Source organism: Oryctolagus cuniculus, chromosome 4 (assembly GCF_964237555.1).
Source record: "Oryctolagus cuniculus chromosome 4, mOryCun1.1, whole genome shotgun sequence".
Taxonomy (NCBI): Eukaryota; Metazoa; Chordata; class Mammalia; order Lagomorpha; family Leporidae; genus Oryctolagus; species Oryctolagus cuniculus.
This window is the reverse complement of record NC_091435.1, coordinates 6087547-6158032: the sequence shown is the minus strand read 5'-3', so window position 1 is coordinate 6158032 and position 70486 is coordinate 6087547. Positions and strand designations below refer to the sequence as shown.

Below are 70486 nucleotides of genomic sequence, written 5' to 3'. Positions count from 1 at the left end.
CTCCCCTTCCCATAAAGCCACTAATGCCATCCTGGAGACCTCACCTCCGAACACCATCTTCAGGGGAATTTAAGGAGTAAGTTCCCAGCACGTGAGCTTTTGGGGTATGCATTCAAGCCATAGCACCCGATAAGAAGAGGAGGCGAGGGCACAGAACCCGCTGTGGAGGCCAGGGTGCGCACAGTGTGCTCTGCACGCCGGAGGTGCTGGCCTCTGAGATGGGAATGACCTCGAAGCAGGTGCCCGGCTTCGCCACAAACTGCAGACACACACGGAGGGAAGACCCCAAAGGGCACGAGAGAGAAGGCACCTGTGAGCCGAGGAGAGAGACCGCGGGAGAAACCAGCCCCTGACCCTGCACTTGCAGCCTCCGGGGCGCCCACTCTTGGGGCTCCAGTCTGCAGAGCACACGGACCCCACGGTCTTGCATCTGCAAAGGCTTCAGAGTCCCCCACGCCCCGGGACGGCCACTCAGAGCCGCCACCTCCCTCCTGGACCGAGGAGCTGCCAGGGCTCTGAACACCGCCCCGCAGCCACCTCACTTCTTCACAGGGACACCAGGCGCCTGTCTCCATGGAGACTGAGGACGCTGAGTCCGCCCTCCACAGCCCAAAACCGGGTGCGCTGGGCAGGCTCGCCCCAGCGCCGCTGGGAGAAGCCCCCTCCTTGCCTTTAGGAGCAATGTTCCTGGCGTTCCTCGGCGCAGACCCTACCTCCTCGCGGTCGGCTGCCTGGTCCCCGGCCTCGGCGATGCCCGGAGCCTCTCTTCTGTTCACGTCCACTCTCCCTCGGGCTCCCTCTTCAAGGCCACTTGTGACTGTGCTTAGGACACAGCGGGAAGACCTAGGCCATCCTCCCACCTGCACGTCCTTGCTGGAAACACGTCACGGAGCCGTGGCGCACGAGGGGACACGTTCTCAGGTTCTGGGATGAGGATGGGCAGAGCTTTTTGGGGGAGGGATGGGTGCCCTACTCAGCGTGGAGCACTTCGGCTTCCCCTCCAGAGCTGACAATGCACCTCCCCCACCCCTACCCTCTGCCCCTCACCCCAGTCCCTGCAGCACGTAACCCAGGCCCAGCTCTCTGGAGCCAAGAGCTCCATCCGCGTTTCTGAGAACAGCTCACGTGCAAGGTCAAAGACTGTCTTTCCCAGCCCGCCCGCTCTCCGTCACGCCCCAGTGGGCCAGTCCCTCCCCTGACATGTGGCACCCAGACCATGCGAGTCCTCCACGGTGACCAGATCCACCCTGCGTGCTGCAGAGAGAGGGGTGTCGGAGGGAGGGGCATCCCCCCAGCCACTGGTGGGGCCCACGGGGGTGCGAGGGCAGGAAGCGGGGAGTGGGGAGGGCTGGCTGCCCCCTCCATGGTCTGCCGCGACTCTGGCTTTCTTCCCGGCTCTGTCTGCCCCCTGCCCGTGGCTACAGCCTCATCACAGGCCCCCAGCCTCCCCCTGGAATGCAGTTCTGTCCTCCAGGCCCTTGGCCCTCTCCTAGGACCCCCCAAGAAGCCGACACGACTTGAGTGCGGTTGCTGTCTGGTTTCCAACATGTCCATGCCAGTTTCCTTGCTGAAGCTGTGATCAGTGCTCAAAAGAACACATGCACACACACGCTCACACATACACTCACATAGACACACATACACACTCACACATACGCACTCACACACACGCTCACACTCACACACACATACTCCCATGTGCGCTGGTGGAAGCGTGCGACACATTGAATTTCAGAGCTGTAGTAGAAGAGAGTAGGACACTCCTCCCCGCACAGGAGCAGTGTGAGTGCCCCCAGGGCGGCGCCAAGGGGCCAGAGCACTTGGCTTCTTCAGCAGTGAATGAGGTAGGGAAGCCGGGACTGGACTTCTGGGGCCGGTGAATTGTGGGAAGGCAAATACTCGGGGAAATTCATGGCAGATGGAGACGCATGAAAGGGTCGTCCCGGCGACTTCCTGGCCCCGCTGCCGGCTAATGAGGGCCTTGAGTTTCTCCCATGATTCACCTCTGCCCCTTCCGGCGGGGGCGGGGGGAGAGCTTTTCTTACCGTTGCTTCTTCTCCTTGCCTTCGGCTCAGATGAACCCTGATGCCAACGGGGCATACGCTGGGAAGGGTGTATTGTGCTACCCCTCAGGACATGCCCAGGTAAACCTGGCTAACCTCCCACCCCAACGCCCGGGATGCAATCCCACCTGCGAAGCCCCCTTCTCTGGTTGAGGTGACAAGGTCATGGACTTGTGGGATTAAGGCTCGGACCCCTTTGGGGCTGTGGAGAGAGCATTGCCTCAAGGCAGAGTTCTCGTGCCAGGACACCACACAGGCTGACAGCCAGCCTGGGGGGCCCAGCAGAGGGGACAGACAGGCACCCTGTGGACGAGGAGGTGCCCCAAGAAACGGGGCTGTGCTGGGCCCTCTGCCAGACCACACCTGCAGGCCTACCCTCCGTGTCTCCCCAAGGGTTTCCATGTTTTTGAAGACGGCGTTGGAGGAAAGGGTTAAAGATCAAGTGGCCAGGATGGCCTTGGGGACAAAGCCCTCACCTTGAACCGGAAGTCACTCACTCTAAAGGAACCCAACAAGCAGCGTTCAAATATCGGCGGCCTCAAAGCCTCCGCGCGGGGCAAGGACCCCAGTCCTGCTCCTCCTCCTGGGCCGGACGCTGCCCATGGGACGTGAGGTCGCTTCCTGTCACTGCAGGCGAGCATCGCAGGGCGCAGCCTGCACAGAGCTGTCGAGGTTCAGTTCCCTCTTTCGCTTCCTTCCTCCTGGAAGTTTTTTTTTCCCTTAAAAGCTTTGAAAGAAGTGGCCCGAATGGTTGCAGGGAACTTGAATGCTAACAAACACATCATTAAACATATATGACTTCCTTCCAGTACATTCTGTCCAGATGCAAGGGGCTGTGAAGGGATTTATTTTCAGACCACCCTCATGGTCGCCCCCACCCACCCCTCATTTTATTAAATTCCCTTCAGGCAGAAAGAAAACTCATTCAGACTTTTCTGCCGCTTCTCCTCTTCTTTCTACGGTTCCACGAGGCTGCACAGGCGGTGGGTTCCACAGAGCGACCTAAGATACTGCCTCTTTTCTCTGCTTCTGCAGGTTCCGAGAGGCTGTTTTGACCTCACATGAATCCAGGAGCCCCGCGGGGCTCTCCAGAGTGGAAGCCCCCTCGGAGGAGGAGCAAATACGCCCCAAGAAACGCCCAGCTGGGTCTCCTGTGACCGACGCACCTGCTGCTACGGAGCAAGGTGGTGCTGAGAGCCGCCGCCGTTGCTGGCACTGCTGCGCACCTGCTGAGTGTGGGGGGTTGAAATGCGTCCTCCCAAGGATACGCGGAAGTTCTAACCCCTGGCACCTGTGAGTGTGGGGTCTTTGCCAATGGCACCCAGTTATGGTGAGGTTGTGCTGGAGTGGGCTGGCCCTAATGTGTTGACTGGTGTTCTTAGAAAAGAGGACAGGTGAGGCTGGTGCTGTGGTGCAGAAGATTAAGCCTCCCCCTGCAGCGCCTGCATCCCGTATGGGCACCTGTTCCAGTCCCAGCTGCCTGGGAAAGCGGTAGAAGATGGCACAAGTGCTTGGGTCCTGCACCCTTGTGGGAAACCCAGAAGAAGTTCCTGGCTCCTGGCTTCGAATGGGCCTGGCTCTGGCCGTTGTGGCCATTTGGGAAGTGAACCAGCAGATGAAAGACCTCTCTCTCTCTCTCTAACTCTGCCTCTCAAATAAATAACTAAGTCTTAAAAAAAAAGAAAAGAAGGCAGATGCCAGCAGTGAGATGATGGAGTAGAACCTGTGTGATGTGGGGGGTTTCCTGCAGAAGCCTCAGGCCCCCAAGGATTGCCGGGGACCCCACGCCTGGACTGCACAGGAGAAGACGTCTCGGTTGTTTTGCAGCACTGGGCTTCCGGGACTCTCTTACAGCGGCTCCAGGAAGTTCCCATCCTTAGGGTCACTCTCCCTCGAACCCAGCATCTGTCACCTGTGTTTAATTTTCTCATTCTTGACCCATCTCTCCGGCTTCTCCAGAGGGCTCAACCCAGGCCAGACTTAGCTGCAAATCCAAGGAGGAGCCACGGAGACCCTCTAGGCTTTGAACAGTTCCAAGGTGAGGGAGAGGGGAGTGAGCTGTGTCCCACCCAGCCCCCCCCCCCCATGTCCTCAAGGAGTAGGAGGGAGCCATGGAAGGACACAGGCAAAATGATGGCACTCTTGTTGTCCCCGAGGGGCTGGGCGCCGGGCGCGGGGGAAGAGCGCTGGGTGTGGGGTCAGGCCTGCCCCGCTGCCGGGAGTGTCGCACTCTCACCAGGGGCAGGGACCTGAGCCGGGGTCTCCTTGCTCCACCATCTCAGGTGAATTGTCCCCGTGTGCCGGCTTCTTCTCCGACCAGGGTCTGTGCGGGCACACGCAGCTTAAATCCAGCCCCACGCCTTTGTAGCAGCAACTCCCAAATTCCCAGGAGCTTCAGATCTGCTCAAGAGCCTGCCGAGACCCCCTACCTGCCCACCCCACAGGCTCTGACTCCTGGGTCTGCACAGGGCCCGAGAATCTGCATTGCTAACTACCTGCAGACAGCACAGCCGGGTGGGCCCAGGTTCTCCACATTGAGAACCATCAGTTCGTGAAGACACAGGGTGGTGTCAGGTAGGACCAAGTCCTGGCTCCTGTGCCCTGGAATGATTCGGGGTGGGGGCAGGGAGGCCAGGAAACACAGGGTTCTCTCCTTCCTCACTCTCGCCAGCCACTGGCACTACGACCTTGGACTTCTGGCCTCCAGAGCTGTGAAATACGCATGTCTGTGGCTTAAGCCCCCAGCCCCTGTTCTGTAAAGTCAGCCCAGGCAGGCTAAGCACCGTCTGCGTCTCCGCCTGTCCGGTGGATTGCAAACTACCCGAGGCAGGCACTGGGTCTTTCCTCCTTGGGTCCCCGACGCTCAGCAGGTGCCTGGCGCATTAAAGGGCCTAAGGACAATGATGATGATAAAAGAGAAGTTAGAGTTCTCACCTACCGAGCGCTCGCTGTGTGGCGGGCCCTGTGTTTGTTTTGTTGTTGTTGTTCTTTAACCTGTTGAATCGTATTTATTTACTTTCTCAAATGAGAAACAGAGACAAAGAGAGGGCCCTCATCCACTGGTTCACTCCCCAAGTGTCCACAGGGATTGGACTGGGCCAGGGCTGAAGCTGAGAGCCAGAAACTCCACCCCAGACTCCCACCTCGTGGCAGAAGCTCAGTCACTTGAGCTCACTGCCACCGGCCAGGGGCTGATGCCAAAGCCGGAGTCGGGAGCTGGAGGCAGATGGAGGCCCTGGGTTTCTTAGCTATTAGGTTGAATGATTGCCCCAAATCATTTTTTTTCAAAAAAATTGTTGAGGCGTAATGGCTAAACAAACACTGCACCTGTTTAATGTGTGCGTTTGGAGTTCTTCCTTACCCTGGAGCCATCATCGCAACGGAGGTGCACAACGTATCTGTCACCTCCAGCACTTCCCGTGTACCTGTCTCTGTTTCTGATTTCTTTTTTTTTTTAAGTTTTTTTTTTTTTTATTTGACAGATGGAGTTATAGACAGTGAGAGAGAGAGAGACAGAGAGAACGGTCTTCCTTCTGTTGGTTCACCCTGCAATGGCTGCTATGGCTGGCACGCTGCGCTGATTCGAAGCCAGGAACCAGGAGCTTCTTCCGCGTCTCCCATGCAGGTGCAGGGCCCAAGCACTCGGGCCATCCTCCACTGCCCTAGGGCCACAGCAGAGAGCTGGACTGGAATAGGAGTAGCCGGGACTAGAACCCGGCGCCCATATGGGATGCCAGTGCCGCAGGCAGAGGATTAACCAAGTGAGCCATGGCGCCGGCATCCCTGTTTCTGATTTCTGTGCACTGCACGTGAGATCTAACATGTTTTACACACTCAAGCGTGCATGATGCCGTGTGGCCGTCAGTACTCCAGGCCCCTGGCACTTCCCTGTCTTCCATAACCGAGGCTTTCTACCCACTGAGCGACCCCTCCCCGTTCTCCCGCCCCGGCAACCACGGGTCCTCTGCTTCCCCGAGCATGCCTCACAGAACTGGAATCATGCAGTCCTTGGCCTTCCGTAAATGGATAAGGACTTTATATTTAACCCTCACAGCTGCGATCCAAGCACCATCATTATCTCCATTCCAAACATGAGGGGCCCAAGCCCAGAGAGAGGAAGCAGCTTGCCCCGTGACACACAGCGAGTGCACGGACATCCGGCTGGCAGTACACTGGCCCCCAAGCGTGCCACGCCCTACTGTGAGCGTCTCAGGCCTGCGGCTCCTCGTTGGCCACAGACACCTTGGAGAAGCCATTCGGGGATCCCAGAGGAGGTGACGGTGCCGGGTTACTTAGGCGTGCCACACACGCGGTCACAAATTGCCTTCTAAGGAGACCGAGGAAGACTGGGATGGAAGAGGAGGGCAGTGTGACCACGGAAGCGAGAGCAAGCAAACCCTGGCTTAGACGCAGGAGGTGCGGCCCCTCAAGGAAGCCAACAGCCCCCAGAAGTGGGAAAAGTAAGGACGGGATTGTTCCCTGGAGCCAAGGCCTTGCTCTGCCTTTGGCCCAGAGAGACCCACGCCCGAGTTGGTAACAACGAACACGCGTTGTTCAAGCCATGGGAGGTGGAGACCGAGCTGCGGTGGCCACGGGGAGCTTGGCCAGGGCAGGAACGGCTCTGACTGCGGTGGTCTGCCTTCAGGACACTTTGCTTTCAAATTTTTTTTCTCTAGGTTTTAGGATTTTGAACCGTTTTTTATGAGGTAAAACACACAACTGGTTGGATGAATGTAGACACGTGGGCTGCCTCCGCCCACACTGGGATACAGAGCTGGAGAACCAGCGTTTGGCCCCATGGCTAAGAAACCAAGTCCCAGCCCGCTGCACCCGGCTCTAGGGTCAGTGGAAGCCCCCGACTCCAGCTCCCTGCCAGCGCAGACCCTGGGAGGCAGCAGTAACGGCTCAAGTGGTCGGGTTCCTGTACCCCACGGAGGACCTGGAGTGAGTCTCTGGCTCCCTGCTTCAGCCCTAGGCCTGGCTGTTGGGGGAATTCAGAGAGCGAACCAGCAGAGGGGAACACACTTCGCTTCCTCCTCCTCTTCCTCGTTCTCTTCCTCCTCCTCTTCCTAAAGACACAGAGCAGGCCACCCCCGGGACAGTTCCACCTGCCTCTTCCCGTGAATGCCCTTGTCTGGAGGCAGCCGCTGGCCCGATTCCGTGGCTCCGCACAGCACAGAAATCCGAGCAGCTGAGCCCAGCACTGCCCGGCCCGTTGCTGTTGTCCGCGGATGGACGCCGGGCTGCTTCCAGGGTGGGCTATGATGCAGGTGAGCCGTAAGCCCTCCCCGGTGCGCCCTTGGCAGGCAGACGTGTTCCTTGCTCTTGGACAAAGCCCTTCTCAGCAGAGGGAACTCCAGGTCTTGGAGTCACTGCTGGACGGCGGGGCACCGTGAGGTCTCAGCTTTCCCGGGCTGTGCTGCGAGGCTGACACGGGAAGCCACCAGCAGCACCGAGCCAAGCGCCAGGCAAGGCCCCGGCGAGTGCCCAGGGATGTTCCTCCCGCGCCTTTCACTGAACAGCTGGGGATCCACTCCTCAGAAACAGCTGGGGGCCTGTCGGCCACAGATCTGGTTCTGTCAGTCACATTCCTCCTTACAACCTTGCTGCAGTGTCTGAGCGCTCTCCATGTCCTCTGCTACCAGTCCAAGGGCAAGGTCTCGGGGGCCGGCCCCGCAAACGCTGCTCTGCCATGCTCACCTCTGTGTCTGCTCCTCGCCGACCGTGCTGGGCAGAGGGGCCAGGGGGCTGCCTGGGGAACACAGCTCACTCGCTCTCGTTCTCTCTCTCTGTCTCTCCCACACACACCCGCCCCCAACCTCAGGTTCACAGAGACAAATAAATGGCCATGCTCTCCTCATTGGAAATGCACACATACAACGTTCTTCAAAAAGGTTTTGGAAAAGTGTAATTAAAGTTCTTCTGATGCAAAACCACTTTGCCACGCAGGCAGAACTTTTTAACAGTTTGCATCTTTCTTGAACTTGCCAGGGGACACTGGCAGCCATCTCTGCAGAGAACCGTGCCTTTTCCTAACACCACCAACAGCGCTGCAGTGCCTCTCCCCGTCCGTCTGTCCATCTGTCTGTCTCTCCCCGGGTTCTCTTCTCCTCCTTCTCCCTCTCTCCAGCTGTCTCCAGCAGATTCAACTTAAAATTGTTGCAGCCAATAGATGCGGCGCTCACCTAGATGGTGTTGGAAACACGGAGGGCTTGGGAGCCAGAGCTTCATTCACAACACAGCCTGAGCTCCCATTGGCCAAGGACACCGTTGCCATAGCAACGGGGCTGCAGCTGCCTGCCCCTCCCGGCCCCTGCACTCAGCATCGCCTTCCTACCCAGGGCTACGAGGCCAACTATGAAGTCTTCGTGAACTCAGCTTTGGTGCGGGGGGGCTGCATTGCCCAGGAACACCCCCGGCTGCCTGTGCTGCATCTCAGAGGGCAGCTATGAGAGTCTCCAATAGTCTTTCCTATTTTGGGCTGCGAGAAATGTATTTCCAAATAGCACTCGGGGGCTAGGGCCATTTGGGTATTTTTAACATCATTCATTGGCCATACAGAGTAAGCAACTTAAAAAGGAGCCTGCGTTAGTTGCCTTGGCAGGGCCTGACCGAGTGCCATCACAGGCCTTAGATGGCCCACGGACCTGCCAGTCCCCACCCCTAAGCAAACGGCTACTAGCTGCTTCCTTCGCCTCCCACAAGGCGTGCGCCCCCCTGTTTCTTCTGAGACACAAATGTAAAATAAACAATGCCTTGGAGAAGGAAATCCTGTTAGCCTGAGTTCCTGCAACAAAATATCATGGACAGGGTGCCTTGCCAAAAAGGGAAAATGGTGTCTCACAATACCGGAGGCTGCAAGCCCACCAGCCATCCACACTCCTCGTCCGGGGAACACTCACTCATCATGATGGCTGTCTCTCCACTCCCTCGGCAAGGCGCAAGGGCTGTCTCTGGACTCCCTTTCAGAAGGGCACCAATCCCATTGAGGAGGGCTCCTCTGTCACAGTCTGACCTGAACACACCTCAAAGGCCCCATCACCTGGTGAGTGAGAATTTCAACACACGAGCCTATAGGGCGTACAAACATTCCAGCCATTGTAAAAATCAGTTCATTGTTAGAAAGGGACAGAAACAATATACAATCTGTGGTCTTTTAGACCAAGGGGGGACTGGGGAGACAGCCCTGCCTTCCTGGTCCTTACACCGGGAGGAAGGAGGGAGGAGGGAGGAAAGGGACCGAATTCTGGGCCCAGGAATGTGAATGATTAAGAATTACATCTTTATTTTCATTGGGGAGTAACTGAAATCTGTCACCTCCTTTCAATGATAGTTGAGTGTAGGATGTTGGATTGTTGGATGTTGGATGTCAGGTATTAGATTATTGGATGTTGGGTTTTAGATGTTGGGTGTAGGATTATTGAATGATGGTTTGTTGGATTAGGGTGTTGGAGCTGGATTGTTTGATGTTGGATATCAGACTGTTGAATGTAGTATTGTTGGATGTTAGATGATGGATTGTTGGATGTTGGATGTAGGGTGTGGGATTATTGGATGTTGGGTATAGAATTGTTGAATTAGATTGTTGGATGTAGGTTGTTGGATGTTGGGTTGTTAGATGCTGGGTGTAGTACTGCTGGATGATGGTTTGTTGGATGTAGGGTGTTGGATCTTGGATTGTTGGATGTTGGATATAGGGCTCGTGGATGTTGGGTGTAGGATGAAGGACATGCAAGCAGACTTTCGGATCTGCAGTGATAAAATTGCAGGTCACTTCATGCATGTGGCACTTCCACATCGTCTCTGCCCCCTGGAACCTCAAAAGGACCACACTTACGGGGCACCCATGGGTCCTGCCATGGTCTGGTTGTGATGCAGCAGTCATGTTGCTGTGCACCTCATCCATTTACACTTGTGCCTCCCCACCCACGTCCTTTATTCCGTGTGCTTGAAAACCTTTTCATGAAAGGCAGTCGGCAGCTTCCACAGACTGCAGAGGGGTCCGTGGACACAGCAGCTGAGGCCCTCAGCAAGGAAAACTCAGAATCACTCTGACCAGCGGATTTGCCAGTCGTCAGAGCCGGTCGTCAGCACCTCGTTCAGGAGGGTGCGTATCACACAGATGGGAAACTGCGGCGATACGTAGATGTACAGGTACAGTATCATCCCAACGTGTATATGTGCGTGTAGAGAGAGGGGGAGTGTGCAGAGAAAGCTCAGGATTTCAGCAATTATTTACTTCTATTTTTGATCATTCTAGTCCTCAGATGTGATGCGAGGATTGGTGAGGCTCAGCTTGTTTTCTAGTGGGGAAAATATATTAAAAAAAAAAAAAGACCCACTAGACCCACGAGATGAAAGCTGGTACCACCAGGCTTGCTGAGACAGTGGAAGCCTGCAAACTTGGTATTTAAAATCGAATGCTGTTTCAATTAGTTCCACCAGAGTGAGAACGCTGAAGCAAGACTAATGGTCTGTAACGTGAACTGAGCACACACGAGGCCCGGAACCCACGCTAGGAGTTGTGCACAGATGGCTGCAATTCACTGTTTACTTTGTTTGACAAGTGTTTGTGTGGGAGTTTCCACGGCCGGCCGTATTCTAAGTGATTCTCACATTAGCTCACCAAGGTCTCCCAGCAGTACTAGCGGCAGGTACTCCCGCTGGCCCTGATTCTCTGATGAAGAAGGAGGCGCGGAGAGGGTGACACCTTGTGTCAACTTCCAGGCCTTGTATTAAGTTCCCACAGCAAGGAGCTGGCAGAGCCAGGGTCCACTCTGCTGTCCCTGGGCCTACCCACTGCGTGAGCTCTGGGCTCCCTGCCGCACTGGCCATGTGGCGACTTTCAACCCCTGATCCTCACACAGCAAACGGTAGCATTCACAGCCGATCTGCCCGAATGAGGCCACGAGCTCCGACTGCCGCGACTTGCCGAGCTGTTGACCGTCTGGGAAGCAGCCAAGTGGGGGTAAGATCAGGCCTTGGACGTCATAGGACATCCTCAGCATGGCCCCCCACCCCTCCCCTAATGGCAGGACATGAATTATTGCAAAGGAAGACAAACTTCTCTGACTCGGCCTGCTTCATCATCACCCCGGAGGGCAGCTGTGTGCAGAGACCATCAGAGGAACCGCACACAGCACTGCATCTAATCAGCCATCTTCACTTCGCAGTCACCTGCCCCAGCAAGGCTGTCATTTGCAAACAAGACACTCAGCGCTTGCCACGCTGGGTGGTTGGTTCTGAGAGCTGGGGACCCCAGCTGCACAGTGCCTGGCATTGGGGCTGCCACAGCACTGTATTCTGACGACGGAAATGCAGGGGTGTGGGGTCTGAGGGACCTGCCCAGGGCCGGCCCGATCATCAACACCAAGATCTGAATTCAACGCAGCCTACAGTGCTTCATTCTTCAAACAGCCATTGCTGAATCTACACATAAGAAAAAGCGTCCGGTTTTGCTTGTACAGGCCAATGACCTTGGACAAACAGAAACACTCACATAGCCATCAATAGACAATAAATCGATAGAACCATCTCACCACCCCGAACATGTTTTCTCGTGCACCTTTGTGATCCATCCAGTCCCTGACCCACGGTGACCACTGAATGCTCCCCGGCCTTGCGGATTTGCCTTCCCTAGTCTAGAACCGCAAATAGAAACAGAAATAAACTCTGTAGGAAGGGAGACTAGACACGGCGTGCATCAACAGCCTGCTGTGCTCCGGGGGTAGGGAACACACACATCTACCCTCTGAAGGTCCCTCTCCAGCCCCGACATGTGCGCATCGCCCTGGCTACCCACCTGCGCGTGCACCTGGTGTGGCAGGATGGTGATGTGCCGTGCACACAGGCTACACCCCCGTGCCGTCATCAGTCCGGCCACTCCAGAGCCTGGCTGCACTCCCCTGTGTAGTTGACATAGAATCTCTGTTTGGGTCCCCACAGCAGGCTCCCGTCACCTTTGTCTCATTGTTCACCTGTGCCCAGGGTGCGTCGTCACATGAGGAGCACAGCTTGGGGTGCCCTTGCGTCCTCTCTGGGGGACACAGGTGAAAATGTATGGTGGCGTGGGGCTGCTCAGGGAAACAAGAACCTCACACGGGAAGCAGGTGAGTGATGACAGGGCCTTGGATGAGAAAGTCGTCTCCCAGGCCTCAGTCTCCCCATGAGCAGCCAGGCTAAGTGAAGTCCCCACCTCCCAGAGCTGCGAGGAGGTCCCCGTGTCACCGTGCCTGGCATGTGGCGTGAGTACCCGTTGGTGCTCACCAGTGTTGTACACACCCGTCACCGTCACGGGCAGCAGTGAACCGGCTAGGGGTGAAGCCCTCGCCAAGCCGGGCTCATCTCAGGGTGCTGTTTAATGCATCATGCTCAGAGGACTGGAACCGTGTCCCTTGGTAGGCAGAGGGTCCCCAAAGACACCCACGTCCCGACCCCTGCAACTCCGTACAGAGGAGACTCTGCAGGTGTAACAGAGGTGACTTCGCATCTCCCTCAGGGCAGGAGGTCACCGCGGGGTCACCTGGGTGGGCTCAGTCTGCTCGCATGAGCCCTTATTTTATTTTATTTTTTTGACAGGCAGAGTGGACAGTGAGAGAGAGAGACAGAGAGAAAGGTCTTCCTTTTGCCGTTGGTTCACCCTCCAATGGCGGCCAGCGCTCTGCCGCCGGTGCACAGCGCTGATCCGAAGCCAGGAGCCAGGTGTTTCTCCTGGTCTCCCATGGGGTGCAGGGCCCAAGCACCTGGGCCATCCTCCACTGCACTCCCGGGCCACAGCAGAGAGCTGGCCTGGAAGAGGGGCAACCGGGACAGAATCCGGAGCCCTGACCGGGACTAGAACCCGGTGTGCCGGCGCCGCAAGGCGGAGGATTAGCCTAGTGAGCCGCGGCGCCGGCTCGCATGAGCCCTTAAAACAGACAGTTTTATCCAGCTGGGAGCAGAGGGGTGCTGGAGAGAAGCAAAGAACAGAAAGGTTTCAGAGATTTTGCTGGCTCCGAGCCACAGGAGCAACGTGCAAGGACCAGAGAGAGCTCTGGGGGGACCGGGGTGACTTCTGGCTGACAGCCAAGATGTGGGGAAGGCATCCCTGGAGCCACAGGGACCTAGTACCTGCCGGAGACCCTGGGGGTCTCAGAAGGGCTGTCCCAGAGCCTCTGAGGCGAGCCCAGCTATCGCACTGTGGCACAGTGGTGTAAGCCAGCGTGCACAATGCCAGAATCCCACACGAAAGTGCCGGATTGAGTCCCGGCTCCTCTGTTTCCAGCTTCCTGCTAATGTGCCTGGGAAAGCAGCAGAAAACGGCCCGAAGGCTTGGGTCCTTGCCCCACCATGTTGGAATCCAAGATGAAGTTCCTGGCTCCGGGCTTCGGATCCGCCAGGACACGAACTGCTGCCCATAGAGGATGCTGGTGCTGCAGACAGAGGGCTAGCCCACTGCACCACAGTGCCGGCCCTGATTTGATTTATTTTCTACCTTTTCTATTCAGCCACTGGTTCTCAACGGTGAAATATTGCTCCCCCCTCCCCCAGGAAGCTGGCAGTATCTGGCAACATCTTTGTCACAGCTGCGGGTGCTACTGGCACCCAGTGGCCGGGAGCCAGGACACTGCTCAACACTCTACAACCCACGGGACACCGCCTCCCACAAAGCAGTGCGTAGCCCGAGACGGCAGAGGCATCGCTGGTGAGATCCTGTCTTAGAAGATCAACCCCAGGAGTGCAGGGATTTGCAACGGCCCCACACGAGGCGCGTGCTCAGTGGGTGTGGCTGAGCGACAGGGGGCTCCTGGAGGCGACTCGGACTCCGTGGTGTCTGCTCTCCACGGAGCAGCTCAGGGGTTCCCCACCATCGTCTCCTTCACCACAGCCAGAACTTGGCAGCCACCTCAACTCTTCCTCTTCTGCTTCCCGCTAGAGCTCCTAGGGGTCCTCACTGCTGTGCCCCCGACTGCCAACTTCCTCCATGCTCCTCTGTCCGCCTCTGCCCTCCCAGCCAGGAGCTGGGCGCCCCCCGGCCCTGATGCAGGAGCGGCAGCGAAGTGCCCAGAGCAGGGCCGTGCCTCCCCCTCCCTCCCGGCCGCCAGCTCTCTCTTCTGCATGGCTCATCCGATCCTCTCTGACACTCCAGGATTCTGGACTAGATGGAATCCACCGCGAGTCCGTCTCCAGTGGGAGGCTGACACCGGCATTGAATTCACGCCCAGGCTGTGGGGCGGCCAGGGTGGCCACAGCATGGTTTACAAAGCGAGTGAATGGAGCCGAACCGGAGCCACGATGAGCAAACCCAGCCTGGCTGGAAGCCTGCCGAGCGGCACGCTGCAGGGAGAACGAGAAGAGGGGGAGCCTCGTTCCCAAGCCTCCCTCCCGGGGTGGAGTGTTCTGGAAGCATCCTCTAGTTAGTCATTAATCAGGGCCTTCTCAGCACCGTGCACCAAGGATGAAGGGGGTCATTCCCACGATTTCCAGACAGCGCCGCAGTGCACGTGAGCACCATCGGCAGGTGGCAGACCGAGGCCCCAGCTGCGCCCGCTCTGCAGAACCCAGAGGTCGCGTCTCCAGCACGTGGAGCCACGGTTCCCTGGTGCAGACCAAGCTCCACTTGCTCCTCCGTGGGAGAAGGTCTCTGAACATGGACGTGCTCCCCCTCTGAAGAACACGTTGGGTAAGCCTCGTTCTCCTGCTCGCGGACGGGGGGTTTTGGACCCTCGTCCACTCCCGTAGAATGCGGAGGGTAATTTTAGCACCGCTAGATGGTTCTGTGACGAAGCTTACTTCAGACAACTATGAGTCAGCTCTTAATCACAGCATTTTATTATAGCGCCGGCACCAAAAACCCGAGACTCTGTGCTCTGTTAAAAAAATCATCTTGAAGTTTGACCATTCTCTATGAGTCAAAACTTCTATTTCTGTGTCGTGCATATGTATGGCCAAGAGGACTGTGGTGCATGGAGGAGGAGACGGGGCTGAGGGCCGAGGGTGGCAAGAGCGTTGGGAAGCAAGGAGCACTCGGGAGAGAGAAGCCCCTCCTGAGCCTTGCCCTTCAGGAACCAGAGACACCAGGGCTGGCGTTGTGGCACAGCGGAGTAAGCCCAGGCTTGTGACACCGGCATCCAGTATCGGAGCACTGGTTCAAATCCTGGCTGTCCCTCTTTCAATCCAGCTCCCTGCTAATGCGCCTAGGAAGGCGACGATGATGGCCCAAGGTCTTGGGCCCCTGCACCCACAGGAGAGACCCTGACGGAGTTCTAGGATGCTGGCATCAGCCTGGCCCAGCCCCGGCATTTGCAGCCACTTGACGAGTGAACCAATGATGGAGGCTCTCTATCCCTCTCTCTCTCTCTCTTCTCTCTTAGTCTGCCTTTCAAATAAATAAATAAGTAGCCCTAAGAAAGAGATCAAGCAAGCAAGAAAGCTGACCCGCGGGGACAGCTGGCCCAGCACTGGCTCTGTGCTGCTCTGTAGGCCACCCTGGGGGGAAGGTGAGCAGACACACGGTGCCCTGCCCGTGGTGGCCACACAGGCAGCCTGGGATGCGTGGGCAGTCCCCAGAGACCCCTGGGAGGCACTTGCCTCGGGACCATCCCGGAATTGGTCCTCCCTGTTCTAATCCTTTTCTGTTCTTCTAACTTGAGCGGTCACTGGCGTGGAGAAGACATCCCGTGGCACCCGCAGGTCGGGTTTCCGATCCGCGTTCTTGTCGTCTTCACCGCCCGGGTTCTGCACGTCAGCGCGTCACCCACAGCTCATCTGGGTGCCATCCGCGGCTCGTGCGACACGCTTGGAAGCAATGGGCTCTCGACAGGGGACGGATGTGTGTGATTTTTTTCCCCCAAAGGGACATTTGGCAATGATTACAGTCAGGCTTCGCTGACAGGCGTCTAGTCGGAAACAGAGCAGAGACCCGCTAAACATCCCAGTGTCCTAGGCTGCTCCACACAGCAGACATGCGCAGCCCAGACTGCCAGCGGGGTCCTCGGGTTTAGGGTGGAGGATGGTCAGGGGAAGCTTGCTGAGGGAAGGACTGGTGATTAAACCCACAGGGGCCATCTCGACACAACGTGGAGGAAACAGGACCAAAACAGCCCAGCCGAGGCAAGGCAGAGCTGAGGGATGGAAGCAAGACAGGGATGACGTCATCCGAGACCCTCCCTCCCTCCCCGCCCCATTTGCTTCTGCGTGAGCCCTTCTGAGCCGGGTTTGTGTGGCCTGCACCTGCAGGATCCCTGAGCCTTCCAACAAGCAGTGAAAAGGATGAGTTGGCTCCATGCTGCCCTCGGAGCTCCGGACCTCAGTGTCTGGGTTCTGTTGCATTTCTGTCATGTCATATCAACACACACCATGGAACGGGGAGCGCGCTTCAAGCTGCAGAATGATGGCTCCATATTTACTGTGAAAATTGGATGGAAACAGGACAACTCAAGCACAGAAACCCAAATGGGCGAAATCTTACAGACACTGGAAGAAGAACCTCTCCACAGCCGTCTAAGTAACTCGGCCGGCATTCATCGCCCTGTTCCTGCCTGGAAAATGCAGCACGTGGCGGGAGCTCCGGATCTCAACCCCGCGGCTCTCCCCCTCGGCTTTCCGTGGAGAGCTGAAGTTTTCATCCCGCCGCCTCTGTGACGCCACAGGGCAGTTATCAACCAAAATAAAGCCTCAGTTAATGAAAATCTTCATTGGAGGGGAGAAAAAGATCTTCTAAGTCCATCAGGTTTCTGTATGCTTGCCATAAAAATGACCTAGTCTCGGGGCTGAAGTTGTGGCCTAGCAGGTGAAGCCGCCGCCTGCAGTGCCGGCATCCCGTACGGGCGCTGGTTCGAGTCCTGGCTGTTCTACTTCTGATCCAGCTCTCTGCTGTTGCCTGGGAAAGCGGTGGAAGATGGCCCAAGTCCTTGGGCCCCTGCACCCATGTGGGAGCCTCGGAGGAAGCTCCTGGCTCCTGGCTTCAGATCAGCCCAGCTCTGGCTGTTGTGGCTATTCAAGGAGTGAACCAGCAGATGGAAGACCTCTCTCTCTCTCTCTCTCTCTCTCTCTGCCTTTCAATTAAATAAATAAATCTTTTTTCAAAGTGACATAGACTCCACCCTGAAGTATGCAAATATGCAAATAGATCATTGTATATATTGGCATCGGTTTTTTTTAAAGACTCTTTTGTAAACAAAGCCTAGTAAAACGTAATGGCCACTTTTATCATTGACTCAAATAACATATGAAAGCACAGGGCACAGTCATCAGGGAAGAAGTCACTTTATTAGGCCAAGTGATGCGGGGCTGTCTTGTGCAATGAGCCTTGCCTCCCTGGTTTATGGAGCGGCCAGCACCACTGCTGCCAAGTGCTGTCAACACGGGACGAGGGGCCCTTAAAAGACTGTCCGGGGGCTGGCACTTGGAGAAGCGGGTAAAGCCTCCGCCTGTGATGTTGGCATCCCATACGGGCACTGGTTCGAGTCCCAGCTGCTCCACTTCTGATCCAGCTACCTGCTAATGCACCTGGGAAAGCAGCAGAGGATGGCCTGAGTGCTTGGGCCCCGGCACCCATGTGAGAGACCTGGATGAAGCACCCAACTCCTGGCTCTGGCCTGGCTTAGCTCCCGCCGTTGCAGCCATTTGGGGAGTGAACCAGCAGATGGAAGACTTCTCTATGTGTATCCCCTCTCTCTGTAACTCTGCCTTTCAAATAAATAAATAAATAAATAAATCTTAAAAAAAGACCAGGGCTGGCACTGTGGCGTAGTGGGTAGAGCTGCCACCTGCAGTTCTGGCATTCCACATGGGCACCAGTTTAAGTCCTGGCTGCTCCACTTCCGATCCAGCTCTCTGCTGTGGCCTGGGAAAGCAGTGGAAGATGGCTCAAGTGCTTGAGTCCCTGTGCCCACATGGAAGATCCAGAAGAAGTTCCTGGCTCCTGGCCTTGGATCGGCCCAGCTCTGGCCACTGTGGCCATTTGGGGAGTGAACCATTGGATGGAATGTCTCTCTCTCTCTCTCTCACACACACACTCTTTCTCTGCATCTCTGTAACTGCCTCTCAAATAAATAAATAAATCTTAAAAAAAAAAAAAGACCATTCGGAAACAACGTGCTAAATGTCTCTCTCTGTAGGTCTGTGTACATGTGTTTTTCGATGGTTATGGTTGCATAAGAAAAACCCGAGCTGAGTACAGCAGGCCCAAAAGCTGGGTTTCAACTCCGAATGTGGAATCAAACGGGGCCATTTCCCCAGGACTGGAGCTTCCACCAGTGAACAAAGCCCTGGGACTCACACGTGCGAGGCTGAGACGCACATGCCCTGACCCCCTGTGCCAGGGACGATGTCGGTCCACACGTACTGCAAGCCGCGGCCGCATCCTGCCAGGGCGCTTGCCTGCGCTCTTCATCACCAGGAAGTGGCAGCTCAGGGGGAGTGACCGGGAGGGCGGTCGGGGGTGACTGTGGGCCCCGGCACTGCCCTGGCGACCAGCACTCCCCAACCCTGCTGCGTGGAACCGTCCTCCGGGACACCCCGTGACCAGGGAGATTCCAGTGGAGCGGGTGCGCTGTGGGGGATGGGGGAGAACGGTCCTGCTCAGTAGATCAGCCCTCCCACGCGACCCTGAGACCCCTGGGGCCAAAGTGTCCCTGCTGCAGCCACGAGGCCGGGGACACTTGCCACCGCCGTCTGCCCAGGGAGACCACAGCGCGCTGTGTCAGAAGGGCCAGAGCCCAAAGAAGCCTGGGTGGCGCTGACAAGTGACTGACACCGGGCAGTTCCCAAAGAAGCCGCGGAACCTGCCATCCGGAGCAGAGGCCAGAGAGCCACGCGCCCTCCGCCAGTTTGCGACATTTCCTCCTACTGTGCACTTCGGCACAGGGGCTGCTTAGATTGTCTGTATCCCGCATCTGAGTGGGCGTGAGTCCCAGCTCCACGGCCCATCCCAGCGTCCTGCCACAGCACACGCTAGGCAGCAGCGGGTGACGACTCCAGGAGTGGGGTCCTGGGTGGAGTGCCTGGTTCCTGGCTTCAGCCCAGTCCAGCCCAAGCTGTTGTTGGCATCTGGGGAGTGAATCAGCAGATAGAAAATCTCTCTCTCATTCTCTCTCTCTCTCTATCTCTCTTCTTCTTCTTCTTCCCTTCAAATAAATGTAAAAAGTAAATAAAAATTTTCCAAGAGATAAAGTTCTTCCTCACCTGCCGTGCCAGCTGGACTCCCAGGCCACAACATACTTTATTTTTTTTAATATTTATTTATTTACTTGAAAAAGTTACACAGAGAGAGAAGGAGAGGGAGAGGGAGAGGGAGAGGGGGAGGGAGAAGGGGAGGGGAAGGGGGAGGGGGAGAGACAGAGAGAGGTCCTCCATCTGGTGGTTCACTCCCCAAATGGCTGCAATGACCAGAGCTGTGCCGATCTGAAGCCAGGAGCCAGGAGCTTCTTCCAGGTCTCCCACGTGGGTGCAGGGGCCCAAGGACCTGGGCCATCTTCCACTGCTTTCCCAGGCCACAGCAGAGCTGGATCTGAAGTGGAGCAGCTGGGACTCAAACTGGCGCCCATGTGGGATGCTTGCACCGCAGGCAGCAGCTTTACCCGCTATGCCACAGCGCCGGCCCCGCCACAGCAGACTTTAGAGAGAGCCATGGTCATGGAGGGGGAGGGCGGTCAGCAGCAGGTAACGCCCTCTGCCACCCCGGGGTCTCTCTGCAGAATCCCGCAGGGCCCACAGAGGGCAGCTGGAGGTGGTCAGCTTCAGCACAGCCCACTGCTCTTTTCCTTTTCTCCCCCACCACGACGAAGTCCTCATCACGTGGAACGAACTCTCTGAAGCGCACAGTCCACGGGCACTCGTGCCCTCACAAGGTTGTGCAGCCTCCGCCCACCCAGTTCCAGACGGATAGTTCCGGAACACGCCTGTCACCCCCAGAAGAAGCCCTGTCCCATGCAGCAGTCTGTCCCCATCGCCTCCTTCTCGGCCCTGGCGGCCACCGATTCTCCCTGCTTCTGCGGCCTCGCCTGCCCTGCATAGCTTGGCCAGCGGAGCCACAGGCTGTGGCCATGTGTGACTGGTGCTTGCTCTTGGCTTCTTGTTCTTGAGACTTGTCCACACTGCCGCGCGTGTCAGGACTTCTTCCTGTTCACAGCCAGTGGTCTTCTATCATATTCCACGTGTTCCACAGACGGTCACGTGTCACCTCACGACAGGGTGTGTTCTGAGAAGGTCAGAGTCACACACAGAGAAAAGCAGAGGCAGAGAGAGAGAGAGAGGTCTTCCATCTGCTGGTTCACTCCCCAACTGGCTGCAACGGCCAGAGCTGCGCCGATACGAAGCCAGGAGCCAGGAGCTTCTTCTGTGTCTCCCACATGGGTGCAGAGGTCCAAGGACTTGGGCCACCTTCTTCTGCTTTCCCAGGCCATAGCAGAGAGCTGGATCGGAAGTGGAGCAGCTGGGACTTGAACTGGCGCCCATAGGGGATGCTGACACGGCAGGTGGCGGCTTTACCCACTGTGCCACAGCGCTGGCCCCCCTCACCTGTTCTTACACAACCCCAGTCGGCCTGCGCCACACCGAGGCCGGTCCACCCTATTCTCCCAGGCTGTGTCCCAGCCTGCACAGCTTGTCACAGTGCACTGGCTGTCACAGGCAGCGCCGTGCAGTGGTGAGGATGACGTCAGTAGATGACGTGAGCGTAGGCCACAGGAATTTTCCATCTCTCTTAGAATCTTCCAGCACGCCGTCGCCCACGCCGTCTCCTCTTGACCCGAGGATCAATACGCAGTGCGTGTCTTGTCTTCCGTACAGAACGCACTGGTCACCCCTACCCACTGAGGGCCACTCGAGGTGCCTCCCCTCTCGGTGATTGTGCGTTGCCGCGTCTGTGAACCTCTGTGCGTGGATCTCTGCAGCATGGGAATCCCTGTTTTCAGTTCTTTGGGGTCCACAGCTCAAGACACCGATTTTATTTTATTTATTTTTTTAAAGATTTATTTATTTACTTGAAAGAGTTACACAGCGAGAGAAGGAGAGGCAGAGAGAGAGAGGTCTTCCATTGTTAGACCCTCTGAGTGAGGATGCTAACACGTCGAGAGGCACACCCCAAAGACTCAGAGTCCAGACCAGCTGATGCAAAAGCAAGAGGATTTATTCGGCGTCTGCGCAGATGGGCCTCCTGAACTCGGGAGTCCAGGGAGCGCCCCCAGCACAGAGCCACATGGTTTATATACCCGCAGCGACCAACCAAAAGCTCTATAGTGTCCATGCACACAGCAGTCCAATCCGTGAGCTGATCATGTGAAGGGCATGTGTCTTCTATCCAATCAGCTACGGGATCACACGGGAGGCCATGCACCTCGTCGCCATTTTGTTGTTTACTTCTTCAGCAGTTCCTTCCCCTGTCAGCGCCATCTTGTTCACCCTGAGGGGGACGACGTCTCGCTCCCTTCGTTCCCCTGGAGGGAGAGCAGCGTCCCGCTTCCCACACTGTTATCTGAGTATTAGGAGGCATACAAACTGGGTTAGGTCTTAGCACAGCCAGGCACAAGTGTCGCAGCTAGCTAAGCATAGGGTCCCTTATTTTCATAGCTGCACCTAATTTTAGCTCTGGGGGAAAAAGTTTAGGGCTGTAATTTTTAAACTTTATTTTTATTTGGGGCAAAGGTGACTCTTGTTTTTAATAGTGTTAGCTTAAGTCACTCCATCTTGGTTTGATTTTTAAGGTTCTTCACCATCTGCTGGTTCACTCCCCAGGTGACCGCAACAGCCGGAGCTGGGCCAATCCGAAGCCAGGAGCTTCCTCCGGGTCTCCCACCTGGGTGCAGGGGCCAAGGACTTGGCCCATCTTCCACTGCTTTCCCAGGCCACAGCAGAGAGCTGGATCAGAAGTGGAGCAGCTGGGACTCGAACTGGCGCCCATATGGGATGCTGGTGCTGCAGACCAGGGCTTTAACCGGCTGCGCCACAGCGCCAGCCCCAAGACACTGATTTTTCAGAGGAGGAAGTTGCTTACGAGGGGCTGGTGACCTGTCCAGGCTCACTCAGCGGCTCTTGGCTGAGCTGGGACAGAAACCAGGTCACTGGGTGCCTCGCCCGGCTCCCACCAAACTACGACATCCATCTAAGCACAGGCTCTCCACTGGGACCCACGCCGGCTCCCTCACTGGAAGGGCTCCCCTGGGTCCCTTCTTTCCACTCTCCACCTGCCCCCTCGGCCCCCCAGTACTCCCTCCCCTGACCCAAGTCCTATCATATCTGACCTTGGAATGTGGTCCTGCCCAGCAGTTTGTGCCTTGGAGATCTCGCCGACTCACGTTGAATCCAAGATCTCCGAGGCCCGGAGCTTCTCCACCCCCTGCCAGATCAAATATACAAGCAGAACCCCGTGGAGCCAGCTGGGTGACCTCGGCAGTCCGCTGTCACCTCTGTGGCCGGCACAAAGAGTTGTGGCATGGTCCCACCCAGTGAGCGTGGTGGTGACCGTGCAGCGCGTCACTCAACAACCACACACTGTCTCTGTAACTTTCTAAGCCACGCATGATGTCACCGCTGGTCATGCTCACGGCAGTGAAGTCACGCAAGCCTTCTCAGCCCGCCCAGGGCCGCCGAGGCCACAGGTGGTTTGTCCAAGGAGAGGAGTGGACTTGGCCGCGCTGAGCCGACTCAGCCTCGTGTGCGGGAGGACCGGCTTGCCAGCTCGCTGTCCCCAGTTGCTCCGAACCTTTAGCGAGCTCACGATGAAGGAAACGCTTCAGGGCCTTTAGCAAGATGCCAATAAAAAGTATTTTTTTAACCCATCTCAGAAATCACCATTCTCAATTAGAGCCTCATTAGATCAGCCAAGGAGCAGCTAATCGAAGACAGGCCCAGGTTTTTGAAAATTAGAAGAATTGGAAAACCCTAGTTCCTCTTCTTCCCCCCCCACCCTGCTTTATCACATTGATAGACTGAGAAAAAAATGCTTTTTCAGTGTCAACACTTCTGTAAAGTACCAGAAAGAACACAGTAAAGACGCATAAAGAACACAATGCGTGAACCACACGGAGCCAGTCTCCGCACCAAAGCAGATAAACAGAGGTTTCCTTCTGGCCAGAAAATTGGATGACTTTGATCTAAGTAGGTATCTTACAGCATCAGCAAATTAGAAAATCTGTGCTCTCAAGGGACAATGGCATCTGGCCCCTTCACTGAGAAGCTGCCATCTCAGCACCCAGCAAAGCCAGCACCGTGCTTTCTGTGTGAAGTCAGACGCTAAGGAAGCCGCGAGCGCGCGCTGCTGTGTCAGTCATGCTGGGAGCAGGCCGGGTGCCCCACGGCTCTGCTCCTGCTGCCGCACTTCCGAGAAGTTCATGGAAATGGATGACTTTGCGGACGGAGTGCAGCGTAGCCACCGGATCCGCTCTGCCCCAGCAGCAGCCCCGGGTGTGCGCTCCCCACGTGCCTCGTGGCAGCCCGGCCCGGCCCAGCCCAGGCACAAGGCACCGCGACCTCTGCACCTGCCGAGCAAGCTGCCATGGGCTCCGCCAGGTGCCTGCGGGCGTTGTGTACATTAGATTCCAAAGGAGGAGGCCCGTGTGGATCTTATTTCCTCCCAGCACCTGCTCACCCACGAGGCACTAGAGGGAGGAAAACCGCCAGGCCACTCTCTGGGTAAACAGTGACTGTTGGTCTTCGTGCTATGAAAACAGCCCTTCCTGGAAGGGAAGGAAGTAGTCAGGTGGAGAGAGCAGGGGCGGGAAGCAGATGGTGTTCAGTTCTGGATCCTCCTTCTCTGCTTGTGTGAACAAGCCACTTACTCCCTCTCGGCCTCAGTTTTCCTGTCTGTGAAAGGGGCTAACACTAACGTTTTTGTCCACGATAGCCAAAAGGCGAAAGCAAAACAACTGTCCACTGGTGAGTGGACAGCAACCGTGGTGCTACGTGCTATCAGTGTTGCAGCATTTAGTTAGAAGGGAGGGGATTCTGACACCCGCGACAACGGGGATCGGGACATTAGGCCAGGCGAAATTAACCAGCCATAAAAGACAAATGTTGTATGCTTCCACTTACACTAAAAACCCAGAGCAGTCAAATTCATGTTGGAAACTAGAAAGGATGGTGGTCACCAGGGGCTCAGGGCACAGCGGACAGGGAGCTGGTGTCCAGTGAGAGAGCTTAGTTTCTGCTAAGAGTTCTGGACAGGAGAATGGTGGTGGTGGTGGTGGTGATGGTGGTGGTGATGGTGATGATGGTGATGGTGGTGGTGATGATGGTGATGATGGTGGTGGTGGTGGTGATGGTGGTGATGGTGATGGTGGTGGTGGTGATGGTGGTGATGGTGATAGGGATGGGGATAGTGGTAGTGATTGTGATGGTGATGGTGGTGGTGGTGATGGTGATGGTGGTGGTGATGGTGGTGGTGATGGTGGTGGTGGTGATAGGGATGGGGATAGTGGTAGTGATTGTGGTGGTGATAGTGGTGATGGTGATGGTGATGGTGGTGGTGGTGATGGTGGTAATGGTGATGATGGTGGTGGTGATGGTGGTGGTGGTGATGATGGTGGTGATGGTGATGGTGGTGGTGATGGTGGTGGTGGTGATGATGGTGGTGATGGTGATGATGGTGGTGATGATGGTGGTGGTGATGGTGGTGGTGGTGATGATGGTGGTGATGGTGATGATGGTGGTGATGATGGTGGTAGTTATGATGGTGGTGGTGATGGTGATGATGGTGGTAGTGGTGATGGTGGTGATGGTGGTGGTGGTAGTGATTGTAATGGTGGTGGTGATGGTGGTGGTGATGGTGGTGATGGTGATAGGGATGGGGATAGTGGTAGTGATTGTGGTGGTGATAGTGGTGATGGTGATGGTGATGGTGGTGGTGGTGATGGTGATGGTGGTAATGGTGATGATGGTGGTGGTGATGGTGGTGGTGGTGGTGATGATGGTGGTGGTGATGGTGATGGTGGTAATGGTGATGGTGGTGGTGGTGGTGATGGTGATGGTGGTGGTGATGATGGTGATGGTGGTGATGGTGATGGTGATGGTGGTGGTGGTGGTGATGATGGTGGTGGTGGTGGTGATGGTGATGATGGTGGTGGTGATGGTGGTGGTGGTGGTGGTGATAGGGATAGGGATAGGGATAGTGGTGGTGATTGTGATGGTGATGGTGATGGTGATGATGGTGGTGGTGATGGTGGTGGTGGTGGTGGTGGTTATGATCTTCCACCCACTGATTCACTCCCCAAATGGCCGCATCAGCCAGGGCTGATCCACATGGAAATCAGGAGCCAGGACCTCCATCCAGGTCTCCCACGTGGATGGCAGGGGTCCATGCACGTGGGCCATCTTCTGCTGCTTTCCCAGTCACGTTAGCAGAGAGCAGATAGGAAGCAGAGCAGCTGGGACTCAAACCAGAGCTCTGATAAGAGGTGGCAGCATTGCAAGCTGCGAATTAACCCACTGTACCCTAGCCCGGCCCCTCCTCTAACTTTGTTGTTGCAGAGAGAGGAAGACCATTGTGCACCGTCGGTCAGACTCCCCAAGCCCGAGGTGCTCAGCTGTGGCTGCACATTAGCATCCACCTGGTGAGTGGCAGGAAGATGGAATTCAAACCGCCAACTCCACACCCGGGGCCCATGTGACCAGGGAACCAGAGTGTGGGGTAGGCCGGCTGCAGGTGCTTCCAAGAGGCCCCAGTGTGCAAGGGGCTGGGCATCTCCAAGCCAGGAAGCGCTCAGCTCCAATCGGCAACTCACGCTGATTAGACTCACCCTTGGCCACGCGGCTAACCGCCAGACACACTGGGGTGTCCAGGCACCTGTGTGTTGAGTTGCATTCTCTTTACTTCCACTCGAGAACATTTCCCATCTACATCAGGGCCGGCATCCTGGGCGTGGAAGCTGGGCAGCGGCACAGGGTCCCACACTGGGGAGGGCACCTCTTTTGGTTTAATGCTCAGTGGTCACCATCTTGAAATTCTTAATAATTTTTTTAAACATAAAACCTGGATTTTCCTTTCACACTGGACCCTGCAATTTGTCTATCTGGCTCTGCCCCAAATCATGTGCTATTCTAGGGTCAAACAGGACAAAAAGGAAAGGCAGCATGGCCTTGGGGAGCCCAACAGTCTGCGGAACGCCCTGCCAGGAACTTCTGGTCTACCACAGCTCAACCATCTACACCAGGGAGCCAGGCACAGAGCGGCCTGTGCAGAAGTGAGGAGAAACGCTGGACAAGGCGCCGCCCGTGGTGGAAGGAAGACCCATACATTGGTAGAAGGAAGCTCGTATTCAGTGACAACAAACGCAACAAGGAACAGCGACACAAAACGTGGGTGTGCATTGCACTTTAGGTCCGGGCAGAACTACACAGCAAGCAGGGGCTTAAGCAGCCGAGCTCTGAGCTCTGGCCTTGGCCCTGCACTGACTCTGCTTACTGGGCTTCACAGACCTTCCGCCAACAGGAAGTGTGTTCCCTGCTTCCTGCAGCTCCCTATCAAAGCAAGCCAAGGCCAGAAACAAGCGGCAGTAACAGCCACCATTTCCCGACAACTTCCTCCGTGCCCGGCACTGGAACAGGTCTGCAACATAAACTGTTGCAAGTAGTTCCTCTCTTGGCTCTGTAGTTGGCTGTTATTGACCCATTTCACAGACAAAGATATGGAGGACGGGGAACTTTCCCAAAGCTACACAGCCCATCAACAGGCACTCGAATGCAAACTTCAGCCTTTAGCCTGAGGTCTGTAACTGCGGCATTCACCATGAAGACTCCTAGTCTGAACCCTAATGGCCCAGTGGTGTCAACTCCACAGGGCAGTGCAGGGGAGTGAACCACAGCCGCATCCAGATCATTCCCACTATGTTCATCACGGGGTGACAGCTCTCTTAAGGAGGGAAATGAAGGGGAAACAGGATGGACCGGTAGGAAGCTTGGTGAGAACAAAGCCTGGCATCCAGCCTGTGGGATAACAACTCTTATCTCCTCCCCTCAGCCCAAGCCGCCCTGCCTAACACATCAGAAGCTCGGTGTTAAGAGGGGGAGGGGAGACAGGACCACTCCCCATCACTGGGATAACTCTGGGGGCAGGGGACAGGGGAACTGTGCACTCCCTGCTACTGATGGGGCACGCGCCGTCTGCTGGGGGCTTCTGCAGCCCGCTCCCGAGCCTGGTCTCTGGATGGCTGTGGTGTCAACCCCAAGCTCACAGAGTGCGTTGTATGCTGGTTCCCTCTTCCCTCAACAGCCCCACCCCCTCCCCCCAAAAAAACACCAGCGCTCTCCACTTTGCCACCAGCACTTCCTCTTTCTTGGTGGAAATCTACTGCCCCCGTAAACCGGTGCATGGAAAATTACGCGGTCAGTGCAGCCCTCGGGGCTCGAGAAGCTCACATCCCACAGCGATTTTAAATGATCCAGCCTTTCATCATTTGAGAAAGAAAAAAAAGTGTGTGGGTGAGGAGGGAGGCGGAATCGTGAGGGCGAGAGAGGGTGACTCACTGCAGGCAGAAGTGCCCGCGCGGCTGCCTGGGAAGTGCAGCTCCAAAGCCTGCCTTCATTCACCCCACAGGTGTCCCCCGACAGGGAGAGGGGCAGAAACAAAACCAGGAAGACCCGCCTCCCGGAGCCTCCTCTCTGCAGGGGGAGACAGAATAGAAACCGCACCTGGGGAAAGGTGCCTCTGGGGTCACCAGGGCTGGGGGAGGGGCCCCGAGCAGGGGGTGGGACAAGGGTGTGGGGGAGGGAGGGCCAGCCCAAGCCCAGCTTGGCCTGACTGGGCTGGGGAGATGCAGGAAGTGTGGGTGGGAGGTGCGGAGGGGTGCCCAGGGGGCAGGTGCCCACAGGAGCCCCAGGGCTCTGGGTGTGAGTGAGACAGCAGCCAGGTCTCTGTGCAGAGGCAGCCTGCCCGAGTTTGCTCTGTGCCAGTGCACCCCGGCTGTGATGCGGAGGGAGGCTGGAGGGGAGCGGGGAGGGGGCCGCAGCAGCCCCTCCCCACCCCCCCCACCCCTGCTGGGTGTGGGGTGATGCAGCTGTGGATGCAGCGGCCATGGGGACAGAAGCAGAGCCCAGCTGTGTGAGGGTGGGGAGTGATTGACAGCGAGGTCTCCCGATCGTGGGTACCCTGACATCGCTCCTGGATGCGTGTTCTCGCCATGGGTGGCAGAGGTCCCGTGTGTCTGTGGCCGGTGCCGACAGGAGCCCGGAACAGTGGCAGCGTGGTTCCCCGCAGCCCCAGGGTTCTGTGGTTCCCCCTTTTTACCATCAGGGAAGGACACTCTGGCGGCCGGTTTGGGGCTGGACGTGAAGCAGTGCTTGGCCATTGGCCTCTCACCCCTGTGCCCGTCACAGGTGCACGGGCTGGACCTGCCTGCCGGCTTCCATGCTGGGGACCAACACGCAGAATCATAGCCTGACCACCGGTCTCTGTGAACACAGCTTGGGTTCCAGGCATGACTTGGAACGAGAGCACGCTCAGTCTCAGGTCTCCGGGACTTACTGCACAGGGCGGATCAGAATGAAAACAGAAACCGAGCCGGTTCAGCCTGGAGAAAAGCTTAAACAGCAAGCACGCGGCTATGCGTGTACCTGAAACAGACGCGGGACAAATCAGTGAGCTGAAGCAGCAGCCTGAGCCCACCCCCACCCCCCCACCCCTGCAAGCCGCTCCGAGCACCCACCCCAGCAGGCGCTGCTGCGGTTAACCCTGGCGGTGATGAACTGGCTTTGGCACCTGCGATCCACGGAGCAGACACAGACGAGGTCACGTCTGTGCTGAGGGGCGTGGGAAGGCGCCCTCACAAACTCCCTGGGAGGCTTTGAGTGGCGCGTGTCTAACAGTAGCTGTACGTGCAGGCAGTAGGGGTGGCTTGACCGGTGCTCCCCAGAAATACACGCCCGTACACAGAGAATGTGACCTTTCCTGGCGGGGGGGAACCTTTATAAACGTGAGACCATGCCGGAGCCCAGATGGACCCCAGGGCCAAGGAGAGACAGGGAGCTGAAGACACAGACGCACGGCGGGCAGGCGGCCGTGTGGAGGCAGAGACGGAAGGCCCACAGCACGTACCCAAGGGAGCCTGGGGCCACCCGACGCAGGAAGAGGCGAGCAAGGAGTCGTCCCGGAGCCCCTGGAGGGAGTGTGGCTGCGCTGCCACCTGGAACTCAGTCGTGCAGCCTTGAACCTGGGAGAGAACGGATTCCTGTGGCCACGAGCGGCTCGTGCCGAAGGCCTGACCGAGCTCAGGAAGGCTTTGCCCAGAGCCCCAGTGCACGGCCCAGTGAAGGACCGGTCCCGTCACTCACAGCCAGTAAGCAGGTGGAGCTCTGCGAAGCCAGGGGCTCCTCTCGGATCGCACCTGCAGCAGCCCAGGAGTTCTGCAGGCGAGACCAAAGCAGCCTTGCTTCTCAACGGAAGAGAGGTTGTCTGAGCAAAAGAGCACCCAAAGGCAGGAGAACACCTTGCCAGGACACGGGCGCCAAGCCGGAATCACGGAACTGCAGACGCCGTGACGAATCCGCAACCTGGGAAAACCTGCTGAGTTTCAGGCAAAGACATTATTCACACTCTTGGAGCCATTTAAAGCCCCACATGGAAGATTGATGGGACCTGCCCGCTCAGCTCTCTCCTGCTTTAAGCGGCATGCTTTGCCGTTGTAAACGACACACTTAGAAACCCAAAATGGGCCAGGCATCTGGAGCAGCATTTACGACGTGGCTCGGGACACTCGCAGCCCACACCGGAGTCCTGGAACGGAGTCTCACTCTGCTTCCTCCCACCTTCCTGCTAACGTGCGCTCCGGGAGACAGCAGGTGATGGCCCAAGTGCCTGAGTCTCTGCCGCCCACGTGGGAGACCCACGCAGAACCCCAGGCTCCTGCCTTCAGCTTGGCCAAGTCCTGGATGTTGAGGGCACTTGGGAAGTGAGCCAAAAGCTCTGACTCTTTGTCTCGCTGTCTTTCAAATAAGATGAAAAATAAACAAAGAAATCCAAAAAATGAGATAATTTACTTCTAAAAAAGTGTCCTTGGAATACCTGAAGCAGCGTGGGAATTTGTGGATACGGCCGGCGAGTCCGTCGTGGTCTCTTGCAGCGATGCTTAAACACCTCTCGGCCGGCCAGCCCCGGCCAGCGGCCTGTTCACCTGGAAAGCCAAAGCCTTCCCCGGGAATGGTGTTTTCTTATTTTTATTTTTTTTTACTAACAACACAATTTTTTCTTTATTTTTTAATATTTATTTTATATATTTGAAAGTCAGAGTTACACAGAGAGAGGAAGTGACAAGAGAGAGACCCTCCATTCGTTGGTTCACTCCTCAAATGTCTACGACAGCCAGGGCTGGGCCAGGCTGAAGCCAGGAGCCAAGAGCTTCTTCCAGGTCTCCCACATGGGTGAGGGAGCCCATGTATGTGGGCCATCTTCTGCTGCTTTCCCAGGGGCATTAGCAGGGAGCTGGATGGGAAGTGGAGCAGCCGGGACTTGACCATAGTGGATGCCAGCCTCGCAGGCCGGGGCTGTAACCCACTACACCCACAGCACTGGCCCACAATTCTGGCTCTCTAAGCGATGCCCTGGACAGTTCTAAACCAAGGTCAGCAAGTGACCAAGTTCTTGTAAGTGATGCTTCATTGGAACATAGCCCTGACCACTTGTTTACATGCTGTCCTTGGCTGCGTCCCAGAGTGGAGTCGCTGGGACTGGGACCTTACAGCCCACAAAGCCGAAAATAGGGTCATGAGTCCTTTCCCTAAACAAAGCCCGCTGGCCGGATGGCCCCTGGCCGGGCCTGCAGCCCTTGCACCTGGTGGAGATCGGCTGGGAGGGTGGCGGCCCACGTGACTGCGTTCCTTCCCGGCTGAAGCTGTCGAAGTCTCCTGGATAGTCCTCCGTGGTGATCAGAAGTAGCGAGGGGAGAGCCGGGGCTCCAGAGCTGTGACAGAGAGCCGGCCGCGCCGAGCTTAGCTGGCCTTGCCTGGAGCCGAAGCCCCACTTCTGCGTGTCGCAGTCGCTGTCGGGCATCGGCGAGGTCAGGGTGCTCGCAGGGGCCTTGCCTGAGCTCACCGGGGCGGCGGGCAGCTGTGGGAATCAAAGTCGCACTCTCAAAGGTTAAGAGGGTGCCCTGCCCCCAACCCCAGGTGGGCATTTTTTGAACTGAACTGGAGGGGGACCCACAGCTGAGAAGGACAGCCCGGCGCTCCTGCAGAGACAACCTGTGCGTTAGTAACCGCCCGTGTGTGGAAGGCTCCCCAGGACACCTGCCTTGCTGCCAGCCACTGGGCTGAGAGGGGCACCCAGACAGAGCACCCACTGCTGCTGATGCCAACGACCACAGATATGGTGGGCACCACGGCAACAGCGTGCCCGGTCCTCCCCATTCAGTCCACACCACACCCTGTGGGTGGGGTTTTATGAATGAGGAGCCAGGAGGCAGGGGGCGGGGTCAGTGATGGGCAGGGTCGCCCATGGTGACCCAGTGACAGAGCCCGGCTGTAAACACAGGCCCCTTTTGTGCGTTACACGGAGGTCAGACCAGGCAGGGTGGGAGGGGCTCGAGCTCACGGCGGTCCTGGCACAGGGAACAGCCTGAGAGACGCGTGCAGGGAAGCCGGGGCTGCCTCCCTCTGTGGGACACCTCAGCCCCGTCTCCCCTTCCCCCGGCAACCTCAGAGTCACCGTCGGAGACGAGGCAGGTGGCATTAGTTACAGGTGATTTTCTCCACCTTGGTGGGAACGTGGATGAAACATATCTCGCTGATGTATTTTATTAACCTGAAACCTAACCCCTAAGTCAACGTGATAAGCAAATGTACTCTTTCCTTCCAATCCGATTTCCCAGGTGTCTCCTCTGGGCAAATCCCAGAACCCAGGCTGCTGTCCTGCTCCGGGCCCAGCCCCCTGGTGACCACACCGGGTTCACAGCGCAGGTGCAGGGGCTGGGCAGGGCTGAGGGGATCCAGAGCTCTTGCTGCCTCCGGAGTAGAAGTGGCTCCTTCGCGAGTTGCATCCAGGACGGCAGCATTGTCCTGTGGCCTGCCCTGTGTGCACGTGTGTGCGCGCGTGTGTGCACGTGTGCACGCGTGTGTGCATGTGTGTATGCATGCATGCTTGTGTGTGCACATACACGTGTGTGCATATGTGTATGTGCGCGTGTGTGCGCGTACATGTGTGTGCATGCATGTGTGCATGTATGTGCACATGTGTGTGAGTGCGTGTGTGTGCGCGTGCGTGTATGTGCACGTGTGTGTGTGAGTGTGTGTGTCAGTGGCTTTGGTTCGGTTTCGACACTTTGGGGGAAGTTTCATTACACGCATTTGCTAGCCAGGATATCCCACAACCTGATCAGAGCTTATGTAGGAAATCATCCCCCGTGACTCCACTCGGCCTCTCCCCTTGCCCTGCAATGGGCAGCCCAAGATGGAGGGAGGCGGCTACCGTAACGAGAGAATTCCCGCGTGCATGTGGTCGCTCGGGGACAGCAGCTGTTGGCATCCCAGTTTGCATTTTGTGATGATCAAAGGAGCCTGGATCACAACACCCGTCAGCCCCGGCCCCACGCGTGAAGTCACACAGCAGAGACTCCCAGCAGCACCGAGCTGTCACAGAGCTCTGTAGGCCCTCGGGAGACCCACAGCACGGTGAGAAAAGCCTAGCTCAGTGGTTTAATGGGGGCGTAATTCTACCTTCCCGGGGCATTGGGTCCTGTCGGAGCTGAGCCAGGACCAGGGTAAGACAAGCAAGGCCCCAAAGAGGGCCCCACTCAGAGGACAGCCATGGGGGCATCATCCCAAGGAGGGGCTGGCCCCGAACGTCAGCGCGGCTGAGCGGGAGACCCCTTGCTCTCTTGTTCTTGTGCAGCGTATTTAGTACAGAAATGAAGACTTTGGGGGACGCTGGAATCCCAGAGCCCCAGCCGCCACCTTGCACCCTCCTGTAACGGCCCTGTCAAAGGAAGCCAGCCATCCGAGTCTCCCCCTAATCCCACCCTCTAATTGCTGTGGCGCAGCCGCCTCAGGCTGAGGAGGCGGGGAGGTGGGCAGGGCTGACCGAAGCCGGATCTGCCACGCCCACGGGCCCCGGGCCAGTGTGGCCAGGCTTGGTGGTAGGGCTGGCGTTCACTCGCGGTGGCCAAGGCCATTTGCCAGCATGATGTCACAAGCGGAGCTGAGCCGGTGATTTAAACACCCCCGGCTGTCTACCAAAATAGTAAACCTGCATTATCTTACTTCCACAGACACCCAACGGACATCAGCTGGGGACACAGTTGTCACGCCTTGTGCGGGGTTTGGAGAAGTCCCAGCACCCCTGAGTGGCCGCACAGCCATCAGCACCAGACCTGGGCGTCAGGATCAGCGCTCTGGGCTCACATCCACCTCAAGACCAAGGCACAAGGGACAGCAGGCGCTCTCCCCCCAGCCCCCCGTCCATCTCCCAGAGGCCAGCAGACGCTCACATGCAGACCGAACACTCGGTGCCTTCCGGGAGCTTTGTGTGGGGTCACCCTTTGGCCTTGACTCACACGGCCAGAGACAGCAGCCCTGACGTCCAGACTTGGAGCTTCCTGGTTTGCAGATTGTCAGAATCAAAATAGGTCTGTGCATCAAGCCTAAAAAACAAACACTAAATAAAGCAGGAGGCTATGGCAGCGGGGGTCCTGTGCTTACATCGCATAGCGAGGACTTGCAAGACCCCGGCCAGAAACGCAACCTTGCACATGGAAGATGCTTCTACAGAGCCATCTGCCCATCACCTGCCTGTCCGACGTGGACTGACGCCCACCTTGGGACTGCGCCTTGGAGCCCAGGGCGAGTGCTGTTCCTCCACTGCTTTTATTTTATTTTATTTATTTATTTTATTTGCGAAGTAGCGTTATAGACAGTGAGAGAGAGAGAGACAGAGACAGAGACAGAGAGAAAGGTCTTCGTTCCGCTGGTTCACTCCTCAAATGGCCGCCACGGCCAGTACTGCCCCGATCCGAAGCCAGGAGCCAGGTACTTCCTCCTGGTCTCCCATGCAGGTGCAGGGCCCAAGCACTTGGGCCATCCTCCACTGCACTCCCGGGCCACAGCAGAGCCGCAACCAGGACTAGAACCCAGCACCCCTATGGGATGCCGGCACTGCAGGTGGAGGATTAACCAAGTGAGCCATGGCGCCGACCCCCCTCCATTGCTTCTAAAGTCCCCCCCTTGCCTCGGCCTCCTGGAGCGCGCCCGCAGGTGACGGCGGCACGCACAGGCCCCTGGCAGTGCTGTCCTCAGACTTACTCATGTTTGGGGAATGGCTCTTTGGTGGCCAACCGGCTGCCACTGGTTAGGGTCAGTGAGCACCAAGGGCACCGAGGGGCTCCTGGGAGCCAGAGGCTGTGTCGATTTGTGCCACAGTCTCTTCCCCAGGTGTGCAAATCTGTTTTCAAACAGAAATGAAGACACAGTGTGAAATCACAAAGATCCTGTCTTGTCCAGGGAGTGGCTTCACTTCACAGAGGGGAATGGCGCTACCAGCCCCTGCACCTGTTCTGTGGGTACATGTGCGCGTGCACGTGGACACCAGAGCGTGGGCACTGCCCGTGCCTGTAGCCCCCCGCCCCACGTCCCACTCCGGGATGCCTGGATGGTGAGTGGGTCCACCTCACAGTGAAGACAGGAACCAACCTTTGGAGGACCTACTTTGGGTCGGGGCCCAGGAAACACCACGGAACTGAAATGAACAGGGGCCGCTCACCTGTTAGGGTCTCCGTGGACACCGTGCAAAGCAGGCGGGCATTTGACACAGCGTTAAGATGCTACTTCGGATGTCCACATCCTGTATCAGAGTGCCTGGGTTCGAGTCACAGCTCCGCCTCCAATTCAGCTTCCTCCCGTGCACACCCTGGGAGGCTCAAGTCTCTCTCTCTCTTAAAATAATAAAAAGAATTTTTTTAAATAGCAATAAAGCCCAGCTCTGCCACTTAACATTGTGTGATCTCAGGCAAACACTTAGAACGTGCCTCAGTTCCCCTTCTGTTAAAAGTGGATAGTGCCCCATCCCTGCCCTGGAGCAGGTATGGAGTGTGCATGTGTCAGCAGGTATGACAAGGCCCAGCCCAGCGCTGGCAAAGGAGGCCCAGGAAGTAGATATTTCTGGCCTCTTATGACGGATGGAGAATCTGAGGCTCAGAGGATGCGTGTGGCCCCACAGCTGGCGAGCGGTCGACTCCTTAGCCCCTGAGCTAGACTCGCATCCCCAGGATGTGGCCACGCGGGCGTGTGCACAGGCGGGTGCCTGGCTCGGGAAGGGGCGGCGTCCCCTGCACGCCCCTCGTGCTGCAGGTGGCCCTGCGCTGTCTGATGCGCTCCTTGTGACGCTAAAGGAAATTTACATCGAACGGAGCCGGCTGCTGCATCACACAGCCCCTTTGCTTCATTGCGAAGATTCTCACAAGTGCGCAGCCTGGGCTCCCCAGCCAGCCTCCTGGTGAGGGTCTTCTGGGGGAGCTCAGAGGCCCTCCTGAGACGCAAACCCCGGGCGGAGCGACGACCTGAGGGTGGGAAGCCTGGCTTCATCCTGCAGCTGCCTGCAGTGGACTGGCTGAAAGGTGGAGTCTTGTTTGTGTGACCCAGGGGCAAAGAGCCAGGCTCAGTCTCTCTCCTCTCTCTCCCTCTCCCTCTCCCCCTCTCTCTCTATTATTTCTGTCCCAGAGCCAAGACTCTAAGCAGCCTGCATCCTCAGATTCCATCTGTAAATCTGCCAGCCAGACTCCCTCCAATAATCCCATTATCTGAAGCAAGGGAGAGCGGCCCCAGGCGGTCCCCAGGCACATAATACAGCATTACTGTAACTGCCAGAGGCCTCCCCGGGCTTGCACGGAAACCCTACAAAAGCAAAGCAAATCCAAACAGAGAACCTTCTGCACACGGTCAAGGAGCTCAAGTGAGTTGTAATGAAACACCAGTAATTTTGTTTGGGAAAACCAGGAGTCGTCTAACACAGGGCTTTGGGAAGAAGGCGATTGAGTGCTTTCAAACGGCCCGAACGGCGGGGTCTGGCAGCTTCAAAGCCGTAACTGGACCTGCAGGTGTGGCTCAAGTTCAGACATCTGATTCCAGCTTCCAGGCCCCACATTAGACAGAACCACTCCTGCTTAATGCTTCCTTCAAGGCTCGCGGTGGGGGTGGTGTTCCACGTTCAGGTTGTCTCGCTTTCTTTGTTGCTAAGAAAACGACCAGCCAACACCAGCAGGCCAGGCCTTCTTGGGACTCATGAAATTGTAGAATGTCAACTCTGGGAGGCAGCTCAGCAATGCATTCTCCAAGCCACTCTGTCGCTCACAAAAGGCAGCCGGGGCCGAGGGGACGAAAGCAAATGCCCCCTAGGGCCCAAAGAGGCAGGGGACAGCTTTTGGTAAAGCAATGGATTTTAGGATTTGTATGAAACACTGCTTCCTGATTTCACAGCACCTGGGTTTAATAACGACACCTGCTGTTTGCTGATTTTCTTCCCAGCTCGTGAAGAGCTCTCAAGTGACATCTCTTCCGATGTTTACCATAGGGAACCAAGACTTAGCGAGACTCAGTGATGGACCCGCGACCCTGAGGACTGGGGCTCACCACTAGGCTAACCGCACCCTTTCCAGTTTTGAGAATGGAAGGGTGACTGGGGTGTCCTGGGCAAAGGAGGGAGCCGGGTCACCTCCGCTGTGACCTTGAGTGTACATCAGTCCCGACTGGCCGTGCTGCTCCCAGCTCTGCCTGCCAGTCCTTGAAGCACTTGCTCACTTCTCTGGTACCAAGTGGCCCGGTGAGTTAGGTGGCGGGGGTGGGGTGGGGCTGGGGGCTCCCCTGTGTCGTTTGCATGAAAGGAAATGGAGCGCCCTGAATCGGTGTTGCGGAGGGCGTGTGGAAGGTCAGGTCCCTGATTCCGGCTGTAGATGCGGGTCCCCGGGCCCTGCGTGGATTCTGCACCCCTTAGTCCCGACATACTTAGTTGTACTGCAGACCCAAGGTGAGTGGGACGCAGGACTCCCTGCTCCTGCTCTGGGATTATTCCCATGTAGGGAAGGAGTTGGGAAGTATTTGCTACGGTGGTAACACATAAAAACTTTTTTGTCAGAAAGATAGAGAAATGACAGAGGAGTGGAAGAGACACCTACCTGGAATCCATGCTCGAGGCGAATGCCTGGTGTGTTGGAGCAGGTTCTGGGACCAAAGCCTCCTCCTGCTGAGCCTTAGGGAAATGCAAGAGATCCTAAGGCTCCACAGTCCACGGAGCCCACAGCCAGTGGTCCCCGAGAAAGAACTAAGCCGGGGCCTGGCTGTGCTGACTTTCCAGGCAAAACCACAGCCTGAAAGGGAGCCCCACTTCTGCAGCCTGCGATCACCGGGCATTCGACTGTCCCAGAAGTGTGGCATCTGGCTACTCACAGGGGAACCCAGGATCTGGACAAGGATCCGTGCTTGCTACAATGTGTGGAGAGTCATTTCTAAAGTCTCCTTTGTACTTCAAGTGTGTTACTGAAGGACGTGGAAAGACAAAGCAAACATAGGGACCATGTAGGCTGGCACCGCGGCTCACTAGGCTAATCCTCCTCTTTGCGGCACCGGCACACCGGGTTCTAGTCCCGGTCGGGGCGCCAGATTCTGTCCCGGTTGCCTCTCTTCCAGGCCAGCTCTCTGCTGTGGCCAGGGAGTTCAGTGGAGGATGGCCCAAGTGCTGGGGCCCTGCACCCCATGGGAAACCAGGAAAAGCACTTGGCTCCTGCCTTCGGATCAGCGCAGTGCGCCGGCCGCAGCGCGCTGGCCGCGGCAGCCATTGGAGGGTGAACCAACGGCAAAGGAAGACCTTTCTCTCTGTCTCTCTCTCTCACTGTCCACTCTGCCTGTCAAAAAAAAAAAAAAAAAAAAAAGGAACTATGTAACTATTACTTTTTCAAAGTAGCATTGTGGTGTCTGGACAAAGCCTGGATTGGGCACAGAAGGACTTGGACTGAGACCTCAGGGGAGATGAGGGAGCCGGTACAATTCCTTTCTAAGAGTGGAATAGCAGAATAACCATGGCAACCTAAATCCAGAAGAAGGTGCCCGTGCCAATGGCAAAGCAGGAGTTCAAAAGGTCGGTTGGGTAAGTTTTAGGGAGGTGGTGGCGCCTTGGCCAGACTTGTATGCGTGGGTGGGACTGTGCACGTACAGGTGTCTGAAAAGCTGGCGGGATGCAGGCAACCCTCTACAAGAGCTCACTCTCAGCTGACGAAGGTTATGGTGCCCTGGGTCAGGGCGGGCCGGAGAGCTTCCCGGGCTGGCTGGCCACGCACCCACGCCAGCAGGGAGAGGAGAGAGCAAGGTCAGCCTTGGCCATCTTGACTCTGCCTCCCCAGTGCGTGGGAGTCACCAGGGAGCTGGACCCCTTCCTAATCCCCACCGGGCATCGCATTCCACGGCTGGGGGTGACCTTAAGCCAAAGCCATTGGCTTCCGCCTTGTGACTGAGAGATCACACCCAGCCCTGACTCTGTTTGTCTCAAGAGTTAGCAAAGCTAGACTGGAGGCGGCCTGGATGCTGGAGACGGTGGGCCCAGGACAAAGCCACCAGGAGGTGAAGGCCAACTGGGGCTCAGCATGGGAGTCAGAATCGGCAGGGCAAAGGGGGCTGGTGGGGATGCAGAAGCCACAGAGGCTCTGGAGCCACCGCCCCCCAGAGACACCACCCAGTCGCATTCAAGAGAGCTATGGCAGCCAGGAGAGACGCCATGGTGCCTTGCTGTGTTACACTCCCAAGAAAGTCACATTGGAGGCAGCGGCAGGAAAGAGTTGCCCGTGTCAGCCCTGTCGCAGCTCCAAGGGCAGTGGCACAGACAGATGCAATGAGACACGTCTTCTGGGGCGAGCAGATGCCAGCGGGATCCCTGCTCCACACCCAGTGCAGAAAAACTCACCAGGAATGAACCCCCCCCAGGCGGGTCCCTGTGCAGTATTTAGAGCCTCCGCCACCGCTCCCACAACCAGGGGCAGGAAGCAAGCCTCCCTCTGGCCCTGCAGAGGGGTAGGAGAGGGCACTGCAGATCCCAGTCAGGGCCTATCACACCGAGACCCAGCAGAGCCCAAGTGCTCTGTGTGTGGCATGGGGCTCACAGACTGTGCCCCCAGAATCTCCCAACACCCGGCAGAGACCCGCGCTCTGGTAGAACAAACTCATTTTGACATGGGCCACTACCAGCCTTGGGTGGGCTTGGCAAACACTCCTGCTGCTTCCCAGGGATCAGGGGCCCCAGGTGGGTGTGGCCAACGCGGGGCTGGCCTGGGTGGCCAGGGAGCTCCTTTGTCACTCTCCTCCAACCTCAGGCAGACAGCAAGGGGCCACAGGACTCTGTGTCCAGTGCTGGACAGATCCCAGTGGTTTCCATCGCTAGGGAAGTGTCTGCACCCTGGTGAGACAGACTTGCTTTGGCATGCATCGCCAGCAAGACTAGTGTGTACTCCCAAAATTGCACGGGTCCTGGTGACAGTGAGACCTGCATGTGACCTGCCCAGGGCCCACCTCTAACACCCTTCTTACAACTTTGGACAGAGAGCAAGAAATGACACAACCGTCTTGCGATTCAGTGGCAGGCTGATAAAACCCGGCACTGAGTAGACCCTGACAGTCCCTGTCCCAAGACGAGTGTCTGCAGACAGAGCGTCTGGCCTGCTTCAGCGCCCAGGGATGTTGCACGGTCCGGGCTGGGCAGTCTGATCCCCCAGCCAGCATCAGGAGCGGCTGAGAGGTGCAGCGTCGGGCAGCGAGCCCGTGTCAGCAGCCTGCAGACTATAGCAGGCTGAGCGTTGATCCGACCGCGAGGCTGCCCTGGTCTTGGTGGGCTGTGAGATCCAGATGTGGCCCAGATGTGACTGTGGCATCCGAGGGCACAGAGAAAGAGTCTGAGCCCACCACGGGCCCACGAAGAGGCTTGTAGGGCAGGACCACCCCCCTTTAGGCGCTTCCCAGTTCGTCCTGAACAACACGTCAGCTGCAGGTTTGAGACAAACTTGGACTTGGGGAGTATTGTATGGCTGAATCAGTAAGAATGCACCAACAGAGAACCTGGGGCAAATCCTGACAGAGGGCTCTGCCCACTGCTGAAGCAGCAGAAGTACCCGAGGCTCAGGGGAAATGAACAGGCTGCTCAGGGGTTCTAGAACAGTGGCAAATGAAGCCAGGCTATTTTTATTTTATTTTATTTTATTTTATTTTATTTTATTTTATTTGACAGGCAGAGTGGACAGTGAGAGAGAGAGAGAGACAGAGAGAAAGGTCTTCCTTTACCGTTGGTTCACCCCCCCAATGGCCGCTGTGGCTGGCGCACCGCGCTGATCCGATGGCAGGAGCCAGGTACTTCTCCTGGTCTCCCATGGGGTGCAGGGCCCAAGCACTTGGGCCATCCTCCACTGCCTTCCCGGGCCACAGCAGAGAGCTGGCCTGGAAGAGGGGCAACCGGGACAGAATCGGCGCCCCGATCGGGACTAGAACCCGGTGTGCTGGTGCCGCAGGTGGAGGATTAGCCTAGTGAGCCGCGGCGCCGGCCGAAGCCAGGTTATTGAGACCAATCCTGCCGTGCGCTCTGGCGTCATACTCCAACAAGCACCGAGAACTTCCCAGGAAACACGGCCCCCGCTAAAGGGCAAATAAGGTGCCAGACATCGCGCATCTCGGAATCGAAATTTCCAAGTGCTCCGACAAAGATTCCACAGCAGCTGTTTTAAGGGAACTCCATGAAATTCAAGAGAACGCAAAGAATTTAATATTCTTACAGAGATCTGGTAGATGGCAATAATTAAACAAGGTCAAGCAGAAGTTCTTCGACTGAAAAGCGGAGACATTGAAGTCGTGGGAGGAACGGAGCGCACGTGCGGAGGTCCTCATCGGGACGTTTTATCACTTGGCTTTCTGTTTGTCTCTTTCCCTGTCTTTACAGTCCATGTTAAGTTGTTACCATTGCAGGCTGGCCGTGTGGTGTAATGGGTTAAGCCGCCGTCTGCAATGCTGGCATCCTGTATGGACACCAGTTTGAGTCCCAGCTGCTCCATTTCCAATCCAGTCCCCTGCTAGTGCACCTGGGAAAGCAGTGGAGGATGGTCCAAGCACTTGGCCCCTGCATCCACGTGGGAGATCCAGATGGAGCTCCCGGCTCCTGGTTCCTGGCTTCGGCCTGGCCCAGCCCCTGCCGGTGCCGCCATACGGGGAGTGAACCAGCAGATGGAGGACCTCTCTCTCTCTCTCTCTCTCTCTCTCCTCTGTCTCTCTGTAACTCTGCCTTTCAAATAAATAAATCTTTTTTTAAAAGTTGTTATCATTTCAAGATAGCTTGTTTTTCTGTTAGCCTCATAGCATCCACAGAGCAAAACCTGTAACAGACGGACCAGAAACAACAAGAAAGGAATTCAGGTACATCGTAGGAGAAAATCCTTACGCACAAATGAAGATGGTAAGAGAAAGAACGGAACCACAATAAAAATATAAAACAAGTATCAGAATGGCTATAGTAAGGTCTTACCTATCAATAGTTACCTTAAATGCCAGTGGAATAAATTATCAAATTAGCAGATGCAAGAATGATAGACTGTGTTTAAAAAAATAGAATTCAACTATTTGATGATCACAGACTCACTTCACTTCTGAGATCACACTTAGACTGAAAGAACAAGACATTCCTTGCAAATGGAACCCCAAAAAAGCAGGAGTAGCCATACTCCTATTAAATAAGGATATTTTAAATTGATAGAAGGACAGAAACAATAAAACTCAGTGCACAGATAAATGACACAGAGACAAAAAAGGAAACACACACACACACACAATCCATGAAATGAAGCACTGGGAACCTGGGCTTTGGCAGGGATGCACCGTCGTGAATCAGAAAGCCCCCATTCCGAGAGCAAGAGTGGAATGAAATGTCGAGTGCTCTCCTCTACGAGACACGGACACCTCGGTGGAGAAGGAGGTGGGAAACCCAGACCGGACAGCAGAGCAAACGTTTCAAGATATGGCGAGGCAGGCCCAGGGAGAGGCCCCGAGAGGCCCCAGGAGGGCAGGTGGGGCCCGGCCCGTTGACCTTGCTCACCTGCGTGGGGCAGCTGGCGCGCTCCTCCCACAGTGGCCTGGTGAGCGAGGCGAGAGGAAGTCTTGCAGATCCGCCGTCCAGCTGTGCTCCCACGGAGCCTGCGGTGGCTGTGAGCTGCACAGCCTGTGTGTGGTTTTCAGGCCGTTGCATTCTCTTGGCCTTTAACCTACCTCCAGGCAGAAGACAATGCATTATTCAGAACAGACCCCGTTTTGTACGACAATTGAAATGCTGACTTTTGGTGTCAGAATCTCGGTGGCCATCTTGTGTGCCCTGTGGGTACCTTCCCGTGGGGGACGTTGCTCCTGGACGCTCACCAGGTCCAGCCTGAGGGTCACCTGAGGACGTCCATCCGAAAGCAGGTTCCCAACCTACCAAGCCAGGCTCCCCGGGATGGGCCAGGGAAGTGCATTCTTGAAGGTTCCTCAGCTGAACCAGGGACTCTGGCATGTGAGAATTAGCCTTGACTTCTGAAGCAACATGGTCATTCACCCAGTGGGCCTTCCCTCTGAGGGTCGTGGTGCTCAGGGGACTCCTGGGACCCCCAGCCCCACTGCTCCATTGATCTCTTGTAGTGATGGAAGCACCCCAGCTACCGACAACTGCACCTGCACCAGCACCCAAGTAGACCAGGAAGAAGGACCTAGGCAAGCCCATAGCGCAATGGATGGCACAGTTCTGTGCAACAAAGACAAAGACCACAGCGAGCCAGGCTGACCCCACAGCCTCCAGCACGCTGAGTGAGCAAGTTTACAAGCTCTTGAAATCAGTGGAAGCAGCATGACAGCTTGAGTGTCGTTTCGACTGCATTTCACAACCGGAAGTTGGCTTCCACCAAGGCCATCCCCCCACCCAGCCCATCTGCCCAGCCCTGGGAGCCACCGCCGAGCGGCCTTGGATAATTCTCTTGCCAAGCTACTCTTCATTCTTCTCTGTGTGTTCCCGCACGCCACATTCCTCCAGCTCATTGTGGCCACATGTCCCTAAATGTGGCAACCAGCCACGATAAAGAAGAACCTTCTACCTCCTGAAGAGGAGAAGAGCGCCTGCTCCCCCCACCTCCCCGCCCCAGCAAACCCCGTGAGCATTCGCAGATCCCTAAATTGCTAAAACTAGACAGGGGAAAAAAAGAAGAATCTAGAATCAAAGCCACGTTCGTTTCTGCTGCTGCTTAAGTCCATGCTTAAGTCAGTATTCAAGTGCAGGACGTACACCTGTCATGGAAACTTCTCTTATCGGGTGACACAGCCCAGCCCACGGCGGCCTGTGGGACATGGGTGCCTCCTGGCACAGAGAGCCGCAGTGAGTATGGGATACAGATGGGACAGGACACTCAGGGCCTGTCCAAGCAAGGGCACACAGGGCGCCTTGTCTGGGGTCTCAGCGATGCAAGGTGCCCCGTGGGGGACCACGGCCACATGCCTCAGGCCCCTGCAAGCTGGAGACAGCACCTCCCCAGCCCACCCCCGGCTCTGTCTGTGATGTGGTCCCGCTGATCTGGGGGGAGGGGGGTGTGTCAGAGCGCCTGCCTCATCTGCCCTGGCTCCACCCACAAGGGCATTTGTTGGCACTGTGGGCAATCCCACGCCTGTCCCCTGCAACCACTCCTCCCCTAGAAACTTTCCTGGGCTCACCTGGAGGAGGGGAGCACTCCCAGGCATCCACACGCCCCGACGCAGCCTCCGGGGGTCTCCGCCACGCCTGGTCGGAGGAGCCAGGGCCCTGCTGGGTGGCCTCTGATGTTCTCAGGAAAATGGGGCAACTCGACCTGGAGGCCCTGCCGCTTCCCTCTCCAGGAGAGGAGGAGGGGCGGAGGAGGAGAGCCCCCGGCCCGGGGTCCCCAGCCCTCCCACTCTGGCTTGAAGACGCCTCGTCCCCTGCAGAACTCACACAGCACTGTGATCACCATGGCAACAGTGTGGGGCAGTGGGGCCTTGAAGGGCGCTTAGATTCCAAAGGGGGGTGCACGCCAAGCTCACGGGAGCAGGTGCGCCCTCTCAGGGGGCGGGGGGGGGGGTGGTGGTGCCATAAAGCAGGCCCAGCCCGCTGTGCGTTGCTTCTTTTGCACGCTCGCCTGCCCTGCCGCTCACCCGCCACTCCGCAGTGCGGCTCAAGCCTCCCGCCCCCGGGTGTCTTAGACTGCCAGCCTCCAGAACCGTGCGCCAAAGAAAACCTCCATTTCATTTGTAAATATATATATGGCGCAAAGCGACAGAAACCAGACCCAAGACACCCTCCCAGGAGAGGCAGGCCACAGACTGTCTCTCCCTTAAGACAGGGCTGCCTGCCCCCGCTGTTTAGCTTGGACGGCGACGTGCACTGAAAAGCATCAGCCACCGCCACCCAGTGCTCTCACTGGGAGCCGCAGAGAGCACTCGGCAGCCCAGCGGGCCCTGGGCCCCCCCTGACTCAGGGCCGCGGCCCACAGGTAAGTTCTGGGCCTTGAGGGCACCCTGCCTCAGTTTCCCCATATGTCAGAGAGCGCACTGTGTTTGCGATGCTTGTCTGCTCCAAGGTAGGCATAAAGGTGCTTACCGTGGCTTTAACACTTCTGAGGCTTTTTTTTTTATTTGAAGGAGTTACAGCAAGAGAAGGAGAGATGGTGGGTAGATAGGAGAGAAATCTTTGCTCCCAAATGGTGGGCCAGGCCAAAGCCAGGAGCTTCTTCCAGATCTCCCACAAGGGTGCAGGGCTCCCAAGGACCTAGACCATCCTCCACTGCTTTCCCAGCCCATAGCGGAGAGCTGGGTCGGAAGTGGAGCAGCCAGGACTTGAACCACAGCCCAGATGGGAAGCTGGCACCGCAGGCAGTGGTTTTACCCACTATGCCACAGCTCTGGCCCTGAAATAACTCACCCTTGCCTGGGAGTCCTGCTTCCCTCACAGCCCCAGAGGTGGGCCACGCCTGGCCGCTCCAGGACATTGCTGGAATGTGGCTGCAGTTACTAAATGGCCCCATCCACTCATCTGCCTCTCACTGATGTCTTTCTCCCCAGAATTTTTTGGCAGAGAAAGCAAGTCCGGTTAATAGAGACTCCTGGTTCGTTGCTATTGCACTTAATGTGGGTGTGATTATAGAGTGCACGGGAACACTGGTCCACAGAACTTCAGGGCTGATGCTAGCAGTGTTTCCTCTCTGTGCCACGCCCGCCGCAGCCTCTCGGCACAATTGCACTGCCGGTGCTGGGTTTTAAACTTACTCAATTTTAGTTGCTCTGAACCTAAATGGGCACCTGCAGGAAGTCAGTGGCACCCTGGACAGCTGTGGGTGTCTCTTCTCCATCTCTGTGACACGACACCTGAAGCTCGGTACTGGCTTATGGATCTCACGGTTTTGATGTTCAGGGCCAGAGTGCTGGCCTCTGTTCAGCTCTGGCTGTGTCACACAGCAGAGGCCACGGCAGGGGCACAGGGCAGGGCAAGACCTGCTGGTCTTGCTCTTCTGTAACAAGCCACTCTCACAGGACCTAAGTTCCCCAGAGCTACTTATTCTTCTGAGAGCGATGCCCCTCCCGCCATCACCTGGTCACCTTGCGTTAGGCCCCACATCTTCAAGGTCCCACCGCCACTTCACACCTCCAGTCTGGGGCCCGAGCTCCCCACACACGAGCCCTTGGGGGACAAACGACTCCCAGCTGCAGCAACGGGGCAGCAAAGCCACAGAGGCAGCTCGCGGGAGCACCTGCAATGCGCTGTCTGGATGCAAGCCCGGACTCCACCCTGAGGCTGGAGCGAGGTAGCTCCTCTCAGGCACGTTTGCTCACTTGTAAAATGAAAATATAACAGCCCCAGATCTCCGGGGGCTGTGAGAATCCAGAGAGGCCACTCTTGAGGACCCCTGAGCTCGGGGTCTGGCACGAGGCAGGTGCCACTGAAGCCTTGGCTGTGTGGTTCTGGAGCAACACTGGGTGACACTGGGTCACCGTCGGCTTCTCCGCCCACTGGGTGTCCACACTCCATGCGATGTCCAGGGTGGGAAGAGCCTAGAGGAAGCATGGAGTGTGGACACCCTGGACGTCGCAGTGGACTTGAACGCCTCAAAGGCAGACACAGTCAAGCCCTAACCCCGACGTCTGTGGATGTGACCTTAGTCGGGAACAGCGGTTTTGCAGATGCGGTTGATTTACGGATCTCGACACGAAGTCATCCTGGCTCTAGGGTGGGCTCCATATCTGATGACTGAAGTACTTCTAAAAGGAGAGGACAAGGAGAGGCGCAGAAAAGCACACCAGCTAGAGACAGGGGCTTTGAACAAAGGACGTAAAAAAGAAACACCCCTCAGGTAGGAGGGGCCGTACACGATGAGCCCAGAGTGAACATCACAGCGAATGGGGAAAAGCTGGAAACGTTTCCTCTAAGACCCAGGTGAGACAAGGGCACCCACCCTCTCCACTGTTACTAGGAAACAGTGTAGCCAGAGCCATGGGCAGAGAAAGGAGCAAAAGACGTGAAATCTGGGCGGGGGGACACCCAACCATCCTTGTCTTCAGATGACAGCGTTCTACAGAGAGAGGCCCAGAGACTACTAGCACTGGCAAACACGTTCAGCCAAGTTGCAGGATACAAAATCAACACACAGTCACGAGCGTTTTCATACATCACTAACAAACTCACTGAGAAAGAAAGTACAGAAGGAATCGCAGCCAGTGCCCCGATGGAGCGGTAGAGCCACCTCCCAGGAGCCAGCGTCCCCTGTGGGCGCTGGTTCTAGTCCCGGCTGCCCCACTTCTGACCCAGCTCCCTACTAATGGCCTGGGAAAGCAGCAGAAGATGGCCCAAGTGCTTGGGGCCCTTGCATCTACATGGAAGACCCAGATGAAGCTCCTGGCTCCTGGCTTCAGATTGACCCAACTCTGGCCATTGTGGCCATGCTGGGAGTGAACCAATGGGTGGAAGATCTCTCTTTTTGTCTCTATAATTCTGCTCTCAAATAAATAAATAAATATTTTCTATTTTTAAAAAAGCAATCCCGGCTGGCGCCGCGGCTCACTCACTAAGCTAATCCTCCGCCTTGCAGCGCCGGCACACCGAGTTCTAGTCCCAGTTGGGGCGCCAGATTCTGTCCCGGTTGCCCCTCTTCCAGGCCAGCTCTCTGCTGTGGCCAGGGAGTGCAGTGGAGGATGGCCCAAGTGCTTGGGCCCTGCACCCCATGGGAGACCAGAAGAAGCACCTGGCTCCTGCCTTCAGATCAGCGTGGTGTGCCAGCTGCAGCACGTTGGCCCCGGCAGCCATTGGAGGGTGAACCAATGGCAAAAGAAGACCTTTCTCTCTGTCTCTCTCTCTCACTGTCCACTCTGCCTGTCAAAAAAAAAAAAAAAAAAAAAAAAAAGCAATCCCATTCACAATAGCTACAACAAAAAAGCCCTCTTGGAATAAATTTAACCCAGGGTGAAAGGCCTCTACAATGAAAATTACAAAACACTAATGAAAGAAATTGAAGAAGATGCCCACATATAAAAACAATGAAAAGACTTCCCGTGTTCATGGGGAAAAATTACTATTATTTAAATGTCCCCACCACCCAAAACAATTTACAAGTTCGATGCAATCTCCACCAAAATACCAGTGACGTTCTTCATAGAACCACAGAAAAAGCAATCCTCAAATTCACGTGGAAGCACAAAAGATCTTGAGCAGTCAAAACAATTTTGAATAAAAAGAACAAAGCCGGGAGCACCATAAAACTAGATTTCAAGACATACTACAGTACTATTGTAAGAAAAACAACATGGTAATGGCATAAAAACTGACTCACAGGACAATGAAACAGAATAGAGACCCCAGAAAAGAATGCACGTATATACAACCAACTGATCTGTGACCAAGACGCCAAGAGCATCCTCTGGGGAACAGGTGGACTTTTCCATCAACGGAGCCAGGAAAACTGGACATCCACATGCAGAAGACGGAAGCTCCATCCTCTCTCCTACCCTACACAAAAATCAACTCGAAATGATCGAAGATCTAGATATAAGACCTGAAACTAATGGAAGAAAACCTGGGAGAAACACCTCAAGACACTAGCGTAGCAATGATTTTCTTATAAGCCACCAAAATACAGGCAACAAAAGCAAAAACAGAAAAAGGGAATTTTATAGAACTACAAAGCTTCTGCATAGCCAGACCAATAGAGGGAAGAGACGACTGAGGGGCGGAGAGAAAATGTCGCATGTTCATTTCATGCGATGAAGGATTTATATCCAGAATTTGTGAGGAACTCAAAAAAGCTCGACAATTAAAAAAAAAATCTAGTAAAGAAATGGGCAAAGGATCTGATCAGGTGTTTCTCAGAAGAAGAAAAGCAAGTGGCCAGCAAACACGTAAAGAAACGCTCAGCACCACTAGCCATCAGAGAAACACAATCAGGTGTCGTCCCGCGGCAGGCGGGGCTGTCATCAAACACGGCAGTCACAGACGCTGGCAAGGCTGTGAAGGGAAGGGAGCCTTGCACACGGCCGGTGGGCGCAGACGGGTTCTGTGAAGAGGGTGAAGGTTCCTCAAACAACCAAACGCAGATCTGCCGCATGACCCTTCCATCCCACTTCCCAGGACTTATCCAGAGGAGGTACAATCAGTGTCTGAAAGAGACGCCTGCACCCCCACGCTCCTGCAGCACAGCCACAGTAGGAAAGATACGGAATCAACCTGGTGCTCACTGATGGATGGATGGATGGATGGATGGAGACAATGTGGGGGCCGGCGCTGTGGCGTATAGGGTAAAGCTGCTGGCTGCAGTGCCGGCATCCCATATGGGTATCAGTTCGAATCCCCGCTGCTCCACTTCCCATCCAGCTCTCTGCTGTGGCTCGGGAAGGCAGTGGAAGATGGCCCAAGTGCTTGGGCTCCTGCACCCACATGGGAGACCTGGAGGAAGCTCCTGGCTCCTGCCTTTGGATCAGCACAGCTCCAGCCATTGCAGCCAGTTGGGGAGTGACCCAGCGGATGGAGGACCGACCTCTCTCTCTCTCTGCCTCTCCTTCTCTCTCTGTGTAGCTCTAACTTTCAAATAAATAAATAAATCTTTAAAAATAAAAAAAGAGAACATGCAGCAAACACACGGCGCTGCCCCCACCCCGTGAGCTCGGAACTGTCCGAGTGCTTCTCCCTGGGGGGCAGGCGTTCCAGCACTTCCTCCTCATGTTATCAGGTGGTCAGCTCAGGCTTGGCTCTGCCATGTTAACCAGTTCAGGGAGCACTGCTACGTCTTGCTAACTCTGTTTCCATGGTGGTTTCCTTGGTAACCCTATGCAATCCGGTCCTGTATTTGAAGTCCTCATTCTGAGAAAGGCTCATTGCCTTCCCAGGCTGCAAAGGCCCCAGGTAAAGAAAGGGCTCCTGACTCCGACGCTGGACACCTGCGCGGAGGCTACATGGCTCTTGGAAGGTGAGCTCTGTGCAGTCGGAACTTTTTTTTTTTTTTTTTGACAGGCAGAGTGGACAGTGTGAGAGAGAGACAGAGAGAAAGGTCTTCCTTTTGCTGTTGGTTCACCCTCTAATGGCCGCCGCGGCCAGCGCACCACGCTGATCCGATGGCAGGAGCCAGGTGTTTCTCCTGGTCTCCCATGGGGTGCAGGGCCCAAGCACTTGGGCCATCCTCCACTGCACTCCTGGGCCACAGCAGAGAGCTGGCCTGGAAGAGGGGCAACCGGGACAGAATCCGGCGCCCTGACCGGGACTAGAACCCGGTGTGCCGGCGCCGCAAGGCGGAGGATTAGCCTAGTGAGCCACGGCGCCTGCCCCAGTCGGAACTTTTAAAGATGCCCTTGTCTTCTGGACAAGACAGATGGTCTCCCTGGGGTAGTCATAGAAACCGGTTTCTGTCCAGGTCGATCCACAGCCGGTAGTCCCCCCACCCCAAGAGCCACCCCAGGAGGCCGCCTGCAGGAAGCCGGCACAGGCACATTCGTCTTTGTCAATTGTTTTACGAGGACGCTGTCTCGTTTCCAGGAATCAGATGGTAAAAATGATATATTTTGTGGTTTGGCATGGGGAGCTTTGCTCTGGCAGCTGCCAACATCTGCAAATGATTACGTGTTTATAAAAAGTCAACCACCACGTCACGCTGCACCCATCCTCACTGGCTGTGCCCAGCCTGGGCCACTGGGCAGAGAGCTGCGTCCAGGAGGCGGCCTGGGCCAGAGTCCAGCTCTCCTACGCAACCCTGGAAGACACTTGTGGGTTGAGCGAGGTGCGTAATACCAAGCTGTACGGGCCTGTCTCGGTTCCCGGCACTGCTTCTCCTGCAGTCTATGCATTTATTCAAGGAGATCCCAAACAGGCTGCAGCTGCCAGCAATGCAAATGCATCCACGGCCACGTTCTCCAGGTCAGTGGCGAGAGACCCTGGGCGGCCACGTTCTCCAGGTCAATGGCGAGAGACCCTGGGCGGCCACGTTCTCCAGGTCAATGGTGAGAGACCCTGGGCGGCCACGTTCTCCAGGTCAATGGCGAGAGACCCTGGGCGGCCACGTTCTCCAGGTCAATGGCGAGAGACCCTGGATGGCCACGTTCTCCAGGTCAATGGCGAGAGACCCTGGGTGGCCACGTTCTCCAGGTCAATGGCGAGAGACCCTGGGTGGCCACGTTCTCCAGGTCAATGGCGAGAGACCCTGGGTGCTCGGCCTCCTCTTGGCCCAGGTCACCACGAGGGGACCCTACTTGGGCACTTGTCTCTAAATTCAGAAACCAAGGCTCCGGCCACTCACAGAAGACAGACTGTTTGAGAAGCCTGAGGCAAGTGCTCAGGACCCAGCACCTGGCCCGGGGAACCACCCTCGCTTGTCTACCCCGGGTGGCTCTCGTGGGTGGCCTGGAACGACAGGTCAGATGTTTGCATGGGAAGCAAGCCTCACCCAACATCTGTCCTGCAGCAAAGGCCCTGGGGTTTGCACACAGAGCTGGTGGGTGGCGCAATCAGCAGGTGCTGTGTCACATGGCATCTAATTACAGGGGAAGCAGAGGAAAACCCTGTGTGACCAGAGCTCCACTGCTCAGGGCGGCTCTGCAATCTTTCCTCCACTAATGTCCTCCGTCACTCACGTGAATGCCCTGAAGCCCAGTTAAAAAGAGCAAGGGTGACCTCATGACACGTGTCACCGCACCAAGAGAAGTGTTGAACAGCCATCCGTGCCAAACGCCCAAGTGCTTATCAAGGAGGGTGGCGCCCTCCTTTTGCTTTGCTGTGAGATTGGTGTTGGCACCCGGGCTCCCTGACCTGGTCCCCTTGCTGACAGTATCTCATTCGTGCGTTGCAAAGGGGGACATCACTGTACGTGATGCCCACAGGCTCTGAGGGAAACCATGAGGACAGAAGGCAGAGGAGTGAGTCCAGGGAGCCCCCCTGGAGGAGGCGAGCTGGTAGAACAGTTGATGTGCACAGATTGAAGGGGGGAAGTAGAGCATGAACGTCAGGACAAGGGTAGGAGCAGAGTCAAAGGGACAAGAATCAGACCACAAGGCAGAACCTCGGGACACCGAATCTTCAGGAAAAGTCTCCTTGTGGGACGCCACCTGCCCCCATGCTATAAGCAAGTCTCTGAGGTCAGACACCCAACCTTCGCAACCAAGTCTTCCGTAAATACAAGAGGACTTAACAAGTTCATGGGAAAATAGGATTAAAAGATGAGTTCATTTTGGCCGGCGCCGCGGCTCACTAGGCTAATCCTCCGCCTAGCGGCGCCGGCACACCGGGTTCTAGTCCCGGTCGGGGCGCCGGATTCTGTCCCGGTTGCCCCTCTTCCAGGCCAGCCCTCTGCTGTGGCCAGGGAGTGCAGTGGAGGATGGCCCAGGTGCTTGGGCCCTGCACCCCATGGGAGACCAGGAAAAGCACCTGGCTCCTGGCTCCTGCCATCGGATCAGCGCGGTGCGCCGGCCGCAGCGCGCCGGCTGCGGCGGCCATTGGAGGGTGAACCAACGGCAAAAGGAAGACCTTTCTCTCTGTCTCTCTCTCTCACTGTCCACTCTGCCTGTCAAAAAAATAAAAATAAAAAAATAAAAATAAAAAAAAAAAAAAAGATGAGTTCATTTTGGTGCAAAGAAATGTTGCATCCCATTGCATACAAAGAGGCTCTGAAATGATCATGGGAATGCATGTGATAAAAAAAACTATGCATGGATTTCAATGTTAACTTTTTTGTCTTATTTATTTGAGTGACACAGAGAGAGACAGAGAGCTCCCATCCATTGGTCCACTCTCAAATGCCCACGACTACCTGGGCATGGCCAGGCTGGAGTCAGGAACCAGGAACTCCATCCCCGTCTCCCACGTGGGTGACAGGGGCCCAAATACTCAAGCCATTACCGCTGCCCCCCAGGGTGCACAGTAGCAGGAAGTTGGAATTGGAGATGAGCTGGGACTTGAGCGCAGGCCTTCCAAGATGGGATGTGGGCATTCCTGGCCGAGGTTTAACTGCTGGGCCAAATGCCTGCTCTGTGTCTGCCTGAAGAATTCTGAACTCAGACTCTTGCTCTCCGGGCCCTGTGGGCGAGTCACTGGAAACAGCTAATTTGGGATCATCCGCGGTGGAGAAGGCGCGTTGTCCAGAGCAACGGGTGGGAGATTTGCTCAAGCTTATGTCGCACTACGGCTCCTTGCAATGCCACACTCAGCTGATGGGGTGGGAGGGTGGGGGCAAAACGCCCAAGTGCTTATCAAGGAGGGTGGCGCCCTCCTCTTGCTTGGCTGTGAGACTTGTGTTGGCACCCGGGCTCCCTGACCTGGTCCCCTTGCTGACAGTATCTCAAGCGATTACTTTAATGTGAGGCTTCGTGGTGAGAATCTGAAGATCCCTACACCATGGTCCCACTGGGCAAGGCACCCTCAGATTGCAGTGAACAGATAAAGTAACACACACCCGTGCGCCCGCACCTGACAGCACACTCTGGACCCCCGAGGCTGGGGTGGGCATGAGAGACAGTTCCTCTCCCTACCTGGAGGTTCTGAGTTTGCTGACCCCAGCGGACTTCCTCTGGGCTATGGTGCCTTTGCCCACCCCCTGCAGAGGGTGTTGGGACAGCCTCTTCCTTCCCTGCACCTGCATGGGAGACCCAGAAGAAACTCCTGGCTCCTGGCTTCAGATCAGCTCAGCTCTGGCCACTGCGGATGGAAGACCTCTCTCTCTCTGGCTCTACCTCTCCCTATAACTCTTTCAAATAAATAAAATAAATCTTAAAAAAAAAAAAAAAACCAGCAGTCACACTGGATTGAGGTCTGTCATACTCCAGGACGACCCTGCATTAACTAATTACAGCTGTGAGGACGCCGCCCCCACACCGGGTCACTACCCCTGGTCCCAGGCATCTTCTGGGGGATGCAGGCAGCCCCTGGTGGTCCGGTGTGGAGTGCCCATTAACTAGGGCAGAGGGCCTGCTTCCTGCAGTTTCCAATCGATGCACCCAGCCGCCGGAGGCAGACAATGGAGGTGGCTCCCTCCCCACTAAGGGGTCCCGGGCACACTTCCCTGTCACAATTGTTGGCCGCTGTTAGTCTCTGGTGCCTTCCGGTCCCTCCATTTCCGGTTGCATTGTGTTTCCATGCACAGCAGAAACATTGTTGTCAGGACAGAGTGATTTCTCAGCTGAGTCTGCTTCACGGAGTCTCCCCACCCCCACCCCTCAGCCAGAGGGTCACCCGATTCAGCAAAGAAAAACACAGGACACCCAGCTACACTTAAATTTCAGATAGGGCCGGCGCCACAGCTCAATAGGCTAATCCTCGGCCTGCAGCACTGGCACCCTGGGTTCTAGTCCTGGTCGGGGCTCCGGATTCTGTCCCGGTTGCCCCTCTTCCAGGCCAGCTCTCTGCTGTGGCCAGGGAGTGCAGTGGAGGATGGCCCAAGTGCTTGGGCCCTGCACCCCATGGGAGACCAGGAGAAGCACCTGGCTCCTGCCTTCGGATCAGTGCAGCACGCCAGCCACAGCGGCCATTGGAGAGTGAACCAACGGCAAAGGAAGACCTTTCTCTCTGTCTCTCTCTCTCACTATCCACTCTGCCTGTCAAAAAAAATTTTCAGATAAACCATGAGTAATTCTTTAGGGTAAGCATGTCCCATGCAACACTGGGGACATCCATCCGACCACCGTGATGAGATTTAATTGTAGCTGGGACCATACCTAATACCCCCTGGGGTGTGTCTCACCTCCACCCTCTGTCCCCACTCCGGCTGCCCCACCCACGGAAGGCTTTGGTACAGCACTTGCCAAAACATAAACAAGTTATATTTAACAAAGCATAATCCAACAGAGCTATTTATGAACCGGACGGCCCTCGAGACCGGTCCAGGCTCTGGAACTTGGACCTGCAAGTGAGCAGGCAGCACACACAGACAGAAGGGGAAGTGAGGGCCGGGGCATCTAGCAGTGGGCCTGACTAATACCCAGCTCCACTTCCTGACTCCAGCTTCCTGCGGGGAGTGGCAGTAGCTCAAGTGGTTGTGTTCCTGCTATGCATGTGGGAGCCTGGACAGCACCCCCCGCTCCTGGCTTCAACCCAGTCCGGTCTGTCCACTGTGTCCACTGTGTGGGGAATGAGCCATAGGCAGGAGTGTTTCTCTCTCTCTCTTCCTCTCTCTCTCTGTCTCTATCTCTCCCTCCCCTCTCTCTGCCTTCCAAATAAATAGAGGATTTTTTAAAGCAAAGCCGGGAAACAGGGACAGCTTAGTTTTTGCCCTGCTTGGGTCAGCTCTCTGCCTGCAGTCGGCCTCAAGCTTGGCTGCTGTGGTCAGTGGAGACCCAGAGGTTGCTTCAAAGGCCGACTCCTGAGTTAGACTCAGCTCACACAGCACCTCAGGCCGCAGCTCTCCTCTGAGAACAAGAGCCCAGAAGCATCCTCCGGACAAATCCAGCCTGGTCACCCCCACCCCCCATCCCCCGGGGCAGGGGTGGTGTAAGACGGAAGAAGAGGCAGATAGGACCAAGGAGGAGCCTCAGGTAGAAGGAGATAATCCTGCAAGTAGGTCTCCGGCCACGGCGTGAACACGGCTTGTCCCCCCACCACTCACTCGTGTTGAAACCTGGTCCCCAGTGGAAGTGCTGGGCGGTGAGAGGGCCTTTGAGAGCTGGTGAGGTCTTGAAGAGGAGCTGGTGCAGTTTCCCGGCACTGGGTCGGCAGCTGCGGTGAGTGGGCTGTTGCTAAGCAAGTGTGCCCCTAGTGGCTGTCTCTTCGCACACACGCGTGGGTTGCAGCAGCACAGGGCCCTTGCCAACGCCCTGGCCCGCCCAGCCTCCCGGACTGTAAGCGAAAACCAGCTTCTTTCTTCACAAACTACGCAGTCTCGGGTCTTCAGCCGTAGCAGAAAAGAAGAATAGACTGAGGCAGCTGGGTGGATGCGCTCAGAATGTCCCCATGCTCACGGCGCCACAGCACTTCCGCCCTTACGCAGCAGCGGTTACACGCCAGGGCTTCCGCACCAGGTTTGCATTGGCAGACAACTCTCTCTCTAAGGACTGGCCAGGGCAGTCCCCCCCAAACCCGATCCTCTGATCAAAATGAGCCTCCGGCCTGCAGACCCTCTGCTCCTCCCAGCCCCGCCCTGGGAATGCAGCCGGAGACCTCCGGTGGGCACCCGGCACACAGTGCCTCCTGCGTGGCCCTGGGGGCACCAGCTCCCGACATCGGCGAGGCCCCCTCCTCATGCCCTCCCAGCCTGCGTGGACTTCACGGACACACACGTGGACTTCCTGGGACACACGTGCAGCACCAGTATCCGGTGCCCACATCGACCGAGGTCCGGTCCCACCACAGCTCTGCTCTAACATCTGAACCATCCCGCCCACTGCTGCTCCATGGGAAAAGTGAGAATAGAGGTGTCCCTTTAAGACAGAGAGCACATTCATTGCTAAAGCCACAGGGCTAGAATTTGACTGCTACAGCCCAGGTAGTTTGCCTCTGCTCCTGGCTTTCTCTTCTCTCGGTGTCTGGGCCACACAGCCGCTCCCTCCATGCATTGTCCTACAAGGACTGTCCCCCCGACACTGGGCTCTTGGGGGCCCTCGCAGCAGGGGAGGCCATGACTCTCCCTCCCCCACTTCTGGTTATGGGGGAAGCTTCTCATCTCATTAGTTCTGAGCCTTTGTAGGGATGACCCAAAGCACGAAGAGAACCACAGGACCAGGCCGGCGCCGCGGCTCACTAGGCTAATCCTCCGCTTTGCGGTGCCAGCACACCGAGTTCTAGTCCCGGTTGCCCTTCTTCCAGGCCAGCTCTCTGCTGTGGCCAGGGAGTGCAATGGAGGATGGCCCAAGTGCTTGGGCCCTGCACCCCATGGGAGACCAGGAGAAGTACCTGGCTCCTGCCATCGGATCAGCACGGTGCACTGGCCGGCCATGGCAACCATTGGAGGGTGAACCAACGGCAAAGGAAGACCTTTCTCTCTGTCTCTCTCTCTCACTGTCCACTCTGCCTGTCAAAAAAAAGAAAAGAACCACAGGACCGTGGGCGCAAGCAGCAGATGCAGCCTGGGCCACCGAAGCTGTGTCCAGGGGAAAGGAGCAGCAAGAAGGGACGCGGGGGGCACCTAGAAGACCAATAAAATGTGCCACAAGTGGGGCAGCAGACCCCCCAGGCCAGTGTGTCCTGCTGTCAGTGAAATGGATTACGGGGAGGTGGGCAACGTCGTCTTTCCAGGCAGAGCCTGGGAGCAGAGTCTTGGTCTCATTCTGCCCCTCCCCCCCACAGGTGTTCTCCCTGAGCCCCTCCCCTGTGGTCCCCAATGCCTCCTGTAGCCCTGGACTCCCTCCCCCCCCGCAGGTGTTCTCCCTGAGCCCCTCCCCCGTGGTCCCCGATGCCTCCTCTAGCCCTGGACTCCCTCCCCCCCCGCAGGTGTTCTCCCTGAGCCCCTCCCCTGTGGTCCCCGATGCCTCCTCTAGCCCTGGACTCCCTCCCCCCCGAAGGTGTTCTCCCTGAGCCCCTCCCCCATGGTCCCCGATGCCTCCTCTAGCCCTGGATTCCCTCCCCCCCCCCGCAGGTGTTCTCCCTGAGCCCCTCCCCCGTGGACCCCAATGCCTCCTCTAGCCCTGGACTCCCTCCCCCCCCCTCAGGTGTTCTCCCTGAGCCCCTCCCCCATGGTCCCGGATGCCTCCTCTAGCCCTGGATCCCTCCCAGGATCGGCAACTCTTCCTGGAGGCCGCCGGACAGCACAGTTTCCCTTTAATGGAGCCGCGTGCCAGGGCTCAGCACTCTGGTCGCAGCACTGGTCAGGCTGGTGAGGACAACCGGAAGGAAAGGGGCAGGAGGCTGGAGCCCGCGGCGGGTTTGGGGTGCGTTGTCGGTCCTCCCCCTCCCAGGCTCCCCGGGTCGGGGCTGGGGCTCAGCCGGGAGGAGCAGGAGGGGGGCTCTTCCACTCCAGTCCACTCCTCCCGGGTTCCTGGGCTCTTTCTTGGAAGCTGATTGTTGGGACAAGAACCAGAACAGGTCCCGAGCAACCGCCGGGTCCCCTGCACTCTTTACAAACCATCCAGTCTTCCAAGGGGCCGCAAGCACTTTTCCGGCTCCTTGTTCTTAACTTCCTGCCGACTTGGCTCCAGATCCACTGAAAACACTGAGTACCGCTCCTTGACTGACTCTCGGGAAGACAGCCGTGTGGACAGAGCCTTGCGAAGGCGCGGGACGATGACCACCGCAAGGGCGATGAACCACACACGCCCCGCTCCCCGGGGCCCAGGGCTCCGTCTGCAATGAGCAGACACAGAGCCGGCACCTCTGGAGGTGGAGCACAGGCGTGTGAGTTCACCCCGACCACGGCAATAAAGCAAGGCTTCCCAGCGCATATAAAAGCTGCCATTCCTGTAGCCTCGTAGGCTTTAGTCTATTAGCATTGTCTTTAAAAACCAACTTAAAAACACATCAGCGACAGGCCATCGTCCCCTGTTGGAGTGTGGGGTTTGATTCCCAACACCAGCTCCTGACCCCAGCTCCCTACTAACGCAGACGCTGGGAGGCAGCAGAGATGGTCTCACGTGGTTGGCTCCCTGCCACCCTGTGGCCCAGTCCCCAGCCACGGAGGGTATTTGGGAAGCAGCTGCAGGAGTGTCATTCGGTCATTCCTCTCCCGCTCTCCCTCTCCCCCTCCCTCTCCCTCTCCCTCTCCCTCTCCCTCTCCCTCTCCCTCTCCCTCTCCCCCTCCCTCTCCCTCTCTCCCTCCCCCTCCCCCTCCCTCTCCCTCTCCCTCTCCCCCTCCCTCTCCCCCTCCCCCTCTCTTTCTCCCTCTGTGTGTGTATGTGTGTGTCCTCTGAAACACAAAACAAATGAAAATTTTTCTTAATGAATTTCATTGCCAAGAACCACTACCAACCCCCACCAATGACTTGCACCAATGACTTGCTCAATGCTGGGTTGCCAAAAACCTCCCATTTGTGAAAAAAAGTGACATCTGTAAAACATGACAAAGCATGTGTGCAGGGCACGCCTGGCCAGGACGCCCTAACAGACTCTGGCTGTGTGTACCCGGACCTCACGTGGCATCGAATCGAACGGTCCCAGGTGGGGCGACACAGGGCCATCCTCTCTGTTCGGGAAACACACAGCCAGCCCAGCAGCCAGAGCGCCCGGCCGAGCAAACGGGCCCTTGAGAGACCCAACACTCTCTTTCAATCTGAGAGAGGCAAGCGACATGCACCACGTGAGTGTGTGAGAGGTGTGTGCCACGCACCACATGCATGTGAGGGGGAGAGGCGCGTGCCACGCACCACGTGAGTGTGAGAGGGAGAGGTGTGTGCCACGCACCACGTGAGTGTGAGAGGGAGAGGTGTGTGCCACGCACCACGTGAGCGTGAGAGGTGTGTGCCACGCACCACATGAGCGTGAGAGGGCGAGGCGTGTGCCACGCACCACATGCATGTGAGAGGGCGAGGCGTGTGCCACGCACATGAGCGTGAGAGGGCGAGGCGTGTGCCACGCACCACGTGAGCGTGAGAGGGCGAGGCGTGTGCCACACACCATGTGAGTGTGAGAGGGCGAGGCGTGTGCCACGCACCACGTGAGCGTGAGAGGGCGAGGCGTGTGCCACACACCACATGAGCGTGAGAGGGCGAGGCGTGTGCCACACACCATGTGAGTGTGAGAGGGCGAGGCGTGTGCCATGCACCATGTGAGTGTGAGAGGGAGAGGCGTGTGCCATGCACCACCTGAGCGTGAGAGGGAGAGGCGTGTGCTATGCACCACGTGAGCGTGAGAGGGAGAGGCATGTGCCATGCACCACGTGAGCATGAGAGGGAGAGGCGTGTGCCACGCACCGCATGAGGGGGAGAGGCGTGTGCCACGCACCGCATGAGGGGGAGAGGCGTGTGCCACGCACCACGTGCGTGTGTGTGCATTTGATGAAAAGCAGCTTGTTTGGAGTTGTCTTCGGCTTTGCCCTCCTTGCCCGTGGAGCATGCGCAGCTTTGCAGGAGGTGTCAGGGTCAGTACGGGCCCGGGAGCCTGGAGTGCCCCCCACCACCACCGCCCGCCCGCCCTCGCCCCCGGGTGGCAGGGACCCTCCAGAGCACGGCACCTTCCTCGGGTTTGCTTTTCTTTATGTACAAAGCACAGAGGTAGACGGGGAAAGAGCGAGACCAGAGGGGCTCATTATGCGCCCGACAGGAGAGGCCCTGGGCCCGCAGGAAGCCTGGGCGAGGCTTTGAAGCTGAACGGGGCCTTATTAACGCGGGTTGGCTGGGCAGACGTTAAGCAGAGCACGGACGACTCCCTGTAAAACGCAGCATGAGGTCCTGGGCCACGAGCAACGCTGCCAAGGCCTCTGCATCGGGTCTCTGGCCTCTGCCACAGGAGCTGGGGCTGGGGAGTGCGGCCAGGGTGTTCCTTTCAGACACAGGAGTGGGGCTGTGGACCCCCAGGGCCCTCGGAATTCGCCATCGCGTCTGGCCAGAGCCACCATCTGGTGAGGGAATGACAGGGATCGAGTCCCACAGGGCAGGGAGGCGACAAAACCCCGGACCCACCACCTACGGTGTGGCCAGCTCGCCACTTCCCATTAGCCACCTTGAGACCAGAGGAGCCCAGGCCCCTGCAGCCCTTCGCAGGGAAGACGCCCCCTGGCTGCAGCGTGTGGGGACGCAGCTCACCCCTGCTGAGAGCGAGTGGGGTCCCGCTGAGCTCCAAGCTCCTCCCAGGGAAACAGACAGCCGACCCAATGAACAGGACACCACGTGCACACCCGCTTCACGCGCGGCACACAGCCGAATGGTGGCCAAGGGCCCTGTGACACGGGGGTGACCGTCCCACCCTTCCTGGCTGCCGGCCAGTGTAGGCAGCCTGTGTTCAGAGACCTAGTGGGTGACACGGAGAAAAGCCCAGACTGGAAGAAAGCCGAGTAGCATGCATCACGAGGGGATGCTGGAGGGTTTTAGATGGCATTTACCCCCTCCATCGCAGTGCGCAGAAACCGCAGGAGCAAGGCAGCAGTGTGTGGCCCGGCGTGGACTGCGCCATGCCCCTGGAGGAGGTCCCCTGGAGGAGGCCTAAGCCCCAGAGTGCGGCAGCCTCGGGAGGCAGGGCCCTGGGGGCCCCGTCAGGGCCATGGGACCCAGAGACAGGAGCAGCCACAGGGGCCCAGCCCCTAGGGGATTCTGCTGGCTCCAAACACTCCCACTGGGACCGGCGCTGTGGTGTAGCAGGTGGAACCCCCACCTACAGCTCCAGTATCCCATATGGGTGCCGGTTCCAGTCCTGGCTGCTCCACTTCCAGTCCAGCTCCCTAGTAATGCGCCTGGGAAAGCAACGGAAGATGGTCCAAGTGCTTGGGCCCCTGCACCCATGTGGGAGACCCGGATGAAGCTCCCGGCTCCTGGCTTCAGAATGGCCCAGCCCTAGCTATTACAGCCATTTGGGGAGTGAATCAGCTGATGGAAGACCTCTCTGTTTCTCTCTTTCTCTCCCTCCCTCCCTCCCTCTACCTCCTTCTCTGCCTGTATCTCTGCCTTTCAAACAAATACATAAATCTTTTTTTTAAAGAAGACTCACTGGCCAGTGGCCTGGGGATACCACGCATGGCACTCTGCCCCGAGAACATCCAGGGACAAGGGCAGAGGCCTTCCCAAGCCCCTCGCTGCCTCCGTGGGTGCAGCAGGGGGTCCTCAGGGGTGGGAGGCCCCAGGCAGGCCATTCCTGCTGGCTCTGGGCCCCAGAGCTCTGCAGGGCCCTTGAGAGTCCCAACACTTTCTTTCAATCTGAGAGAGGCAAGCGACATGCACCACGTGAGTGTGAGAGGGAGAGGTGCGTGCCATGCACCAACATGCGTGTGAGAGGGAGAGGTGTGTGCCATGCACCAACATGCGTGTGAGAGGCAGAGGTGTGTGCCATGCACCAACATGCGTATGAGAGGGAGAGGTGTGTGCCATGCACCAACATGCGTGTGAGAGGGAGAGGTGCGTGCCATGCACCAACATGCGTGTGAGAGGGAGAGGTGCGTGCCATGTACCAACATATGTGTGAGAGGCAGAGGTGCGTGCCATGCACCAACATGCGTGTGAGAGGCAGAGGTGCGTGCCATGCACCAACATATGTGTGAGAGGGAGAGGTGTGTGCCATGTACCAACATACGTGTGAGAGGGAGAGGTGCGTGCCATGCACCAACATGCGTGTGAGAGGCAGAGGTGCGTGCCATGCACCAACATGCGTGTGAGAGGGAGAGGTGTGTGCCATGCACCAACATGAGTGTGTGTGCATTGAGGCCCCTCTGCAGGGCACGGGCCCCATCTGATCCATGTCTCCGTCCTCTCCTCTCCTTGCCTCACCAGGGGAACGTGGTTCCTGAATGACGGGGCCAAAGCGGGGACACGGCTGGACCCACAGCTCTGTGTGCCGAGTGACAAAAGCTGCCCAGGGGTCTGGGCTCCTGCATGCAGACAGGTTCCTGCCAGACCTGCACCGGGAGGAGCCTTCGCCAAGGCGTTCAGGGTTGGGAGTATCACGCTGCCAGAATGGCCATGAGTGCCGAAAGGGCCCGACAGGAGTGGGCCTGTTCTCTCCAGGGACGGAGAGAATGCAGTTTCCCAACAAAAGGAGGAAGAGGCGGAGGTGAGGGATGATTTCCAGCCAATGGCGGAGGTAAGCTTTTCCAAGCCTCCACAGCGGGCACCACTTTGTGCGCGTGAGGAGTCTGCACGCTCTGTCTCCCAGGTAGCGTCCCCATACACGCACGGGCATTTTACACACAGGCCACATGAATCAACAGTGGCTGCTTTTCAGGGACTTTTTTTTTTGAAAGATTTATTTGTTTATTTGAAAGGCAGAGTTACAGAGAGACAGAGGCAGAGAGAGAGAGAGAGAGGTCTTCTATCCGCTGGTTCACTCCCCAAATGGCCACAACGGCCAGAGCTGAGCTGATCTGAAGCCAGGAGCTTCTTCCAGGTTTCCCACGCAGGTGCAGGGGCCCAAGCACTTGTACCATCTTCTACTGCTTTCCCAGGCCATAGCAGAGAGCTGGATCAGAAGTGGAGCAGCCGGAACTAGAAACTGGCAAAGGATTAACCTACTGAGCCACAACGCTGGCCCCCAAGGGATTTCTTTTTAATGAAATGACATAAAAATACTGAAATAAAATGCTGAGGTGCAGGAGAGATGAAAGCAAACTTCTCTAGAATAAAATCGTCCCTCAGACACGTGGAACGTGGCAGCGACAGTAGCACAGGCGGGGCACAGAGTGAGGAGGTGATCAGTATTTGGGGGAAAACCCAACCAATGAAAGCCCTCGGTCCCCGGCACTCAACACACATTTGTTAAATGGCCGAATGACTACACGGAGGCAGTCGGGGCTGGGACTGGTGACCCCCAACGCACAGGACAGTGATTACACAGCTCGTGGCTAACAAGGACACTACATTCTGAAACCCGGTACATTCTACACACACACACACACACACACACACACACACCATTTCCTTTTCTCAAGTTTCTAACACATGAAACCAAACCTTGATCAGCACAAGGAACTCTTGGCACCCTGCTCTCTGCCACTCCTCTGATCCCCAGCCCTGGGCCTCCACATGTCCCCAGGTTGTCCCCAGCCCTGGGCCTCCACATGTCCCCAGGTTGTGGCCAGCCCTGGGCCTCCACATGTCCCCAGGTTGTCCCCAGCCCTGGGCCTCCACATGTCCCCAGGTTGTGTCCAGACAGCTACAGGCTCACCCTGCCCTGAAGCCAGCTAATCCAGGGCTCAGCGACACAAGCACCTGGGGTCCAAGCAGAGCTTTCCCGTGGGTCTTCTGATCACCAGCCTGTGTGTTAGGGCAGGCGTGTTCTCTCTCTCTCTCTCACACACACACAGATACACACACAAACACACATGGATGTACACACCCACATAAACACTCACCCCACACGTGTACCCCAACCAAGGAACCCAAGCCTCCTGTCCGAGGTGTAGACGCTGCACACACCCACATGCCCACCGGTGAGTGCCAGCGCCTGACCCACGCCAGCCCCGCTCCCCTGTCCTGGAGCCTGGCTCCTGTTAACCCTCTCTGTGCTGAAGCTGATGCCGTGCGGCTCCTGAGGACGGCAGGGCTGTGTTTGGATGAAGAAAGCGTCTCTAGCAGACGTCCCAGCGTGGGAACATACAAGAGACATTGGCTCACACGCTTACTGCCGACCGCGCGGGAGAGAGGAACCGCGAAGGAGTCTGCTGGGGGCCACCATGACAAAGTTCCCGGACTGGGTGCTTGGACGTCAGCAATGTGTCTCCCATGGCTGAGCACGGTGTCAGCGGGGCTGGCTCCTCCCCAGGCCTCCCTCCTCGGCCTCCGTCTCCCTGTGTCCTCACCCGGCCCCGCCGTGTGCTTGTGGCCTGACCCCCTCTTCTTCCCAGCACGTGGTCAGTTGGCACTGCAGCCTCGCTTGACGTCATTTACCTCTGCAAAGACCCTGTGCCCAGCTGAGGTCCTGGCGGTAGGTCTTGGACACCCGGACTTTGAGGGGACACAGCTGGGCCCCTAACGGGAATGCTGGGGTGCAGGGTTCCTTTCTTCTGCCCCCACAGAGTCCCTCTCCATGACTTTGCATTGCACCCTTGGCCCCAGCACCCCGACCCGAGGCATACATCAGTGGCCCCTTGTCTGCGGCCAGCCACGGGCGGGGGCATTAAGAGCTCCCAAGGTGGGGAGGGGGAGTTCTGGCACCCGCTCCCAGCCCTTCCCAGCTGCACTGCTCCCAGCGGGCTGCACCGCCCACCAGAGGCCACCGCACCTGCCAGGAGACAGAGGTGCTCCATCGGTCCTGCAGGCTCTGCTAGTGGTGTAGCCGCTCCCTGCCCTTTGCCCCACAGACCAAGGGGGTCAGTTAGAGCCCCACCACTGCACATCCCGGGGTGCTGCGCCGTCCTGAACCTGCCCCAGCTCAGCTGAAGCTCCCTGTGCTGAGCTCTCCTCAAAGTGTCTGCTTCCGTGGGGGCTGGGCAGGAAGAGTCAGAGAAATCAAAGGCAGCAAGAAGTGGATTCTAGAAGCCAAGAGAACCTCAAGGAGGCAGCTGTGATCTACGTCACAAAGGGCCAGAAGCTGAGGAGAAGCCACAATTGTAGGAAGACCCAGGGCCCAGCCGTCCCAGGGGAGGGACAGAGGAAGGCCGGATGCTCATCAGACCAAAAGAAACTTAGTGAGGACAGTGCAGGTGGATTCCAGGGTCAGCAGCCGCTCAGCCACCTCGGCTGTGCTCCGGCCCCACTCAAGGGGCCCTTGGCGCCGTGAAGCACTCGTGACCCCGATCCTGCAGGCAGGACCCGGCTGTGTGCACAGGCGTGTAGGTATGTGCACATGTGTGTGCCTGAGTGTGCACGTGTGCACCATCTGTGTGTGCATGCACAGACTGTGTGCCTCGTGTGTGCATGTGTGTGCGTGTGTGTGCGTGTGTGTGCATGCATGCATGCGTGTGGGATGGACACACGCATGGGGCAGCACAGGGCTTTATTCAGTCGGTTAAGATGTAATTCTCCCAGGACTCAGGGCTGAGCAATGGATCTTAGTCCAGCATTGACGAGAACGCTTTGTTGAGACTGTTCCTTGTCAAAGATGTGTTTTATGTTGCCCTTAACCTCTGACATCATCTCTGTATTTGTGTTACTTTCAGTGCTGGGTTGGTGGGAGACCTACTTTTGAATGCATTTCTTTATCTCTTGTTTTCGAGACAGTCTTAGACTGGCACAACATTAAGCAGGAAGTAGGGAGAGTCCCACAGCTCCCTGCAAGCCTCCCCCTCTATCAACATCCTACACAAGAAGGACCAGTAGGAAATGTGCTTTAATCCATTTAAACAGTTCTAGAACTTTCCCCAGGTCTTCCTGACAAGCAGCAGCATTAACACGTGCCTACTGACTAGGAGTTAGAACCAAGAAGTTGAAAACTTTGTTCCATAGAGTTCTGAAGGCCAAGGGTGGGGCCCAGAGTGGAGCAGCCAGCGTCCACCCCCGCCTTGGCTGATCCACCTTGGTACCCCCAGCCAGGTACTTTAGCGCAGGTGGCCACTCGCTTCCCAGGCCCGAGTCTTCCATGGCTGCACCAGGGGACAAGGTGGCACCCGCTGAGGGCCCCACGTCCCCCCTGCAGGGGCTGCTGGCCGCACACATTGCAGAGTCATCTCTGTCTAAGCCTAACACCGTCCATCAGTCACAGAAACCAGCGGCTTCCCGCAAAGAGGAAATTAGAAGGAAAAACATTCTTAAAGGAATTCAGATCCCAGGGCTCCACCAGCCTGTCTTCCAGCTGGAACTAAAATCAGAGGCCAGCTTCAAAGCTGGACAGAGGACCTGGACGCCATTTCTCCAAGGAAAATGTGCAGATGGCCAACACGCACGTGGAAGCACTCAGCACCGTGGGTCACTAGAGGAATGCAATCAGATCCCTAATGTGATGGCACTGCACACTGTCAGGATGGCTACGAGAAAAGAAATAAAAAACACCAGGGAGCAAGCATGGTGGAAGAGGTGGAGAAATCGGAGTCCTTGTGCATTGCTGGTGGGACTGTAAAGGCACAGCTTGGGGCCAGTGTTGGCACAGCGGGTCAAGACACCACCTAAGATGCAGGTATACAATATCGGAGCACCGGTTTGAGTTCCAGCTGCTCTGCTCCTGATCCAGCTTCCTGCTAATGTGCTCATGAAGGCAATGGAAGATGGCTCAAGTGTTGGGACCCACCACCCACATGGCACCCACCACCCACATGGGACCCACCACCTACATGGGACCCACCACCCACATGGGACCCACCACCCACATGGAACCCACCACCTACATGGAACCCACCACCTACATGGGACCCACCACCTATATGGGACCCACCACCCACATGGGACCCACCACCCACATGGGACCCACCACCTACATGAGACCAACCACCCACATGGGACCCACCACCTACATGAGACCAACCACCCACATGGGACCCACCACCTACATGGGACCCACAACCTACATGGAACCCACCACCTACATGGAACCCACCACCCACATGGGACCCACCACCTACATGGGACCCACCACCTACATGGGACCAACCACCTATATGGGACCCACCACCTACATGGGACCAACCACCCACATGGGACCCACCACATACATGGGACCCACAACCTACATGGAACCCACCACCTACATGGGACCCACCACCCACATGGGACCCACCACCTACATGGGACCAACCACCCACATGGGACCCACCACCCACATGGGACCCACCACCCACATGGGACCCACCACCTACAAGGGACCCACCACCTACATGGGACCCACCACCCACATGGGACCCACCACCCACATGGGAGACCTGGATGGAGTTCCTGGCTTCATCCTGGCCCAGCCCAGGTTGTTGCAGCCATTTGGGGAGTGAACCAGCAGATGGAAGACCTCTCTCTCTCTCCTTCTCTCTATCCCCACCAGCCACTGTGCCTTTAGGATAAATGACGAAGAAAAATGGCACAGTCACTACAGAAGTCAATGTTGTGGTTCCTCAAAAAGTGAAACACGCCAACCACTGCTGGTTTTCTGCACCAAAGAGAGAAAGCGAGGACTCAGGCAGATATTTGTACACCAATGTCCGTTGTCCACAACACCAACAGATAGAACCAACCCAAATGTCCATCTCCCGGTGAATGTGTGGACCCAGTGTGCTCTATCTATGTGATGCAATTTGACTCTGCTTTAAAATGGAAAAGGCGACTGACAGCGCCTACAGCTTGGGTGAACCTCGGGGGTGCATGCTGGGAAACAAGCCAGACCCAACAGGTCAAATGCTGCACAATTCCACTTGTGCGAGTCACCCAGGAGAATCAAATCGTAGAGCAAGAACGGCGAGTAGGCGACCAGGAGATGGGAGCGGGAGCGGGTGGGGGCAGCTGGCCTTTAAGGGATCAGAGCTTCAGTCTTCCCAGATGAGCAGGGGTCTGGAGTGGATGGTGGCGATCCTTGCACAAGATGTGAGTATGCTTCGTGCCACTGAATTGTACACTCAAAAAGACTTAAAAGGGTTAATTTTATTTCAATTTTTCTTAGACTTATTTTTTTTGAAAATAAACACAGACACCAGAGTCCTGCAGCCTTTTTTGAACTAAGTCTTCCCATCAGGGCAGGGAGGGGACAGGGTGACACCTGCGTCAGAGGTAGCAGAAGGGGGCTCTGAAAGGGAGGCGCAGCCGCCTCTCTCCAGTCCACAGCCCCAGATTCTTGCTGGTGATCACGTAAAGGCACGTGGTGGAGCCAGGAGCCAGCCAGGACCCTGCCCCTCCCTCCAGCCCCACCATCCCCGCCCGCAGCCCAGTGTCTATTCCACCTCGGGCAGAGAACCGCCCGCAGCCCAGTGTCTATTCCACCCCGGGCAGAGAACCACCTGCTCAGGCCTGGGCAGATCCAGCCCCACCCCTGTCCCCTCGGTTTTAGTTTCAGTCTTGTGTCAGAGGGCTTCGGTTTTCCGGAACCGGAGAAAGAACAGCTGAGAAAGCCATCCGTGGCTGACAGCGGAAAATGAGAAGCATCTTCTCAAATCGGAAAACAAAACGAAAGACCTCACGACGATGCGTTCTATAAACACTCACCATCACCCACGATGGAAGGGTTTCAGGACCCTGCGACACCCACGTCCTGGGGTTCTCACGTCCCTTGGATAAAGTGGCACAGACTTTGCATAGAGCCTGCACACATGTTCCAGTATGCCTCAAATCATCTCCGGTTACTTATAATGCCCAGTGCAACATAGGCACTCTAAATTGTAGTTATACAATATGGTTTAAGAAACAACAACAAGGAAAACATCTGGACAAGGGCATGACAGACGCAAGCCCACAAGCTTTCGCCCACTGGTTCATTCCCCAAGTGGCCACAAAGATGGATGGGACCAGGCCAAAGCCAGGAGCCAGGAACACTAGCAGGAAGCTGGATCGGAAGTGGTGCAGCTGGGACTCGAACCCGTGCTCATATTAGGTGTCAGCATTGCAAGAGGCAGCTTAACCCATTATGCCACAATACCGGCCCCTGTTTTATATTTTGTTTTATTTAAGATTTATTTATTGGAGGCCGGCGCCGTGGCTCAACAGGATAATCCTCCGCCTTGCGGCGCTGGCTCACCAGGTTCTAGTCCCAGTCGCAGCGCCGGATTCTGTCCCGGTTACCCCTCTTCCAGGCCAGCTCTCTGCTGTGGCCCGGGAGTGCAGTGGAGGATGGCCCAAGTGCTTGGGCCCTGCACCCCATGGGAGACCAGGAGAAGCACCTGGCTCCTGCCTTCAGATCAGCGTGGTGCACCGGCCACAGCGGCCATTGGAGGGTGAACCAATGGCAAAGGAAGACCTTTCTCCTGTCTCTCTCTCTCACTGTCCACTCTGCCTGTCAAAAAAAAAAAATTTATTTATTGGTGCTGGTGTTGTGGCACAGCAGGTAAAGCAGCCTCCTACAGTGCCGGCATCCCCTGTGGGTACCAGTTCATGTCCTGGTTGCTCCACTTCTGATCCAGCTCCCTGCTAATGGCCTGGGAATAGTAGCAGAGGATGGCCCAAGTGCTTGGGCCCCTGCACCCATGTGGGAGACCCGGAAGAAGCTCCTGGCTCCTGGCTTTGGATCAGCCCAGATCTGGCTACTGTGGCCCTATGGGGAGTGAACCAGCAGATGGAAGACCTCTCTGTCTCTCCCTGCCTCTGTCTCTCTGTAACTCAGCCTTTCAAATAGATAAATAAATCTTAAAAAAAAAAAGTAAAAAAAAAATCAATCTAGCTCAGGGCTAAAGAAACACTGAAATGGTTAAGTACAGAGGAAAACCCTGTGCCAATTAAGTCAATTAGAACAACAACAACAATAAAGTGGGGCATTTCCCCCACGGAATTACTGACCTGGGGGGAGGGGGATTGGGGGCAGTGGTTAAGATGCCCCTTGGGGTGCCACATCCCACATCGCAATGCCTGGGTCTGAATCCAAGTCCATTTCTAATTTCTTCCAACTCTCTGCTAATGCACACCCTAGTAGACAGCAGTGACAGCTCAAGCCATCAGGTCCCATCCATGTGGGAAACCTGGATTGCGTTCCTGGTTCCTGGCTTTGACCTGGCCCAGTCTCAGCTGTTATCAACATTTGGGAGTGAACCAGCAGATATAAGATCTCTCTCTCTCTCTCTCTGACTCTCACTCTCCCTCCCTCTCTCCCTCCCTCCTTCTCTCCCTCTCAAATAGATTAAATGAAAATCAAATCTTAAAACAGAATTCCTAAAATGCCTGTCCGAGCTTGGGTCACCTTTATCTGGTTCCCAAGGACCGCCTGCACAGCTGGACGGCCCAGGTGACTACCACATTCCCAGTCCGGGCAGGCAAAGAACAGCCAAGGGCTCCTGGGAATAGCATCTGACCAGCACTGTACACATATTATGCAATCAACCCTCATGGCAGCCCATGGGCTGCCTGCACAAGGTCCATTTCACAGGACAAAACACCGAGTCTTGGGCGGTTACGTAATTCACCCAGGGTCGGGAGTGGAGGCGTTTATCCCGGTTGCTCGGGGGCAGGATTTAGGGCTGTGTGAGCCCAGCCCCAAGCCTGGGTCTCCTGCTGCTGCCCAGTGTGGTCTGCAGCTTGGGAGGCGGTGGCACGTTGTGGGCAATAACTGGGGCTCTGGAACCACACTGCTGGGCTCCCTATTTTCCCCCCTGTCTACCTCAGTTTCCTCATCTGTAAAATGGAAGCAGCACCCTCCTCACCAAGCCCTGCAGTCACTGAGCTATGGCCCGAGCAGAGCACCTAGGATGCTCCTTGTTCAGTCCCCGCGGTCCCAGCTGTGTCCCTGGGGGCCCTGAGTGACTGGCTCCCTGCACCCCAACGTAGAAGGGGACGCCGTCCCTCAAGGAGGCAACGCCGCGGCTGCTAAGCACCCAGCTTCCTGGAGAGAGTCCCAGCGGGAGAGAGACTGTCCACAGCCCTCACGCACATGCACACGCGGCTCCCACGGGCGGGCGCCTCCAGTTCGC

At 56.8% G+C, this 70486-nt stretch overlaps 2 long non-coding RNA genes across 2 annotated transcripts; both read right to left on the bottom strand.

The window, feature by feature from the left end:
* Nucleotides 1-21156: 21156 nt before the first annotated feature.
* LOC138849426 (uncharacterized) lies at nucleotides 21157-22394 on the bottom strand. Its single transcript, XR_011388297.1, has 2 exons — nucleotides 22286-22394; nucleotides 21157-21519 (listed from the first exon to the last, which is right to left on the bottom strand). It is a non-coding gene; the product is annotated as an uncharacterized lncRNA (long non-coding RNA).
* Nucleotides 22395-33825: 11431 nt separating this feature from the next.
* Nucleotides 33826-42232, bottom strand: LOC127487589 (uncharacterized). The gene is made up of 4 exons (XR_011388326.1): nucleotides 42067-42232; nucleotides 37127-37200; nucleotides 34720-34891; nucleotides 33826-34401 (listed from the first exon to the last, which is right to left on the bottom strand). It is a non-coding gene; the product is annotated as an uncharacterized lncRNA (long non-coding RNA).
* Nucleotides 42233-70486: the final 28254 nt, after the last annotated feature.